The 69,974-nt window shown below is 47.4% G+C and overlaps 2 protein-coding genes and 1 long non-coding RNA gene across 5 annotated transcripts; 2 read left to right on the forward strand and 1 right to left on the reverse strand.

Moving 5' to 3' along the window:
• The first annotated feature begins 1,969 nt into the window (after nucleotides 1-1,969).
• FBXW10B (F-box and WD repeat domain containing 10B) lies at nucleotides 1,970-34,835 on the forward strand. The gene is made up of 14 exons (XM_057714552.1): nucleotides 1,970-2,538; nucleotides 3,450-3,626; nucleotides 4,691-4,894; nucleotides 4,989-5,116; nucleotides 5,802-5,924; nucleotides 8,828-8,937; nucleotides 10,731-10,931; nucleotides 17,345-17,466; nucleotides 21,121-21,269; nucleotides 22,242-22,384; nucleotides 28,532-28,690; nucleotides 30,320-30,582; nucleotides 31,628-31,774; nucleotides 33,974-34,835. The coding sequence occupies exons 1-14, from the start codon at nucleotides 2,034-2,036 to the stop codon at nucleotides 34,795-34,797; spliced, it is 3,255 nt and encodes a 1,084-aa protein (XP_057570535.1). The 5' UTR covers nucleotides 1,970-2,033; the 3' UTR covers nucleotides 34,798-34,835.
• On the reverse strand, nucleotides 24,983-35,219 carry LOC130839893 (uncharacterized). The gene is made up of 3 exons (XR_009049923.1): nucleotides 35,101-35,219; nucleotides 28,484-28,576; nucleotides 24,983-25,170 (listed from the first exon to the last, which is right to left on the reverse strand). It is a non-coding gene; the product is annotated as an uncharacterized LOC130839893 (long non-coding RNA).
• A 1,337-nt stretch (nucleotides 35,220-36,556) lies between these two features.
• On the forward strand, nucleotides 36,557-54,932 carry TVP23C (trans-golgi network vesicle protein 23 homolog C). 3 transcript variants are annotated; one of them, XM_057716141.1, is made up of 7 exons: nucleotides 36,557-36,708; nucleotides 39,485-39,567; nucleotides 40,748-40,892; nucleotides 44,765-44,854; nucleotides 45,969-46,100; nucleotides 50,762-50,890; nucleotides 52,223-54,932. In XM_057716141.1, the coding sequence occupies exons 1-7, from the start codon at nucleotides 36,697-36,699 to the stop codon at nucleotides 52,247-52,249; spliced, it is 618 nt and encodes a 205-aa protein (XP_057572124.1). In that variant the 5' UTR covers nucleotides 36,557-36,696; the 3' UTR covers nucleotides 52,250-54,932. The 3 variants fall into 3 exon arrangements, with proteins under 3 accessions (XP_057572124.1, XP_057572123.1, XP_057572125.1); XM_057716140.1 differs by lacking the exon at nucleotides 52,223-54,932 and adding an exon at nucleotides 51,930-52,210 and having other exon boundaries at nucleotides 36,583-36,708; XM_057716142.1 differs by lacking the exons at nucleotides 36,557-36,708; nucleotides 52,223-54,932 and adding exons at nucleotides 37,240-38,177; nucleotides 51,930-52,210.
• Nucleotides 54,933-69,974: the final 15,042 nt, after the last annotated feature.

Here is a 69,974-nt window from a genome sequence, read left to right on the forward strand (position 1 = left end):
TGTCCTTTCACCCACATTCACCAGTTGTTAGCGTCTTGTTACATTTGCGCTCTGTGTATATTTACACACGTACCCACATTACGTACGTGTGTATTCCGTGTGTATGCGTGTGCCTGTATGTTTATGGTGGAACTTTCTGAGAATTATTTGCAGACTCTTCATGTTGAATATGTCAGCACTTAGGAGTGATTTTCAAACTGTTTTCTGTGGACTCTGGGTTCTCCGGAGCTGCTGCTAATTTAAGTTTTGTGGAGCCTGAAGCTGATGTAAGACAGTGTCTGTCGTCTTTGGTCTCAGGTGTAAAGGTTTTGTCTTCAGAATAGCCCCATTGCTCTCAATAACTACCCTGCTAACAAGCCAACTTTTGAACTTAAAAACGTGTACTAATATTGAATAGAATATCACTGTGTCTATGTTACATATTGCATTTTTATAGAAAATACAATTTTCAAACAGGCTTTTGCTACTGAAAAGTTTTGGAAAGTGCAGCGAGCCCCTGGTCTCCTTCGGGGTCATCACTGACAGCAGAAGCCTTCCTTTGGGGACCCCGAGGGCCGTGTGCGCTCACAGGTTTGGCTGTAATGGCCCGAACTTCTGAGGGGATCACAGGCCGATGCTGAAGGGTCTCGCGAAACGGGAGTCATTTTCATGTCATTTTCTTTTCAAAGCTCCACACACATTGTTTCTTCCCGTGTAGCTCAGTGTCTGCACATACGCACGTATAAACATCGTAGTGGACACTGATTGTCCGGTGGCCCGAAATAGTGATCCCAGGGACAATAATACTGGTGACAGCAGGACAGTAGTTAGCATTTACTGAGGGCTGAATGTGTACCAGGCACTCTTCTAAGTGCTTTGCATATAATACCTCATTTCGTCCTCACACTGACTCTGCAGTAGGAACTGCTGTCTGCGTTTTACAGACCAGGAGGCTGACGCATGAAGGGTTAAGTAACGTGTCTGTGTTCACAGAGCTAGTGAGCAGCTGGGCTGGGGTCCAAACCCAGGAGTCTGACCCCAGGCCACCCCCCCCCCCCGCCCCCCGCTCAACTGTGTTGCCTCCCGGATACCTGGGTTGGCGTGTGATTGAGGCTGGAAGTCCCCAAATACATTCTCAGGCCCAGGGACATTTTTTTCCACTGGGGAGTTTTCCCTGCGGAGGTTTCTGGTTAACTTCTGAAGCAGTTAAGTAACTTAAATGTGCATTAAACATTTGTCTTTTTTTTTTTTAAAGCCCTTAACTGGAATATAATTGCTTTACACTGCTGTGCCAATTTTTGAGGTACACCAAAGTGAATCAGCAGTGTTTATACATATATCCCCATATCCCCTCCCTCCCGCGAATCCCTCCCTGCCTCCCTATCCTGGCCTTCTAAGTCATCACCCATCATCGAGTTTATCTCCTTATAAACATTTGTCTTTTCACTTTGATGATGAGTTAGGAAGATGACTGTGAATATACTCAGGGTCATTCTAACCAAGCAGCCAAGCACAGAGGTTTCCATCTAATTTCATATTCACAGATATTTAAAAGTCATTCACAAACTACGACAATGGAAGCTCAACACCGGACTCCACAATGTATTTTCTTTCCCCCCTTTAAAAGGGGTCCGTACATTGTTTACATTTGACTACCTCTCTTCCTGCTGTTCTAGAAATGAGATGACCAGCTCTTTCAGAACATACAGCAACTGCCTCTCCTCTGAACGGCTCCAGGCTTAGGAGATTTACGGTAAAGGCGTGTTTCCTAGGAGGTCAGTGAAAGCCAGACTCAACCGGCAGTTTCTGGGAGAGAGAAGTTTTCCACCCATCCCAGCAGTTTACTTTCCTCTGGGCGATGTTCGTATTAGGAAAGGCTCAGTCGGGACATTTATCGGCCTCTCCTGTTCCTCTGGGGTTCGGTGGCGTTGACAACGGCCAGGGATGAGATATTAGGAAAGGCTCAGTCGGGACATTTGTCGGCCTCCTGTTCCTCTGGGGTTCGGTGGCGTTGACAACGGCCAGGGATTAGATGAGCCGGCCATCTCGCGACCATGGAGAACCTGGAAGCCAGGCTCAAGAATGCCCCTTACCTCCGATGTGAGAAGGGGAGCGGTTCTGTCCCCCTGTGCCAGAAGTGCGAGTCGTGTGTCCTGGCCTGGAAGATCTTCTCCACCAAGGAGTGGTTCCGAAGGGTGGGCGGGATGTCCCAGCGGAGGTTTCTGGTCAGCATCCTGCAGCAGCTGGACAGCTTGTCCTTGTTACACTATTTTCAAAATATCCTTCAGAGCACACAGGGGAAGGATTTCATCTACCACAGGTCCCGGGTCAACCTCTGCGAGAAGGAGGGGAAGGTCGTCAAGCCCTCCTTGAACCAAATGCCGGACAAGACGGTGGAACAGAAGATGAGGGAGATTTTGTCCTGGTTTGGGAACAGCAGCTCCCAGACGAAGGCGAGTTACACACTCCGGCTGCTGCAGCTGTGCGGCCCCCAGTGGCTGCTCACGGCCGCCGACGTCATCAGGGTCCTGCTTCTGAGAGGGCAGAACGACGCCTCAGGTGAGCGAGGCCACAGGTGGAGACCCGTGGGCCCCGGAGACCAGGGGGCCGGACCTCCGGAGGAGCGGGGGGTGTGGACAAGCTTAGGGAGACGGGCACCTTCCAGAGTGCAGGACGGAGTGCTTTGTCCTGACTCCCGGTCCTCTTGACTGAAGGAGAAGCTGCCGCGTGTGACTTCCTGCTAGAAAACTATAAAATGACAAATGCAGAAGGAACGTTCAACGGTCGGGCATTTCAAAGGGGTTTCTGCATCCCTTGGGCCCCGGGATGGCTGGTCCGCGCCTCTGCTCCTTCGTGCTGGGGCGGTTCCTGCCTTAGCGGGTTCAGGATGGAGGTGGGCTCAGGAGGGAGGTAGGGGGGTGCTACTGAGTTGTTGTTGTTGTTTACTATAAATTTATTTGTGTATTGGCTGCATTGGGTCTTCGTTGCTGCACGTGGGCTTTCTCTAGTTGCGGCGAGGGGTGGCTACTCTTTGCTGTGGTGCGCGGGCTTCTTATTGCAGTGGCTTCTCTTATTGCGGAGCACAGGCTCTAGGTACATGGGCTTCAGTAGTTGCAGCACGTGGGCCCTAGAGTGCATGGGCTTGAGTAGTTGTGGTGCATGGGCTTAGTAGCTGTGGTGCGCAGGCTCAGTAATTGTGACTTGTGGGCTCTAGAGCGCAGGCTCAGTAGTTGTGGTGCACGGGCTTAGCTGCTCCAGGGCATGTGGGATCTTCCCAGACCAGGGATCAAACCTGTGTCCCCTGCATTGGCAGGCGGATTCTTAACCACTGTGCCACCGGGGAAGTCTCTGGCCTGGTCCGTTTTGTGTCGATTACAAAGGAGCCAGTAGAAATAAAACCACTTCTCTCTACCACTTTCTCTCCACACACCTGCTGAAAGAACCACTCGTCTTGGCCTTTTGTTTTTCAGGTAACAACCCAGACTCCAACGATGTGTTCTTCTTCCCTGAGAAAGGCCACACGCCCCCTGGCGAGACCTCACAATTCTGCTTGGCAGCCAAACCCGGGCACACGTCCCTCCCCTTGTCCAAAACTACAGGGAAAGCAAGCTTGCATGAAAACGCGCAGGGGGAAGCAGCCACTGCTGGTAAGTCTGCTGGTAGCAAGAAGGCCCATGGGGAGGGGGTCCCGGTGTAGATGGAGGGGCTGAGAGGGCAGGGGCATCTCAGGAGGACAGATTTGGGCAACCAACATTCACTTGTTGCCTACAGAGGGGGTTGGGCTCTGTGTAATTTATTCCCTCATTTAGTCCCACATCTGGTAAGGGAAGAAACAAGGATTAAAATCAGTGTGCCACTTCCCTGGCGGTCCAGTGGTTAAGACTCTGCCAATGCAGGGGGCGCAGGTACGATCCCTGGTTGGTCAGGGAACTAAGATCCCACGTGCCGTGCGGTGCGGCCAAAAGATGAAATGAAGTGAAATGAGATGAAATGAAATGAAATGAAATGAAATGCAACAGTCAATGTGACCCTAAGTCCCCCTCTGCCCCGCGCTGGAATCCCTTGGTCTAGCCCATGACCTCTGGCAAGGGGGAGGGGGAGGGGCGCCTCCAGAATCCAACCCACCAGGAGCTATTTTTGCAGCACTGGATTCTGTTTGGAGGTGGAAACAAAAGCAGGGGGAAATTGGGCCCTGACCTTAAGGCATCCTCAGCTGGTTTTTGAAGCATGCCATAGACAGGGAATAATTACGGGAAACACAAAGCATAGATTCTAACACGCTTTTCATACGGAAACTTTCAAGTTTCAAAAGTAGGCAGGACAGTGCAGTCATCACCACGTAGTCGTCCTCCATCCTCCGTGATTATCCCCATCTTTCCAGTGTTACTCCCCCCACCCCCTCTTTTGAAATTGACACTTTTTCTTGTTGGGCTCATTTAGAGGAAGCTCCAGACACCATGCGCTTCCACCAGCAGGGCCGTTCTGGTTCCGCAGACGTAGCTTTGAGCTGGGAACGCTGAAAACTGCTTGTGCGTTTGGTTGGGGAAGCTCTGTTTTCATTTTGGCAGAAGAAATGACCAAACCCTGGTGGCCTCAGGGTAGACACTGATGAGCTTTATTTTGGGGGAGAGATGTTGGGGAGGACTTGCTCTCAGCCCAGAGTCACCCCAAAGACACCCCAACCGTGCCCCCTTCTCTGGCTTCCCTCTAGAAGCACAGTGGAAGAGTTCGCTCCAGTGTATTTCCGAGATGAATAGGCTGTTTTCTGAAAAAGCAAGTGCGTCCAGAGCAGGCTCGGCCCCTGCCGCCGATGTGCTGGTGGGTCTGGACGCTGTCAGAGACCTGTCTTCTGGGGTCGGCAGGTACCGCGACTTCATCCGTCACCTGCCCGTCCACCTCTCCAAGCATATTCTAAGTATGTGGGGCCTGTTGGGGGATTTCTCAAGACATCCCTCCCCCCTCATCGTGGCCCAGTTGAGAGGCCCCCAGGTCCACCTCTTGTTTTCCAGGTATGCTGGGTAAGAACAGCCTGAACAAGTGTGCGTTCGTGAGCCAGCACTGGGCCGCGGTGGTGCAGCAGGTCAAGGCCGACCTGTCCATGCACTCCTTCATCCAGCACCAGATCACCTTCCTGCAGGTACTTCCTGCCTGGGAGGGGACGGCTGCAGGCCAGCGTCACGTCCGCACCCGCCTTTCTGTCCACGGCAGACCCTGAGCTGGCCTCCTGCTCCTTGTCTGCTGCTTCCTCACTGCCTTCTCGTCCAGACTCCCAATGTCCCCGTTTATTCTCCCCTTGTCGGTGCCTCTAGCAGGACCACACATATGGAAACCTTGCATGAGGACAGAGGCAGAGCCTTTCCAAAGCCTAACAGGACAGGGAGCTTTCCCCACGGAGCCGTGTTGCAGCTTGTGCAATAAGAAAGCCTCGTGTACACAGATGTTTACAGAGCCGCAAAGTATTTTTAGGTTAAAATGCCGTTTTCCCTGGATACTAACCATCTCTAGCATTTACACTTCTGTTTCTTGCCTGAAGCCTGACCCTAACTCATGGGTTCCTGGCAGCTTGGGTTTTTTCCCAGCAGAGGGAGGTGACAGGACAGAAGCAGCTGTGAACGGCCCCCCATCCTCACGGGTCCCCTCCGGGTGTTTGGTGTGCGTCACCCTCCTTCAGACAGTCGGCATGTACCACTGGCCTACCTGGCCGGGCCCAGGCCTTCCTTGGCCAGAGCTTACCATCTTTAAGATCTTGGCAAGCACTAGTATTTCCCCTCCTCTTGGAGTGTAAGAACTAAGAGTAGCCATTTTCTCTTATTTTCCCCCAGGGGTCCTACACCAGGGGAATAGACCCTAATTACGCCAACAGGGTTGTTATTCCAGTTCCTAAGGTGGCGGACGACGGGAAGCGCCTACGTGTGAAAAATCACAAATGGAAACTGAGAGTGAAGGTGGGTTCCCATGGCACCTGGGGCAGGCAACTGTGGGCATCCTTTCTTACTGGCTACTGAGGTCTGAAGTCCAGACTCAGCCCTGCCATAAGGATGTCAGATATGGGAGGAGGTAGGACAGGGCATGTGGATGTGGGTGTGGAGGGTGTAGGATGGAGCACGTGGATGTAGGGCAGGGAGGCCAGAGTTCTCTGCTTTGTGTCCTTAAGTGAGTGACTTGTCTCCTTAAGCCTTAAGTCCCTCATCTGTTAGAGGACGGGGCTGATTTGGCTGTCTCCCTGGGTTCTTCCTGACCGCAGCTCCCTCATCTGGTCCTGTGTCCCTGGCTCCAGTCATCTAGCAGGAGCTCAGAGCCCGGAGCAATGTCAGGATTGCTGGGATTTTCCCCTCACCCATCTGTCCCTGCATGGAGAGGCTGCAGGGGTCTGTGGCTCAGGAATGGGAAGCACACGAGGGCTGGGCCAGGGCTGCCCCCTAAATGTCCAGGGTCCAGAATAAATTAAGGTTTCGGACCTCTCCCTTCCAGGTTCATTCTGGTTCTAGGATGGAAGGGGAGCGTTACTTAGCCTCAGACCTCTCCACCAAACCTTGGGCAGTGACAGCGCCGTGTCTGTGGAAGACTCTGAGCTCTGCTTCTGCCCTTCCAAGCGTGGTGGTCATTCCTCAAACCAGTGGACTCCTGCCCCCTCCTCTCTGCTCACGGGCCATCTCTTTTGGAATCTATTCAATGGACTCCAAGAGGATACTTAACAGGGGGTGGTCAGACTGTAGCGTCCCATAGAAGACTGTGCAGTCTCAATTAGAATTTGAGGAAGAGGAGGGTCTAGAGAGACCGTCTAGTTCTTGAGTCTGTAGAGGCTGTTCTGGTCACATGAAGGAGGGTGGGGGGTGGCGGGGGCAGCAGGATGATGGGACCTTGGTGACTTTGGAGCGGCTGGTCGCTACGCAGGTCCAGCTAATTATTGCCACGGGAGACTGTGGACCTCGGCCTCCCAGACCTCCTGAGCTTTCCAGGGAAGTGAGAAAGCTGAATCATCACTGGACAGCCCCTGCTTTTCTTAAATGCTGGCAACCAGTTGAAAGCATTTTTTAAAAAACTACATGGGCCAAAGAAAGCACATCTATGGGCTTACGGTGTTTTGAAGTCTTTGAGTTGGCCCCTTCGCTCATTTTATAGATGAAGAAATAGAGTGTCAGGCCGCCCAAGCAGTGGAGTGACGGAGACCTAAGTTCAAGGCCCACCTGCTCTTTCCAAGCCCGTCGCTCTGTGAAATGTAACAAAATCAACATCCTTCTTCCTTAGGTGACGTAGCTAATAATTGCCAGGTGAACAAGGACTACCCAGACAGTGTCTGATCCTTAGAAATGTATAAGTAATTTAAGAAAAGAAGGAGAAACAGGTAAAGGAATGGAGAGCGGAGAAGAAGCAGTGGGACTGAGCAGTTAGGGGGCTGCTGGGGAGAGGTGGAGGTGAGTGCTCCCAGGGAGTGGGGGGAGTGGCTGCGTTGGGTACCGCCGGGCTCAGACAGAGTGTGGGCACAGTGCCAGGTGCTTGATTTCCTTGATCTACTTGATCCCATGGCAGGTCGGGGGCATAGCATTGTTCCCAGTGTATGGATGTGGAAAGGAAGGCTGTGATGTGAGAAAACTTGCCCGAGGTCTCCTAGCTGGTCACGGCAGAGCTGGGATTCGAACCCAGGTCTTTTTCATCCCACCGACTCCACCACGTAGCCTTCAGGCTCTCAAAGCTCCGTGGGTGGGCAAGAGCCAAGGAGTTCCAGCCTGGGCCGTGAGAAGCCAGGGGAGCCTCGTTTAATTCAAGGCAGGATGTCAGCGCTGCCTGGACACGGCAGTGGGGGCGGGGGGAGTCAGGCTGACCGATTCTTTCAGGGAGAGACTTCTGGGTGGACATCAGGACCTGGTGAAAGGTGGAGAAGGAGAGTGGGCTGAGGAAGCGTGGATGGGTGTGAAAGAGAAGGCTGAGGTTGGGAAGGCAGACAGGTCCCCAGACACAGATGTGGTGCTGTGGTCCTCTTTGTTTCGTCATAAATTCACCATGTTTTATTGGTTTCCTGCTAGTGTGAGTTGAAGAGTGTGGCTGGGGAGGAGATTGCAACTGGAATTCCAGTTGAGTCGTCTATGCCAGAAGCTAGCATCACTGGGGCCCATAACGGCTCAGAAAGTGGGTGATGAAGGGATGGAGGGGGGAGGGGGAGGGGGGAGGGAGGGAGGGAGGGAGGGAGGAAGGAAGGAAGGAAGGAAGGAAGGAAGGAAGGAAGGAAGGAAGCAGTGCTGGAAAGGGAGGGGGAATACCACTGATGAGACGACGAAATTGATTTCCCCTCTCTGAGGCTCAGATGCCTTGTCTGTAAAACGATGAGAGTACTTTGTGGGGCAAATGATGTGCTTTGTGAGGCGGCTGTAAGGAGAAATGAAGGCTGCAGGTGTGTGAAAACTTTGACACACAAGTGCCTAGAGTGTGCAGCTGTAGTTCACGTGTGACTTGAATCCCCACGAGTACGCTGTGTACTGTCTCGTGCACCCAACATGAACGCAAAACCCTGGCTTCCGTGAAATGGGCAGTCCAGGGGCACCGGTGGCTTTATTTTGCGTGTATCCTGGTCGTAAGCTCATTTTTGGAAAAGTTGTGCTATCAGTGACATCGGAAGTTCACAGAATCATGAGGTGGGGGAAGAATCAGGACCCTTAACTCAGTATCTGCTCCTTCAGGGCTTTCTTTTGCTCGCTGGTCCTCTCCCCATCACCACGTAGCAGCGGCTACAGCCTGAAGAGGAGGAGGCCTTGAGCCCCTGTGCCCTCACCAGGGGAGAGTCTCGGGATGCGTGTCCAGGGCCCTGGGTCAGTTTGTTGCCGTCCTTTGACTGCAAGTGTTCCCTTGTTAGAATGACTACAACCTGTGGACCGCATACCAGAACCAGGAAACTCAGCAGGTGCAGATGGAGGAGAGGAATGTCTTCTGCGGCGCTTACAACATTCGCATTCTCTCTGACATGTAGGTACTGTGGTTAGAGTCCAGGTCCCCAGGGACCCCTGAACGACCCACATGGGCATCTGAGGACTCCCATGACCCTTGCTCACTTGGAAAGGCAATCCTTCCTCATCTCAAGCCCCAGTCCCAAACCCACGGGAGGTCCCATTTGGAGAACAGGGGCTTGATTTTTTCACCATTCTTGGCATTGGGTGGAGGTCACTCTCCCCTTATACATTTTGGGTACACTGACCAACAACCTTTTGCACAGTTCACATGCATGAAATCTTTTTTTAAAATGAAATCTTTTTTTTTTTCTTCCCACTTGATGTAACTTTATTTATTTATTTATTTTTTGTGGCACACGGGCTTAGTTGCTCCGCGGCATGTGGGATCTTCCTGGAGCAGGGATTGAACCCGTGTCCCCTGCATTGGCAGGCGGATTCTCAACCACTGCGCCACCTAGGAAGCCCAGAATGAAATCTTTTAAAAAAATATCTTTACTGGTTAATTCTTATTTTATAAATCATATATCCTTATTGGAAAAAAAAATCCACTAAATGCCAGAAAATGTGTAGAGAAAAGGAAAGCTCTCCTACAATCTTGTCACGTAGAGATAACTACCACTAATGTTGATGTCTATCCTAGAATTTTTGCTTTGCCTGCATCAATACATATTTTAAATAGAAATGAGGCTACACTATACATATTTCTGTAACCCACTCCGGCAAAGTGCTGTGAGTGTCTTTCCATGTTAAACATGAAAATGGAATTTATGATAACTACATAGGGTGACATCATTTGAAGATGCCATAAGAAGACCCTTCAACAGTCAACTCTCTGCCGTTCTTTAGACCTAGGACTTCACTCTTTATTCATAAAGTTTTGTGAAGGCCATCATTATTCTATTTTTGGCTGTGAAGCTTACTAACAAACAAAGCAGATGGGAAAATGCAGGGTTGAGTTTTTATGGACAGTATGGTGATAATGTGCTCTTCAGGATAGAAGATGCCTGGTTGAACTCTAGATGGGACACATGGAATGAGGACAAAAATGTAAGGAATTGTTCCTCACATTTACAATGACTTTGCATCTCTGTTTACTGAAACAATCCCACTTTACTCTGTGGTCCTCGAGTAATTAATAATAGTGTCCTTTCACAATAAAAAAAAATCTCAGATTGGACAATAAATTATTTGCTTATCCTGCTTATATTTTATCTATTTGCTAATAATCTTATGGTTGGAAAATTAATTCAATTCACTGTGTTTTGTTGGACTGTAAGCTCATCGAGGGCAAGGTCCATCCATACCTTATCATCTCTGTATCCCCCATGAGACCTCCTCTCACAGGACTTTGCCCCTAATATATGCTCACTGGATATTGGTAAAGGAAGGAAAAAAACCAACAGCAATGGAATATGCAGTGGGTATATGGCTTCCCACATGTGTTCCTCTGAGATTTTCCATGAAAAAAGGTTTCCATGATCAAATAAGGTGGGAAAGGCTGAAAACTCTCTTCTGTGTCTTGGGGATTTCTGCTACATTAGCAGAAATTACTGAAATAGTTTTGCCTTTTGTGTTTAAGTTTGAATTCTCCTTGAAGTGGGTTTTGTTATGGTGTGGAGATTTTGTTATGGAGCAGGGATCCATGCTCAGGGCTGGTTAACACCAGGCCTCGCCTTCTGCTCTACCCCTTGCTGAAAGCCCTGGGTTTCCCATTACGGCATCGCTGCAGGTGGAACGCACTGTGCTAAGTGAGTTCCAGGAAGGACACTAACTCTTCTTTCACGGATCATCCTTTCCCCGGCAACTCAGGTGGGACCGAAACAGAGTCATCCACTATTCTGGGGGAGACCTGTTAGCCGTGTCATCCAATCGGAAGATCCAGCTTCTGGACATCATACAAATAAAGCAGATACCCATCAAGTTCCGAGGCCATGCTGGCAGTGTCCGTGTCCTCTTCTTGTGTGAGGAGGAAAACTTTCTCCTGAGCGGGAGTTATGACCTGAGTATCAGGTAAGTGGTCCAAGAAAGTCATGGTCCCCAACCCACTCAGGCCTAAACGCAGCTTGTGGAAAGAGCACCATACTTTTACCTTTTCTGTATTTATGCGAAAGTTATCCTAAATTATACTGACTTCTAGAATAACCCACATTTTTTTGGGCAAGATAAAAACCAAAAATTTGTATATTGTTTAAATTTTGGATGAGACGGATTTATAGCAATTATCAGATCTATTTTCTAGCTGAAGGCTGTGAATTAGAAAGTGTTTTCTTTAGCATTCTTAGATGAAGGCATAATTTATATTTCTTTTTATAGATTCATTCGTGGGTATGAAACATGGTATGGAAACAAAATTGTGTTAAAAGTGTATATATACATATATATATATTTTAAAGAATTTTTATTTTATTTATTATTTTTTTTGGCTGCATTGGTTCTTCGTTGCTGTGTGTGGGCTTTCTCTAGTTGCAGCGAGTGGGGGCTACTCTTCATTGTGGTGTGTAGGCTTCTCATTGTGGTGGCTTCTTTTATGCAGCACAGGCTGTAGGTGTGCGGACTTCAATAGTTGTGGCATGTGGGCTCAGTAGTTGTGGCTCGCAGGCTCTAGAGCACAGGCTCAGTAGCTGTGGTGCTTGGGCTTAGTTGCTCCACGGCATGTGGGATCTTCCTGGACAAGGGCTTGAACCTGTGCCCCCTGCATTGGCAGGAGGATTCTTAACCACTGCACCACCAGGGAAATCCCATATACATATTTTTTTAATAAGAACTTTTATTGAGATATAATTAACATACAATAAACTACATGTATTTAAAGTGTATAATTTGATATTTTTTTCTTATTAGTAATGTATATATGGCAATGCCAATCTCCCAATTCATCCCACCCCAACCCCCTATATTTTTAAACAATACACTGGACAAGTATATCATGACATGTATTCATCATTATAGTGTCATGCTGAGTATTTTCACTGCTCTAAGAATCCTCTGTGCTCTGCCTGTTCATGCTAACCCCTCACCCCTGACCACCACTGATCTTTTCACTGGCTCCATAATTTTGCCTTTTTTAAAATGTCATATAGTTGGAACTACACAGTATACAACTTTTTCAGATTGGCTTCTTTCACTTAGTCACATGCACTTAGGGCTCCTCCATGTCTTCTCATGGCTTGATAGCTCATTTCTTTCTTACACTGAATAATATTCCACTGTCTGGATGGACCACAGTTTATTCATTCATTCATCTACTAAAGGACATCTTGGTTGCTTCTAAGTTTTGGCTGTTATGAGTAAAGCTGCTATAAAGTATGTTTAGTTTTTTAAGAACTCACCAACTGTCTTCCAATGTGGCTGCACCATTTTGCATTCCCACCAATGGTCAATGAGCTTTCCTGTTCCTCCACATCCTCACCAGCATTTGGTGTTGTCAGCGTGCTGGATTTTGGCCATTCAGATATGTGTGTAGTGGTGTCTTGTTATTTTATTGGCATTTCCCTGATGACCTGAGATGTGAAGTATCTTTTTGGGATGTCTTCTTTGGTGAGATGTCTGTTAAGAACTTTGACCCATTAAAAAAAATTGAAATATAGTTGATTTACAATATTGTGTTAGCTTCAGGTGTACAGCAAAGCTGAAATACACACATACAATGTATATTGCAGATTATTTTCTGAAATTATTATTATATGATAATAAATTATCATATTATTAAATGATAATTATATTATTATTATATGATAATAAATTATCATATTATATGATATCACATATACACATACATATATATATTTCAGATTATTTTCCATTATAGGTTATTACAAGATATTGAATGTAGTTCCCTGTGCTGTACAGTAAATCACTATTGCATATATATTTTATGTATAGTAGTTTGAATCTGTTAGCCCCATACTCCTAATTTATCCCTCCCACCCTCCCTTTCCCCTTTGGTAATCACAATTTTGTTTTCTGTGTCTGTGAGTCTGTTTCTGCTTTGTATAGAGATTCATTTTTTATTAATTTTTAGATTCCATGTGTAAATGATACCATATAATATTTGTCTTTCTCCGTCTGACTTACTTCACTAAGTATATTCTCTAGGTCCATCCATGTGGCTGCAAATGGCAATATTTTGTTCTTTTTCATGGCTGAGTAATAGTCCACTGTTTATACCTACTACATCTTCTTAAGCCAATTGTCTGTTGATGGGCACTTGGGTTGTTTCCATGTCCTGGCTATTGTAAATAGTGTTGCTATGAACATTGGGGTGCATGTATCTTTTCAAATTAGAGTTTTTGTTTTTCTCAGATACATGCCCAGGAGTGGGATTGTTGGATCATATGGTAGTTCTATTTTTAACTTTTTCTAAAGGAACTTCCATGCAGTTTTCCATAGTGGCTGCACCAATTCCCAGCAATAGTGTAGGCAGGTTCCCCATTCTCCACACCTTCTCCACCATTTATTACTTGTAGACTTTCTGATGATACCCATTCTGACTGGTGTGAAGTGACACCTGACTGTGGTTTTGATTTGCATTTCTCTAATAACTAGCAATGTTGAGCATCTTTTCATGTGCCTGTTGGCCATTTGTATGTCTTCTTTAGAGAAATGTCTATTTAGCTCTTCTGCCCACTTTTTGATTGGGTTGTTTGTTTTCTTTTTTTTTTTAAATAAATAAATTTATTTATTTATTTATTTATTTATTTATTTTATTGGCTGTGTTGGGTCTTTTTTTGCTGTGCACGGGCTTTCTTTTAGTTGCGGTGAGTGGGGGCTACTCTTCTTTGTGGTGTGCAGGCTCCTCATTGTCGTGATTTCTCTTGTTGCAGAGCACGGGCTCTAGGCACATGGGCTTCAGTAGTTGCAGCACATGGGCTCAATAGTTGTGGCTCACAGGCTCTAAAGCGCAGGCTCAATAGCTGTGGCACACAGGTTTAGTTGCTGCGCAGCATGTGGGATCTTCCCGGAGCAGGGCTCGAACCCGTGTCCCCTGCATTGGCAGGCGGATTCTTAACCACTGTGCCACCTAGGAAGCCCTGTTTGTTTTCTTTTTGTTGAGTTCTAAGTGTTCTTTGTGTATTTTGGGTAACAGTCCTTTATGTGTCTTTTGCAAATATTTTCTTCCAGTCTGTGGCTTGTCTTCTGATTTTCTTGACATTGTCTTTTGCAGAGCAGCTATTTTAAATTTTAGTGGAGTCCAGGCTATCAATTCTTTCTTGCATGAATTATGCCTTTGGTGTTGTATCTGAAATTCATTGCCATACCCAGGGTCATAGCTTTCTCCTATGTTGTCTTCTAGGAATATTATAGTTTTGTGTTTTATGTTTAAGTCTGTGATCCATTTTGAGTTAAATTTTGTGAAGGGTATAAAATCTGTGGCTAAATTCAATTTTTTTTTTCTTTGCATGTGGACATCCAGTTGCTCCAGCACCATTTGTTGGATAGACTCTCTTTACTCCATTGCAATCAGTTGACTGTACTCACATGGGTCTGTTTCTGGGCTCTCTATTCAGTTCCATTGATCTATTTGTCTATTTTCTACCAATACCACTCTGTCTTAAGTACTGTAGCTTTGTAGTGGGTCTTGAAGTCGGGTAGTGTCAGTTCTCCAACATTATTCCCCTCCTTCAGTATTGTTTTGGCAATTCTGGGTCTCATGCCTCTTTCTATAAACTTTAGAATGAGTTTGTCAGTATCCACAAAATAATTTGCTATGGGGACTTCCTAGGTGGCGCAGTGTTAAGAATCCACCTGCCAATGCAGGAGACACGGGTTCGAGCCCTGCTCCAGGAAGATCCCACATGTCACAGAGCAACTCAGCCTGTGCGCCACAACTATTGAGCCTGTTCTCTAGAGCCCATGAGCCACAACTTTTGAGCCCGAGTGCCACAACCATTGAAGCCCACGTACCTAGAGCCCGTGCTCTGCAACAAGAGAAGCCACTACAATGAAGGAGGAGCCCGCGCACCACAATGAAGAGTAGCCCCCACTCGCAGCAACTAGAGAAAGCCCATGTGCAGCAATGAAGACCCAACGCAGCCAATAAATTAAATAAATAAATAAATTTATAAAAAAAATAATTTGCTATGATTCTGATTTTTTTTTTTTGATTTGGAAGACTTTTAAAAAATGTCTTTATTGAATTTATTACAATATTGCATCTGTTTTTTATGTTTTGGTTTTTTTGGCTGTGAGGCATGTTGGATCTTAGCTCCCGGACCAGGGATTGAAAACACACCCCCTGCATTGGAAGGCAAAGTCTTAACCACTGGACCAGCAGGGAAGTCTTGGGACTACCCTGTTTTAAAATTTTTTGATTTGTTTTGTTTTTAGCTATGCAGTTGGGAAGCTTTAATATGTGATGGTAGGGCAAGTTTTACACTTCCCTTTCCTTTTAAAATATAACTTAGCTATAGTATATATTTTTTGAGTTTTTAGGGTAAGTTTACTGACTTGAAAATTCTAACTAGACTTTCAAATGGAGTTGCGTTGAATTTGTAAACAATTTGGGCAACACAGTCATTTCTTTGTTCTTTCTTAGAACTTAAATTTTTTTCTTTAGAAAAGTCTATGTAGTCATTTAATACCTGTAAACTTTATAATTTTATTGCTATTTTGAATTGTGTCTTATTTTCATTTCTATTTTAAAGTTGGTTATTGCTGGCATAGAGAAATGGATTGATTTTTGTAGGCAGATCCTGTATCCAGCAAGCTTACTAACCTCTCTTGCTAACCTCAAAGCATGTTGTGTTGGTTTCGTTTTTCATGTAGATGATCTTATCAACTGGAAATAATAGTAATGTATTATCTTCTTTTGTGATACTTATGCTACTTTTTTCTTTTTCTTTCATTCTAACTTTGCCTCCATCTTACCGTTAAGCAGTAGCTGTGAAAGGTTTCTTTACCTTGTTCCCCTTTTTGAAGGGAGTACATCTGTTGTTTCTCCATTAAGCATACTACTTGCCGTTATGACTTTTGTTCATAAGTTTACTAAGGCAGGGAAGTCCCTTCCATTCCTATTTTTCTAAAAGTGTTTATCAAATACCTTTTCTGCATAAATTATGAAAAACAACCTGGACATGTGGTTGCCCACGTTGCTAGAAACAAAAATTCAAAACATGCTTTTTCTCAGGCCAGTGGGATGTTGTTGAAGGTACTGTGGGTGCATAACAGGCTCTGACAAACAGGTAAGGCCACAGGACCTTTAGGAATATTAGAAGGAAAAGCCTAACAAATCCAAAGAAAAACAAACAAAAAAACCATTTACGAATCATTTATTATGTGCCAAGTCTCATAATAACTCTATGAGGTAAGTACCATTATTATCCCCAATTTACAGATGAGGAAACTAAGGTACAGAGTGATTCGGTAACTTATCGAGATCACACAGCTAGCAAGTGATGGACCTGGGACTGGACCTCTGGCAGCCTGGCTCCAAGGCCCACTGTCTTGACATTATATCAATACTTTTTCCTGTCACAAAGCATCTGGCTGAAGTGAAAGTCGGTATTAATGATAGTTGAGAGACCTCAAGCAGGTTCACGTATTAAAAACAGTGTGACTCTGGGAATTCCCTGGTGGTCCAGCGGTTAGGACTCAGCGCTTTCACTGGCAAGGGCGAGGGTTCAGTCCCTGGTTGGGGAACTAAGATCCCATAAGCCATGCAGCCAAAACACAAACAAAAAACCAAAAGAACCCAGTGTGACTCCTACATGTTCCTGCGTATCTCTTAGATATGCTTTAGAAATGCACATAAAATATTTTGGATCTAAGGGGCTTGTTCTTATTTGAAGATCAGCTCTGACACTGAATCCGTGCCAAGGATTCCGAGCCTGGTGAGCATGCTAGGGACCCTTCTACCCGGCACCAGCTAACGTGTATCAGCATTTGCTACACGTGGCTCACTCTTTGTGCGTTGATGGCAGTTTCTCAACCTCAGAACCGTTGACATTTGGGGCTGGAAAATTCTCCCTGTAGGGGGCGTCCCGTGCACTGTAGGGTGTTTAGCAGTATCCTAGGACCCTACGTGCTAGATACCAGTAGCACCTCCCTACCAACTTGTGACGAACAAAAATGCCTGCAGATGCTGTCACGTGTCCCCCACGGGGGTGGAAATCACCCCGGTGGACAGTCACTGCATTAGTGTATTTAATTCTTCACAAAAACCCTGTGAGGTGACTCCTATTATTATCATTTCCATTTTACCTATGGGGAAATGAAGTTTATACAGAAATTAAGTAACCTACCCAAAGTTACACCTAATAGCTGCTGCAACTGGGATTCAGATCCAGGCCTTGGACTCTGGGCTTAATCATAAAACTCTGCTGTCTTCCAACTACCTGTTGCTCGAAAGGAACCCTATACCTTCTGATCCCTCGGGCCCTCAGGAAATCTCAAAAGCATCTTTTTTTGTGGCCTGACTCCTGCAGATACTGGGATCTGAAAAGTGGGGCTTGCATGCGCATCTTCAGTGGTCACCAGGGGACTGTCACGTGCATGGATGTGTACAAGAACAAGCTCGCATCTGGAGCAAAAGATTGCCAGGTAAAAGGTGAGAAAGACACGCCTCGAACTCTGAGAAGCTTCCTCGAGCCCACGGGCTGCCGGAGATCTTGTTTTGCTCCTCTCCGTTCATCCATGCGTCCGCGTGTCCATTGATGCATCCACTCAGTGACGACTGGAGGAACGCTAGGTGCTGTGCTAGGCGGTAAGGGGAAAAGTGCATGTGATGTGGCCCTTCCGGTGTGGCTTTTTATTTCCTCAAGAGTCTCGTGGTCTCCTAGTGGAGACAGACATACAAACGTGTCATGGGGGATTATGGTAAACGCGTGAGTGACAACAACTGCCATTCATTGAGTGCGTACCTTGGGACAGGCACTGTGAAAGGTGCTTTTACGTACATTATCTTATTTGACTCTCACAAGAATCCTATGGGGTGACTGTAAATTAACTATACTTCAATTTAAAGAAAAAAGAGAGAGAAAAAAAAAAGAGGGAGAGAGAAAGAAAACAGAATCCTGTGGGGTGGGTGCAGATAAAGAACCCACAGCTCAGAGAGAAAACAACTTGCCCCGAATCAAAGCTCCTCAGTTGTCGGGTGGGGATTTGAACCCAGGGCTGCGTGGCTCTAAAACGTGTGCTCCAATGAGCTTGTGGAGAACTAAGGGGCCACAGAAAGAAGAGTAAAAGGAAAAGCACCGCAGGCAGGCTGCTGTTGGAGTGTGGTCCTGAGGACGAGTAGTTCTACATGCAGAGGGAGCGTGTAGAGCATTCTAAGCAGGGGGAAGAGCTCAGGCAAATCCCAGAATACTGAAGAAACTGAGGAATCCAGGGACTTTCCCTCTGTTCTGTGTGGCTGGGCTGCAGTGCGTGCTGTTGGAGATCAGGTGGGTGCGTTCGTTTGCGGCTAGATTATGAAGGGCCTTCAGCGTCATGGCTGGAAGTGGAACCTTGCTCTGTAAGACGTGGGAGGCTGTACATGCTGACGGCTGACGTGGTGGAACGTGTATGTAAGGAAGGTCGCTGCAGTGATACTGTGGAAGAAGGATGTGCAGAGGTGGTGACTCCATGGGGACGGGGCAAGTTAAGATACTTGCTCAGTCTAGACAACCTGTGATGTCTTCAGAATGTCCGAGAACAGGCACGTGTGAAGACATCAGGTGGGTGCGAGTTTACACGAGACGGCACATACAGAAGGGGGATTTCTAGAAGGAGAACTGGCAGGACGTCCCCGCCAGCTGGAGATGAAAAGTGAGAAAGGAGGTGAGGCCAGACTTTATAATGCAGGCCCCTGGGGGTATGGAAGTACCACTAATGGAAATGGGACTTCGGAGGAAGAGTAGGGTTGGGGAGGGAAGGAGGAGGAGGTGACGGCTTCTGTTTTGGACACGTTGAGTGTGTCAGGCAGAAGAACAGCCACCCAAAGATGGTCACGTGCTGATCCTGGAAACCGGTGACTGTCATTCATCTTGCACCTTGCATCTGCAAAAGGGACTCTGCAGACGTCCTGAAATTAAGGACCTTGAAACGGGGAGGTGATGGTGGGTTATTGGTGTGGGCCCACGGGTAATCGCATGGAACCGTAAAAACAGACATTTTCTTATCTGTGGTCAAAGGGAGATGTGCCTGTGGAAGGATGGCCAGAGAGATGCAGTGTTACTGGCTTTGAAGGTGGAGGAAGAGAGTTGTGAGCCGAGGAGTGTGGGGGACCCTAGAAGGTGGACAAGGCAAGGAAGTGGATTCCTTGCCCCCCTCGCCCCAGAGCCTCCATAAAGGGACACAGCCCTGCTGACACCTTGATTTTAACCTTGTGAGGTCCTGCTGGACATCTGTAAGATAACCCAGTTGTTTTCAGACACTAAGCTGGTGCTTATCTGTTACCACAGCAATAGGAAGCTAATACACTGAGTGTGGGGCTCCCACGCATGTCCAGGAGAGGGCTGCAGGAGGCAGATGCAGCCCCGGATAGGTCAGCTTGGTGGTTACCAATCACAGTGAACGCTGGAAGCCCCAGGTGTGGGTGAGATTTCCTCTGCAGAGCAGGAGGAAAGAGTGAAAAGAGAAGAGAAGCCAGGGCCTCAGGAACCCACAGCACATTAGGAGTGGGCGGAGGAAAATGATGGGAAAGGGACAGTGGACCGGCGGGACACACACAGATGCTCAGACCTGCCTGGGAAGCCTTCCTCCCTACCTCTCCGCCCTCTCCAGCTGACTGAGAGTCTCATTGCTGTAATTGCTTCAAGGGGTGGAGCAGAAAGGATGAAGGAAGAGGCTGTGAAGATGCAAGGGTGGACCTGGCCTCCCACCCAGCTGAGAGAGTCCCGTGGGCCACCAGCAGGGCTGGAACAAGAGTGAGGGGAGTTAGGCCCCCACCTCTGGTGCAGATTTAAGGGGACAGCAAAAAGCTCAGTAATCTAGATACTTATTTTAATGCAAAATTTTAAAAGTCAAAATTAATGTGCAAAATACACAATGCAAAAATTATCCAAAGATCTCTCACTTCACCCTAATCCTGGCCCCAGCTACCAGTCAGTCTGCTTGGGCTCTTCCCACCTTCCTGGGTTACCAAAATAGAACCAAAAAGGAGACAATTAGAGACCCAAAAGGTAACCCCCCCACTTTAAAAATTCTTTAAATCAGGGCACCTTAACAGTGAATCTTTTAATTCATCTTTCAATTTCCCTGTTTCTAATTTGATAAAAGGGCCCATACATACGTAAAAAATGAGTGCAGAAAAGCGTGCTCACGTAGTTCAGGTTAATGGTTAGGAGCATGGCCTCTGGGGCCAGACTCCCTGGGTTCGATTCCCAGCTCATCCTGCTCACCACCTGTGTGATCTTGAGCAGGTCGCTGAACCTCTCTGGGCCTCAGTTTCTCCATCTGCACAGTGAGGACGAATCATAGCTCTGTCCTGTGAGGCTGAGTCACTGCCTGTCAAGCACCTGGAACGGTGCCTGGCTCGCAGCCAGGGCTGTGCGGGCATCAGCTGTGGCCGTTATTTGCTCCTGGGTTACACATTCCGTTGCCTGAGGAAAAAGGGTCTTTGGGGGCTTTAACGTCCTCACCCCTGAATTTGTGGTGCCCACTCTCAGGTTCTTCCTTCAATCTCGGTTCTCCCACCACCCACGGACTCTTGTACCCACCCAGCACTTAAACAGAGCGCGGGGCCGTGGCTCTAGCACCGTCTGTGTGGAAGCAGCGGTAGAGGCCATCCTCAGCTGTGACAGTCTCTCAAAAGTAAAATCCAAAAGTCAGATGCAGAAATACTTAAAGATGTAAATGAGGAGAGACAGCTTTCTTTTCCCTGGGGGACAGAAGGTGTGGGTCAGGAGAACAGCCTCTGGGAGGAACAACGACGTGAACGTCTGCCGTGATTTTGCTGACACCTGCTTCACGGCAAGCACTTTTCAGGCTTGAGGAGGAGGCTTGTTGCAGATGAGCTGTCCAGCTCTTGGACTCCGAGGCTAAGTTCCAGGGTCAGAGCCAAGGTCTGTGCGTTGCAGGCTATCCCAAGGGCTGTGATTGGGGAACTCTGTCCGGGTGGCCGGTACCTGGACTGTGGGTGAGGCTGTGGGGCGCCGGGCCGGGCGGGGCCCTCCGGGGTCTGGTGGGCAGTCCTCTTGGGTGGTCTCAGCTTCTGCGACGGGGTGCGGAGCCCCACTGCCACCCTCTCCAGACACCACCGCTCTCTCCCCTTCCCTTTCAGAGTGGGACATAGACACAGGGAAGTGCCTGAAGACCTTTAAACACAAAGACCCCATCTTGGCCACCAGGATCAATGACACGTACATTGTGAGCAGCTGTGAGAAGGGGACGGTCAAAGTGTGGCACGTCGTCACGGCCCAGCTGGTAAAGGTGAGGGGCGCGCACGGGGGCAGGCGGAGGCGAGGGCCGGAGGACACCGACAGTCCCCCTCCAGGCAGCTCCCCAGACCACCCTAGAGCAGCTGAGTGACAGTACCACGAGGGTGGGCTGCAGAGGGGAAGGGGAAGCCCCCCCCCCGCCCTTTCTGAGCCAGTGGAAGGTCAAGGCCCACGGGAGCCGCGTTGTCCTGGGTGGGCGGTGGCGGAGGCTGCCTTCTGACTCCGCACGACGCGTGGGCTCTGGGTCTTTTAACAGCGGCACAGGTAAAGTACCTTTTCCTCTTCCGGAACATTCCACCCTGATTCCAGGGCATAGGAATGAAGAAAGCCATGGCTGTTTTTCTCCATCCTCTCTCATGAGAAGAGGACATTGGCTGCCTAGAAAGTGACTGAATGTTCACACACGTAAAGCGTCCTCACTGGAATGGAAGCCCCCTGGCCCTCGTGGGTGGTGGTGAGACGTCACTTTTGCGGGGAGCACCGGGAGGACCACAGCGGGAAGCTGCTGGCCTGGCGGGCAGGTTTCTCCCACCAATGGTGTCGTTACCGTGGTCTGACCAGCAGTTGCAGGCACAGGGAAGCCCAGCTGTCCCTGGGTCCTGGCAAGGAGCTGGGACAGAGCACCTGAGCCTTGCCCTTCTGGCAGCAGAGAAGGTGGATCGTGGCCGTCTCTGGCATCCCAGCAAGGTGGGGCCTGCCCCACCACAGACCCACTGGGAGCAGGGTTTCTCCCTGACCACCCTCCTCCTTAGCTGGGGCGAGAGCTCTGGAGAGCGGGAGGCATGGACGCCACTGGCCTCCTGAGAACAAAAGTGCGGTCAGCTCAGGTGAGTGCCGAGTCGTGGGGGCCACGGATGCTGGGGCGTGGCTTTGGGATTCATCTCAAGAAGCCTCCAGCTCTGGCCTTGAGGAGTTGCACTCTGAGCTGAAGATGGGCTGAAAACAGAGGCGTCTTTTCTTGCAGACGCTCAGCGGCCACGAGGGAGCCGTGAAGTGTCTGTGCTTCGACCAGTGGCATCTCCTGTCGGGAAGCGCCGACGGCCTGGTGATGGCCTGGAGCATGGTGGGAAAGTACGAGCGGTGCCTCATGGCCTTCAAGCACCCAAAGTAGGTGCAGAGGAAGCCCTGGCCCAGGTCCTGCCCCCTCCTTTTCCCGTCAGAGCCCAGACTTCTGCTCTCTGCTGACCTCCTGCCGCCTCTGCTCCTCACCGGTATCTGCTCCCTCTTCTTCTCCCTGTCACCCAGTACGACCACCCCCTCTCCCGTCCTCCCTTGTTTCTCTTAAGAGGTAGCACTAGATGTGGATTTTGAGAGGTTATTGAAGTTTTGTGCTTGTGGCACACGTAATAGAGCTTGTATCTGTTACCTACCAAACTTAGGGACATTGGCAGCACTGTCCCCCAAATAATGCCAGTTCCAGCAACCTTAAATTCTTGGAACCCTGTGTTCACAAACGCTTAAAATTACCCAAGTGCAGAAGGTTTAAAAATAACTAAGGACTTAAAGAAGGCGCTCCCTGAAAGCTTGCAGGCTCAATTCTTTTCCAAGACAGCAAAGAGATTTCATTTTACATTTCTAATCCCAGTTGAGTGGCAGTGGCTGTTTGGAGCCAATTAAGAAGTACTCGGAGGCCACGTCTAGGCTTCTTTGGAAAGGGTATTGTGGTCAGTTAGTGCTTCTGCCACAGTCATGGGTTTTGCAGACTGCTCTATGCTGCCCCTGTCCTGCATGAATAATGCAGGACGTTGTAAGTAATGCCAGGAAACTAAGGGCTGTCCTAATAGATTGAAAGAGTGAATGGGCCTTCCAGAAGGATCTATCAGGGATAGTTATTTAGTGAAATACGGCCCTAGGTTTTCTTGTATCCTCACAAGAGCCTCTTGAGCAGGCAGACTGGCTTTGTGGGCGGTGGAGGGGGCTTGTATGTGTATGTTCTCTGGCTGGGGTGTATGACTGCCTTGTTGACAGGTGGGTGTCAGGCAGCGCCTGTGTTCAATGATTCATCCAACCCTTGGGTGACGATCGGTAGGCCTTTCAGCATATCATCTGGATTGTCCAAACCTGACCTCAAGGAGGGACTCAGGCCTTGTGATGTCGCCTGAAAATTGTAACTGTATGTTTTTAAAACCTTCTGAGCATGATTCAGTAGGATTTAGTTTAGTTATTGGAAAATAATTGTTCCCAGCAAACTCAGCAGTGTGTTCACCGTTCCATGGATCCACACACCATTCACATTGGCTCTTGATGCCTTGCACAGTTACAGCAAATCCGTAGACAGTTACAGTGCATCTGGAGGACATGGTCAACGTTCTCATTTGTCGGGCCCTTTCTCCCACTCATTGGTAGTCGTGCCATGTATGTGTAAATGCTCAATAAATATTTCTAATTGATTGTTAATGAGGACTCATTTGATAGATTGCCTTCCTGGAGAGTTCTAATGATTGGACGGATACCCATCTTTAGAATACGATATAGGTGAAAAAGCAGATATATTTGCTCTCTGTCCTTCATGATGAAGGACCAGAGAAAGAGGACTCCATTCTGTTCTCTTGGTCCAACATTTTTTTCATCCAAAGTGAAGATTCTGCATACAGTGTGGGAGAGAATGGGTGTGAGGAATGAAATTAGAGGAGGCAGAGTACAGCTGACAAAATGATGATCCTTAGAAAAGCTTCTGTACTCTGTAGTGTGTTTTAAAAAACAAACAAACAAACAAAAAAACCAAACCTTTATTCTTTAATGTTTTTTCCACAGCTAGTGTTGTAATAATATATATATTTTTGCAAATTTAAAACTAAGATATAATTCACATAACCTAAAGCTTACAATTTTATAGTATACAATCTGCTGGGTTTTAATACAGCCATAATGTTGTGCAACCATTACCACTATCTAATTATAGAATATTTCCATCCGTCAGTAGTAATGTCCTCTGTTTCATTTCTGAATTTGGTAATTTGAGTTTTACCTCTTATTTTCTTGGTTAGTCTAAGCAAATATTTGTCAGTTTCTAGCTAAAGATTTGTTGATCTTTTCAAAGAACAAACTTTTTGTTTTATTAACTTTATTGTTTTTTGTTTCTCTTTTCATTGATTTCTGCTCTGGATTTTCTTTCCTTCTGCTTGCTTTGGGTTTAGTTTGAAACCCCCCCTACCCCCCCTTTTTTTTTAGTTTCTTAAGGTGAAAGGTTAGGTTATCAATCGAGAAATTTAAGTATTTACTGCTATAAATTTCCCTCTGAACACTGCATCCTGTAAGTTTTGATATGCTGTGTTTTTACTTTATCTCAAAGTATTTTCTAATTTTCTTTCTAAATTCTTCTTTCATCCAGTGAAGAGCATGTTGTTTAATTTCCACACATATTTATGAATTTTCCAAATTTCCTTCTGTTATTCATTTCTAATTTAATTCCATTGCAGCTGGAGAATGTACTTTGTATTAATTCCCATCTTTCAGAATTTACTGAGACACAGTTTATGGCCTAATGAATGGTCTACCTTGGAGGATGTTTCATGTGCACTGGGATGACGGTGTGTGCTCTTGTTGGTGGGATGCTCAGTATATCTGTGTTACGTCCACATATATGAGGGTGAGTCAAAAATTATCCACACTCTGGCTGCAGAATTTATTTTAATTAACTTTTAGAAAAGACAAATACATCCTTTTTTGACATAATCTCTCTGCTTTTCAATTCACGTTGTCCATCTGTCAACAAGCTTTCATATTCCCTCATTAAAAAATGTTTTAGGCTGAGCTGCAAGCCACGAATGCACCACTGTCTTCACTTCTTCATCAGAAGTGAATCTTCATCCTTGTAGGGCTGCTTTCAGGGGACCAAACAGGTGAAAGTCCGATGGAGCAAGATCAGGACTATAGGGAGGAAGCTTTAACACCTGAAAACGAAGTTTTTGCATAGTGTCAACAGTGTGGGCAGAGGTGTGCGGATGTGCACACCCTCAGATCACCAAAAACGAATCATTGCACACTGCTTTTCTTTCATGCAAATCACAAGTGGGGCATCCATTTTTGCTCACACCACAGTTACAGATGAACTGATGTAACACACTCCCACGTGCACAGCAGTGACTGGGGAGACAATAGCCTTGAACAGAAAGTGCTGATAAGACAGTGCGGCCAACAGAAGTTTTAATATAACTGGAGTGCAGATAATTTTTGACTCACCCTCATAGTTTATAATGTTGTGTATGGCTCATGTTTTCGTGCTGATTTTCTGTTCTGTCCATTATTTAAAGTATTGTATCAAAGTCTCCATCTATGATTATTGAGTTTTCTATTTCTCTCTTTAATTCTGTGAGTTTTGCATTGCATATTTTGGGGCTCTTAGGTGAATATGCATTTATCATTGTTATGCCTCCTTGGTAAACTCACCCTTTTGTCATTACATAATGTTCTTTTTTGGTCTCCATTAACAATTTTGTGTAAAAGTCTATTTTGTGTGATATTTGTGCAGCCACGCTGGTGCTTCTTTGGTATGGGGTATCCTTTTCCAATTTTTCACCTTTATTTGTGTCTTTGAATCTACAGTGAGTCTCTTGAGACAGTGTATAGTTGGATCATGTTTTTAATCCTTTCTTCCAATGTCTGCCTTTTAATTGAAGAGTTAATCCATTTACATTAAACAAAATACCTCCCATTCTTTGCCAGGGTGCTCTGTGTGCCTGTTGAGGGAAGCCTTCAACACTCAAGACAGTTCACAACTCTGCCTTAGCCCTCACTTCCTGCTTGTGCAGACCATTAAAGTCAGCCGGCAGTGAGTGCTTAGGGCTTTTTCAAGTCTTCCCCAAACATCTGCACAGCTCTGGGCATGTATGTGGCCAGATAGAGTCCCAGGAATACGTCTGAGATTTTCAAAGCCCTTACAGACATTTCATTCCCCAGTTTTTCCTCCAAAGTTTCTTGGTTAGTGTATTGTTTGCCCTAATAGATATCTATTGCCTTAGGCAACCATGACTAAAATATTTGCCTGTATTTTTAGCAAAACATTTCCACCCCCATCCTCCCCAGGAAATAGTTTTAGCACAGGGTGACTTCCTGGTAAGAAGAAATAATTACAAGTTTTTTGAGACAGTCTTTCAGGAGGCCACCAGAGAGGTCAGATAATTCATTGTGCATGAGGTCTGTTCTGTTTGCTCCAGCACCAGGAATGCAGGCTGTTATTTTCATGGGCCGGGGAGTTGGGAATGGGTCTAGTGTACGTTAACATGCCACAGAGCTCACTGTTCCCACTGAGACTAAGATCTTTTTCTTGTCTAAGTGCTACCTGGGTTGCTGCAAGCCTTTGATTATTTTCCAGAATTCCAAATAGTTGATTCTGACAGTTTTTGCCAGTTTTTTTTGTTGCTTTTATGGAAGGACGGAATTTTGGAGTTCCTCCCTCCATCATGTTCACTAACATCACCCTCTGCAGTGTTTTTGATCAAGAAGGAGACAAATGACTTATTTCTAGGTCAGAGATAAAACCTGAAAGGAGACTAGGTTATGCCAGGACCACAAAAACCACTATTGTGTCAGGTATGGGCTAAATTTTTCAAACACCTTGATTGATTTAATCCTGACAGCAATCCTCTGAGGCAGTTCCCCTTTTCACGGAAGAGAAAACTAAAGACTGAGAGGTTATTTTCTCAAGGTTATACAGTCAGTAAGAGGTAGGGTCAGGTTTTGCTCCTAGATTTTCTGATCCCAAAGCCTGTGCTTGTAATCACCTGGCTATAATGGTATAAGCTGAACCACCGAATATCACGGGAACCCGTGAGAAGTGTAGGCTCAGCTCTGCAAGATCCAAAGAGATACACAGAGAGGCAAACTCTTCTGTCACGAGGCATTGCTCCTAGTGCTGGATTCCCCAACAGGTGGACTGAGATGCACTTAGGGCACCAAAAAAGTTATCGTATTTCCATCTTGGGAACAAACTAGAACTTTGTTGAACTTTCTTACACTCACCTTAGATCGATCTATCGATCGATCGATCGATCTATCTATCTATCTATCTATCTATCTATCAATCATCTATCTACCTATCTATCCATCATTTGAGGTGGGATTCAAACCACATTGGCTTCTTTGCTCCTTTTTGAATGTCTCCTGTCTTTCAAGGTCTTTGTTCTTTTTGTTTTGCTAGTTGTTGGGGCCTCGAAAAGTCTGAATATGACTCTGGGAGCTGACCAAGGCCAAATGGTCTGGGGTGGGTGTCATTCTTTTAACTGTAGCAGTGATCATTCATTTTTCTAACCAATATTTATTGAGGGCCTACTATGGGGCTAGGCACTGTGCTGGGTGTGTAAAGATGAATAAGACAAGGGTTGTGCCCAAGAGGATCTGACAACATATCCGAAGTTTGTGTATGTGAGTGGGGTGAGAGGAGACATGGAGATAAGAGGTGGTTTTATGGTGAAGGTAGCACATGAGTGAGGCCATGGGTGGATTCGGATGGGTAGAGAAGGCAGAAATCGATGGACCTGCTTTATGTATAAGATCTAGCAGATTGGTGTCATCAGGTTCCATTTTTCAGTAGCATTAAGAGCAACAGGGTAATTACACTTCTCAGAATTGAATACTCCACTCATCTGGAGCCCAACTTGGACCCAGCTGTTATAGGGAGAATTTTGTTGGAGGCATCTACCTAAGTCTTCTCCTGATCCCCTCTCTTTTCCTGCTGGTCATCACAAAAGGAAGCTCATAAATCTCACCGCTGGGTACAATTTTCCTTAAGGATGTTTCACTGAAAGAATTAAAGCCCCTAAGTTAAGAACCAAAAGAAACTGCTCAAATGCCAGGTTTTTGCTTCTTATAAAGATGATCATTTTCCCTTCTGCTTTTTTTTCTTTCTTTATATAATAATGCTACTTTTAAAAAGATTCAAAACATTTAATAATTCCCAGCATGACATTTGTAGAAATCAATATCTGGGAATCAGATTGTAAGAGAGAAGCATGGTCATCTATATATGAGACTGAAAGAAGGAAAAAAAAAAATCTGTGACTTAAGCTTTTTTCTTTTGCCACCTTGTGGCACTGTGACCAAATTGTAGGAAAAATAATTACAGAATGGGGGGGAGGCTACAGCTGTGTCTTGAGGGTCAATGGTTTACATCCATAATCATAAAATGATGGCAAACATTGTTTCAAGGACAGTCACGACCCCTGCCTCCCAACCATACAGAAATGCCCCGACTGCAGACACACTCACGCAGTTTGCCAGAAGGTGGGTACTGCCTGTTGGTCTGTTCCCTTCCAGGGAGGTTCTCCACGTGGCCCTTCTCTTCCTCCGGGTCATCAGTGCCTGTGCAGATGGCAAGATCCGCATTTACAATTTGCTCAATGGGAACTGTCTGAAGGTGATGAAAGCCAATGGCAGAGGTGACCCAGTGCTGTCCTTCTTTATTCAGGGCAACAGGTGGGTGGTAAGTGTGGAGGTCAGAGCCCTGAGCAATTTGGATGATTTTCTTCCCTCCTCTGGGACCTGGCCCTGGGTTTGCTGGCAGCAGGACTGAGCCGGCCGTGCTCCTCTCCAGTCTAGGCTGCAGTGGAGTGACAGGCTCATGGGGGACTCATGGGACTTCACACAAAACTTAGCAATCAGGGACCACACTGCTCTTCACTTGGGTGTCTGATCCAATCATGGGACAGGCTGTGCTGCAGGACTGCAGTTCTGCCCGCCTGCAGCGCCTGAGCCCATGTCCAGCCTGAGAGCTCCCCAGCTCTCTGTGTCTCACTTCTGACACAGAGAGACTTGCAGAAGGGTGGGGGTGGTGGCATTGGCAGGCGGCCCAGTGTCCAGAGGGCAGAGCGGAGCAGATGAGTTTACAGAAACCAGAACCATGATGACTAATTGTATATGATACTGTGTTGTTATATGCTAGGTTCAGGGTGATATTATGTGAAAATACCCAACTAGGCTTAACTTTTAAATTCTACTACAGGCTCACTCACACATCACTTAATCGCTTTGAACCACACTGCCTTCCTTCTAATGACACTTTATTAGTTCTTATTTAAAGTAGGGGTGCTAGGCTCACTAAATTAATACTTTTCAGTTAGGAAATCAGAGGGCCATGAAAAAAGGCCACCTCTGACCTTTTCTCATTTGTGACATCCAACAAGAGATGTCAGCTTGAGCAAAAATAAGTCTGAAAGAGCTTTCTAATTGGAATGATTCCCCTAGTTCCATTCCAGCGATTCAAACCATAATCAGTCATCTTTATGGAGAGCTTACGCTGACAGTGACAGTCTTAAAACTGCAGCCTTTCGGAGCAGAAAGGAGCCCACACGTAGCATTTCCATTTCTTGTTTACAGTTACAGGAAACCTAGCAGCAGAGGTGGGGGTGGGGAAAGCTGTGCCCTGTGAACGCTGTGAATCCCAGGAACGGCGGGTGGGTAGGAGGCGATGTTGGGGGCCCTGGGTTTAGAACTCTTTTTGCTCTAGTGGCATGAGAGTGGGGATTAGGGAAGATGGAAATCCTCCTGCTTTACAAAGTACACATGTTCTGTCTGAACGGAGAGCGTGCGCAGAGACCCCAGAGTGAAGGGGGCGGGGCTGGAGGGTCAGCCAGGACTTGAAGGCCTCCCCCACCAGAGTTTTCCTCATCCCATCGCGGCAGTAGACACGTGGCATTTGGATGCTGTGCTCAAGAAAAAAGGAGTGAAGTTCAGGACATCTGTATGCAGAGTAGCTAAGCCTTCTACCCTGGGCACCCCAGGTACTTGGCACTCACTCCAGGAAAGGAAACTCAATTTAAAAACATTTTAACCCGAGAAGGGAAGTAATCAGGACACATGTCTCGCTCACATCTGATTTTTAAAGAAAACAGCTATAGAGCTAATGACCCCTGCTGCACAGCCTGCTACCTTTCTCCACTGTAGACCCCGCAGCAACCTATACCACGCTGCTGTGCGGTCGTTTCCCAGGCACTGATCCCTTGGCCTCAGGATCGGACAGGACAGTCGTCCAAACGTATATTTGGAAGCTGGGCAGTGGCGGCCTCCACGTTCCTTTTGTGGGCAACCTTGTTGCTTTGGTTCCAGGATGGTGATCAACACAGAGGGCAACGTCCTCCTGTTCCAGTTTGAGAACATCAAGTGGCAGTACTCCCTGGAACAGGCCAAGCAAAAGAAGGACAGAGAGGAGGACAGGGAGGAAAACGGCCTCACAGACGTTCTCTCCAAGTCTAGCACCCAGATTTACAGCCCTCGGGATTCCGTATCCAGCAAACAGACAGTCCAGGAGTCCCCATTCAACAGACCTCACAGGTCCCACATCCTCCTGAGGGCATCCAGGTTACCTACAGGTAAGAGAGCTGAATCCCAGGCAGCCCCCGTGGTACCCAGTGGAGTAGGTGAGGGGCTTCCAGGACCAGTTTCTTTGTGGGATATTTTGGCCACTGGTTTCTTTCTTTTAATTAATTAATTAATTAATTGGCTGTGTTGGGTCTTTGTTGCGGCACGTGGGCTTTCTCTGCTTGCAGCGAGCAGGGACTACTCTTCATTGCGGTGCGAGGGCTTCTCATTTTGGTGGTTTCTCTTGTTGCAGAGCAGGGGCTCTAGGCGTGTGGGCTTCAGCAGTTGTGGCTTGCAGGCTTAGTTACTCCGCGCCATGTGGGATCTTCTAGGGACCGGGGATCGAACTCATGTCCCCTCATTGGCAGGCGGAGTCTTAACCACTACGCCACCAGGGAAATCCCTTGGGCAGTGGTTTCTTAATGATATAAATCCCAGTCTTTAGGGAAGGTGGGAGCCATTCTCTCCGATGTGACAGTTTGTTAGACAGCTCAAAGGAATCTCCTGATTTTCAAGGCCTAAGTTTTCAAACTTACTAGACTCTTTATAGGGTAGATGACACTAGCCCTTCCTACTTGCCATTAAAACAAAAGACGAGCAACCAACATCCTCCCCCCTTGCCCCTGATCCAAACATATAGTACACGATTATTTCCTTAGGACAGGGACAAGATATACTGTAACTGCAGAAAAATGTTCTCTGTGGAATGTATTCTCTCTAGACCTCTGATTGATAACGTGTATCTGGAAAACACTAGATCAATAGAGGTGTCCAGGCATATTACACCACAAGCGGTCAGCTAGGAAAGAAGACCTAGAGTTTCAGATAATGCTTAAAGCTTGGTAATCAGTAGGAACGGGGGGTGGGAGGGGGGTTCGAAGGTGATCTGGATGGACCTCAGGCTCCAGGCGACTGCCTAGTTTCACGGGACAACAGGAAACAGACAATAAAGTGATAATTTGGGTGAAAGTCAGTTGGATTATCAGCTACCTGCCCAGTATTCATACCTAATTGAATCATGTAATTACTGCAGTTTCCTCCTCAATCTTAACTTAGGAGTGTTTACGGGGGTACCTCCAAGTCAAGGAAAGCCAAAGTCACCCGGAAGAGACGGCAGGAAGAGACCGAGTTCTAGGGAAGTCAATGGCACCGGTGCTGAGCAGGAGAACTCGGAAGCAAAACCCCTCCCTGGAGAGAAGAACGGTGATGCTTTATTCTGAATTACTGTGGCAAGATTCAATTCCCTCTCCTCCCCCCCTCTCTATTCAGTCTAGTTTTCCGCAGGTTAATCGATAAGTTAGCTTGTCTTTGATTCCGAGTGGATAAAATGCCCAGCTTCTCCTCAGAGTTTTGCCCTGATGGTCCCTTACTGACTTGAGGCCACGCAGAGCGGGAGACTTTCTCAGAGCCGAGCTTCTGCTTTGGGCTCCCGTGTGGCCTCCTCACTTCTTGGACTGTTACGTCATCAATCTGAGTAGACCCAGTGGAAGGGAGAAGAGGCAGCGGCTGATTGCAGAGGCATTTTAGGGGGCTTCGCGGGGGAGGAGCTGGACTGGGGGGCGGTGCTATGCCTGTGAGGTAAGGAGGTAAGGGAGACGGGCGCGGAAGGGGCTTTGGAGAAGAGCTGCCAGGAACGGGGTGTCCCTTTGTTGTTTCTGAGAGACTCTGATAAAGATTTTAAACGCCTTTCAAATATTTTTGGCTAATATAATAGTGTCTCTTTGAATCAAGCTCCCTGCAGAGACTAGCTTCAAGGTGAGGGTAAAACAATTGAATCTGGTGAGGTCTGTGCTAACAGTGGGCACCCATGTGTACACCTGGGTCTGGGTACCCAGACAGGTACACCTGCGGGCAAAAGGCCTAGGCCTGGCATCACTGAGCCACAGGGTGATTGCATTTAGAAGCTACAAGGAGGTTGCTATGGTTGTCCTTAAAAACTGCTGTGTCAGTTTGCACTCCCACCAACAACACACGAGAGCTCCCACGGCACCCAGGCCAGCCCAGCACTGAGTGTTCACATCATTTTGCTCATATGAGAAGTAAAAATGGTATTCGCATTTCTTTAAGGTTGATCACTCACAAACTAAATGTCCCTCAGTAGCTAAGCAGGTGATGGCATGCACACTGGGGGGTATTATACAGCAGCGCAACGTGGACGAGGAGCCACGTGTTTGACTTGGAAAGAGAACCGTGATATATATACATGATTATACGAAAAAAGACAAGTTCATGAACAATGAGCCCATTACAATTCCTTTGAACAAAAGGAGAAAAACTGTGTCTTGTCTCTCTCACACACACAGACATACACGCAGAGCAGTTTATTCTGGAATGGGATGAAGAGTGGGGAAGATTTTGACACCTTAACTTCATTTAGCTTTATATGTTTTTATAAACTATTATTTAATTAACAAAGTAGAGATTTGAGACAAATTTGAAATTTCATTTCATCTTGGTATGCCCAGACACAGGTATCCTGGGATAAAACCTATTTGGTCAAGGAAAATTATACGCTGTTAAAAAATTATAAAATCAACACCTGTTGCATTTTCTTTGCTAGTTATATTGGTGTAGTTTGAGGTGCAGATTTTACTTGCCGGGTCAGACTAGACAAATGTCTTCTCCTCTTCATGGTTCAGTTATTCCTTTTGTAAAAGGAGGATGATGTTTTCAGTGTGCCTGTGAGGTATTGTAGGGACTGAAAAGCCCAAATGAGAGACAGAGAATAGATTTGCTCAACTATGCAGGTGTCCTTGCAAACTCAAGGGTCTTAGGCACCTTGGAGGCCTTGACCCTAAGGTAGCATGCCAGAATGAATCTCTTGTCCCTGTCACTGGCTCTTAGACCTACTGCGATTGTTGAAAACATTTTGCGGGACTCCTGTTCAGGAGCTGCCTTTTGGCCTCTGATAGTTTCAATTTTGCAGGGGTGACGTATTTTTTGAAGGCAGTTTTGGTTTTGAGAAACATCCAAAGATCATTTGGAGTCAAATTTGATTCACAAGGTGGAGGTCAAACTTTGCAAGACAATTTAAAAAAAATATATAGGCATGTTACTTAACATTTATAAGGTCTGTAGTGGGGTGTGAAGTTCACTCCCACAGGGAGGTTTCAAGAATGTGTGGAGCATAGGGGTTACATAGGTTCTTTCCAAAATACGTACATCTGCAGGCTAACACACACTTGTACGCCAGTGCTAGCATATTTGTTAAAAACCTGTGTTAAATACATTGTAATTTCTCGTCTCCTAGAGCATCTTTGCTCACATAGTGGTGGCATGTCCACTGGGCAGCAAAGACCTTAGTCTGCACGGCAGTGAGAGTGGCCTGAATGTTCATGCCTAAGTACTTCATGGTTTTCATGGAGCACTGATTTGTTTTTCTTTCCTTTTTTTTGGAAAAAGCAGATGATGTGGAGAAAGTACCAAAACAAGGACAACTGGGAGCTTCGGGAGACTTGATCAGTCGCTCAAAAAAGAAATCGTGGTGCATCCCTGTGTCACCCGACCGGTTCCTCCTGACCGTGGATGCCCTGCAGAAAGCGCGTAATTCCGGGGAGTTTGCCTATCCCCGGAGGCCCCAAACCCAGGTCATCGATGCCTGGGGGCCTTCCATTTCATACCCAAGGAAGGTCCTGAGTTTGAAGGGACAGTCGGTCCAACATGCAGTCGATCGGCTGAGGTTCAGCAACCCTCCCACAGAGGTGAAACAAACCAGCATTCCCCTGGAAATCCAGAAGCTTCAGCCCAACCTGAAGAACTCCGTGCACAGCCCCAGAGTCCAGTCCACCATCCCCCAGCCGGTGCTCATCTGCCCCAGGTTCTCTGGCAGCTTGAAGGGTGAGGACCGGGCGACCAGTTTGACGGAGGGGGTGGCGCGCAGCTTCAGCCCCTTAACCAGCACGCAGGTCATCAAACCCAACCGCATGCTGGCTCCGCCCATGGGCAGGATGGCCCAGGCTGCCAGCAAGGATCGGCCCCGCTTCTACACGGCCCTCGACCCCTTCAGAGTGAACACGGAGTTCATGCTGCTGACTGTGAAGGAGGAGAAAGAGTATGGGGAGGCCAGGATGAGGGCGTTTCAGGCCGTAAAGCCAGCCAGAGTGGTGGACCCAGAAAAAGCCCGCAGAGCTGCCTGGGTCCGGAAAATCAAAGGCCTGCCCATAGATTCCTTCATGAAGCAAGGAAAAATAGCAGCCCCCGAACTTGGACAGGATGTATTTATCTGAACCAGCCTTGGGAAATTATAGCGTCTTATAATAAACAGAAAACCAATTGGATGTTGGTGTTGGACTCTTTTTGTTTGTTTGTTTTCGACTGTTCCCCAGCAATAAACACGGGGACTCTTAATTATCTTCCTATAAGCCAAAGAACTGATATTTATCGAAGTAAGAAAACAGAGAGAGGTTGGGGGACATTGGCATCTGGAGTCCCACTGAAAACCATTCAGTGAGATGCACGGAAGCCTCGTTTCGTTGATGGGGGGTGGGGAAGTGGTTTTCAGAAATTAAATAGCACTCACTGCTACCCACCTAGTGCCCTCGCTTCTTCCAGCAACTGAGCGGCTCGGATTACATCAGAATAATTCCCTGGAGCTCCCTGGTGCTCTCCATGGAGCCTGATGAAGCTGCGTGAGCTCAGCTGTGAATCTGAAAGGAGAAGCCCTCAAATTGCACTTGTCCTTCCCAGGGCTGACTCCTGTGGGCGAGAATTAGGCACATCCATCCTTTCTACGTTAATACCGTGTGTGCTGAGGTTGCTACCTAAGCCTGCTGAGGTTGGTGTCAGGGGCCAGGCAGATGATTTAGATGCGGGCAGCCCAGCACAGGGGCTGTGGCCCTTCAAAGAGCTCAAGCCCCGTCCGGAGGAGCTCAAGCGCAGCGTGGCCGTAGAATGGAAGCCATTCAAACAGAGTGCAGAACAAAACAACAAAAAACAACCCCACAGCCCACACACGGGGCGGGCCACCAAAACCTTGGCACAGGTCGACTAGATGCACAGGCCACCTGCTCCCAGCCTCCACTTTCACCTCCAAGTGCAGGAATACCATTGATTTCCAAGCTTTCTCTCCTCGGAGAATTTTTTCTCCGTTATTAGGAGATCAGGTTTAAAGTAGCAGTGGCAAATAGACAGGTAAAAAATGGTGATTTGAAGCAAAGACTCGCCTCAGTTAAGGAAACATGCTTCTACACATTATTCCATGAGCCTTCCAACAGCAGCCTGACAGCAGCCTGGGCAGACAGGATATTGCTATAATCACAGTTTCAAAGAGGACGCAAAGCCCCTGAATTTCGGCCCCTTCAAGGGGCACGATCACATCACTGGTGGCTAACCTTAAAACCGTAATAAGAATAATATCTCCTACTGAGGAGGTACGGCCCCTGCACGGATACCACTGCCATCCCCTTCCCGAGGACGGGAAGGGCGCACAGAGGTCAGTTAGGTAACTGGGAAGTGGAGGAGCCGGGCTCCGAGCCAGGGGCTCAGCCTCCTTCCTGTTTCCCGGGTGTATTTTCCTCCCTTAATAAGCCCCTCTATGTTTAGAGTCCTCCTGCCTCGTTCTTCTTAATACCATTTACCCCTTCGCAGGAAGACATTTATTTCTTCAATTGCTTCCACTATTGAAGGTACAAAAATAATCCTGTACAGGATCACACGTCATCATAAAACACTCAAACGAAATGAAAACTAGGCAATAGTCGTGCCCCTGCCCCCCCACCCCTGCCCCCAGGACATCCACACGGATGGCAATGACACCCAGCGGGAGCAGCAACGTCTCCACGCGACAAACCACGAAGCTCTTCTCCGCCTCGAAAGCCGCATCTCCTTCCTTTTCCGCTCCTGCTTTAAAGTGCCTGGGAGCCTGAGCTTCTTCGCCCGCCTGCTCTCTAGCCCCGCCCCGCCCCGCCCCGCCCCGCCCCGCCCACCCGAGTCGCCCCGCCCACCCGAGTCGCCCCGCCCCCAGGCGCTCCTCCCCTGAGGGCCCGGAAGCGGAAGTGGGGGTGTTGTTGCCTCTATGACTCCGGCTTCTCCAGGCCCGCGGTGAGCCCGCCGCATCTGTTCCGGTCCCCGCCCCGCGGCTGCGGCGCTGACGTGGCTCCCGGAAGTGGGGCTGGCGCGGGGCCGCCATGTTGCAGCAGGTGAGGGGGCTGTGGGCGCGGGGAGAGGGCGGCGGTGGAGGCTGAGCCCGGCCTGCAGGGCCTTAGTTGCCGCGGCCGGAGCCCGAGCAGAGCCGGCGGGCCGGGGCCGGCGCCGAGGCCGAGGCCGAGGCCGGGGTCGGGGTCGGGGCCGGGCTGCGCCGGGGGCGGGCGGCCGCGGGGACTCGAGTGCGGGCGCGCGAGGGGAGGGGGCGCCCCGGACGTGGGGCTCGGGCCGCGGCCTGGCGGTCGCGGTGGTGCGGTCAGAGCCGCTCCCGGGACCGCGTCCGCCCCTCGGGGCTGGTTGCCGCCCTCCCGCGCACGGCCAGAGCTTAGCACGGGCGACTTAGGGGCGTCTCCCCGTGTTCGTAAACGCCGCGCTGTCACTTGGGGTACCGCGGGGGGTGCTGCTGTCGGGGGTGACCGCGAGCCCCGCGGGCGTGGAGGCGCCGCCGCAGGTGTGTCCGCGCGGCGCTGGCGGAGCCGAGGGGAGGGGGCCGCGGTGGGCTTCCGGGGCGGGAAGGAGGCGCGCGGCGCCGGGCCGCGGGGGCCTGCAGGCGCCCCCCGGCCTCTCCGCACACCTGCGGCGGTTCCTCCTCCCGCAGCTCCTGGCCCTGCTCCGGGGGTCACCGCGGGGGCTGCAGCCATCGGGGTGCGCACCACCCGCCACCTGCGGCTTTCCGTGACCTCCTGGGTACCCTGCCTCTGTTTTATGTAGTTGCCGTCTGTGCGGCATTCTTTTTTGTTTTTTCAATTAAAAGATTTTTTTTTTGTCGTGGATCGTTTTTTAAAAGTCTATATTGAATTTGTTACAATATTGCTTCTGTGTTTTGTTTTCCTTTTTTGTGTTTTGGTTTTTTGCGGCTGCGAGACATGCGGGAATCTTAGGTCCCCGACCAGGGATTGAACCCGCACCCCCTGCATTGAAAGGGGAAGTCCTAACCACTGGACTGCCAGGGAAGTCCCTCTGCTGCTTTCTTCAGCTGAGCCCTGTACTTGTGCGCTGGTCTCCATCCCCTCTAGCCTAAAATACCCCAGAGGATTCCAGCCTGTAGCCAAGGTGGAGACCACTGGTCTCATAGACCCGGATCCATTTCACATTTCTCGGTTCAGTTCTTACTCCACTCTTCCACCTTCATTTAACACGAGGGCTTTCCGCGTGTATGCTCTGTGTGTTCCCACTTCTGTGCCTTTGAAGAGATACCTAGTCAAGGGATTGGAGGGAGCAGGAGGCCTAGCGGGTAAACTCCTTCAGGAAGGCTCACCACAGCCTGTTCCTTTCCTCTGCTCCCATTTGCACTCATGTTGCTTCCGCAGTCTGCCACGGGTGGTAGGTGACTGCTCCTTTGTGTTTTCACTCATGCCTTCAACAAATACTGTGGCACCTGGCCTGGTGCTCTTCTAGACACTAGGACTTATTACCCTGCAGCAGACCTTGGAGTCCAGGAGGAGCCAGGAGGAATAGACTTGCAGTAAGAGTATCCCCAGATAACTGTTCAAGTGGAGATTTGCCCCAGTGCTGTGGGAGCATGGGAAGTGGGATCCCTGGGGATTTCAGGGGACGTTTCTCAGCTAGTGCAGTATTTGAGCTGAAATTTGAAAGATGGTTTGATATTTGCCTGATGGTGCACTTTGTAGGGGATGGGGAAGGGGAGAGAAGACGTGAAAAGCAGAAGGGTGGGTGGGCCCCAAGCGTTTTCAGAGAGCAGGTAGAGAGAGCACTGCTGTAGAGAGCAGGTAGTGAGAGCAGGTAGAGAGAGCACTGCTGTAGAGAGCAGGTAGTGAGAGCAGGTAGAGAGAGCACTGCTGTAGAGAGCAGGTAGTGAGAGCAGGTAGAGAGAGCACTGCTGTAGAGAGCAGGTAGAGCACTGCTGTAGAGAGCAGGTAGAGAGAGCACTGCTGTAGAGAGCAGGTAGAGAGAGCACTGCTGTAGAGCCCAGTGGGTGGCAGCGGCAGGAGGGGAGTACGCGCGGCAGGTCATGAGCTCTTGTTTGCTGTGCATGAGGGAGTGAAGTCTTATCCTGTAATGCAGGGGCACCACTGAATGGTCTGGGCAGGGGGGTGACATGGTATGGAGTAGAGCGGGGTGAGACCAGAGAAGGCAGGTGAGTGGGAAGGGGCTGAGGCTGCAGGTGAATTGCAGTGAGCTGAGGTGTGAACCACTCTTAGAGGCCTGAGGTTGTGAAGGGAAGGAAGGGAAAGGACAGAAGGGAGATTCAGGATCAGGGCTTTAAAACATCTCTTCATGCTGTAAGTGTCAGTAGGGAAGACAGCAGTAAGAGGTGGTTACAGCCTGAAGGACCTTACATGCTGATGAGAAAGATGCACCAGAAAGACCTGAAGATACAAGAAAGTGTAAATAAAGGGAAGAGTGATGGCACAAGCCCTGAGGAGGCAGGGAAGGAAGGGATTCTGAGTACAAGCAGCTGCTTCAGCCTTGGAGAAAAAGGGACAGACTTGTGAGAAGGGCTCGGGGAAACAGCAGTCAGATGGTCTTGGGGAGGAGCAGAACCGAGAGTGGCTGCTCCCTGTAGGCCTCCACAGCTTCTTGGGTGGGGTGGAGATGTCAGGTGCCTGGGTTGCCCCGTGGGGTTCGGCCAGGGGTCAGAGTTGGGGGAGGGGACTGCCCTGGCCCCTTCCCTGGGCGATGAGTTCCACGTGGGCGTGACCACGTCTTTCCGTTATCTTCCGTATACACTAGCGTCCTGCCTTGCACGCAGTGGCGTGCAATACAGAATGAATTTCATTTTGCTTCATGAATCTTTACTTTTCCTATCAGGACAGTAATGATGACACTGAGGATGTTTCACTGTTTGATGCGGAGGAGGAGACAGCTAGTAGACCGAAAAAATCCAAAATCCGGTATGAGGATAAGTTACAAGGGTTGGGTTAGTGTCTGGTGCTGTTCTGTGGGTCTCCTGGGGCCAGTGCCGGGGTTCGGGGCAGAGTGGATGTGATGTGCTAGTCAATATCGTGTGCTGCTAGTTTGCTCTTTAGTCTGAGATGAGGTGACATCTCACGTTTTCTCTGGGGGTAATTGATGTATGGAATTTTACTCAATACTGAGTTTTCAAACCTGCAAACCCAATTATTTGAACACTGGTGTTTTTGATTCTGACTTTTGTACCAAGCATGTACCATTTCTTTAGATAGTTTCTGTAGATATACTATATTTTGATTTATTATGCAAATTTCAGAATTGTATCTTGTGTATCAACTAATGCAAAAATATCAAACCAAATATATTTCTATTCCAAACTCAGTTCTCTCTAAATTCACTTAATGAAATCAAATTCTACCTGAACCTTGAAAACATTAAGCTAAGTGAGAGATGCTGTCACAAAAGACCACATATTATATGATTTTGTTCATGTGCTGTGTCCAGAATAGGCAAATCTGTAGGGACAAGAAGTATGTCAGTGGTTGCCTAGGGCTGGAGGGGGCTGGGGTTGTGGTAAAAGGGGGTGACTGCCTGTGGGTATAGGGTTTCTGTTTGGGGTCATGAAAGAGTTCTAAAACTGATTGTGTGATAGTTGCACAATTCTGTGAATATGCGAGAAATCACTGAATTATACCCTTTAAATCGGTGAATTGTATGGTGAGTGGATTATATCTCAATGAAGCTGTTGATAAAACAGCAACTCTGCCTGATGGTTACTTTGTCTTAGTGCCTGACATGATTCTAAGCACCTCAAAATTCTTGCAGCGTGATTTTTAGATGGGTGAAAATAGGAGTCAATGCTGAGAGTATAGTTTCCTTATTCCTCTAGGAATGGTAAAATTTCTTGTTACGTATTTTGTGAAAGTTTATAATCGCTGAGGTGTTAAAGTCATGTTTACATAGTGTATTTTCTGTGACAACAGGGCCTAGTCAAATAATGGAGCTTATGAAAAAAAGATAGGAGGTTTGCTTCTTCCTCGAGGCATCCTGTATTTTGACAAGACTCTGCATGGTTCTGCTGTGGCTGAAACGTTTTCACCTGCATCTGCAGTACCTGTCGTAAATGTAATTGCCTTTTTTTAATTATATTTTGGTTTTCAGACACCCAGTGGCATCATTTTTCCACTTATTCTTTCGAGTCAGTGCAATTATAGTCTATCTTCTCTGTGAGTTGTTCAGCAGCAGCTTTATTGCCTGTATGGTGACCATCATCTTGTTGCTGTCATGTGACTTTTGGGCAGTCAAGGTAGGTGTGATTGTTTTTATTTTAAAATCTTATTTAATATGGTGAGATTGAATGACATATTAACAGTAAAAAAAAAAAATGACATTATTTTGGATTGGTGTCAATTTATCTTTTTTGTCTCATCTGGGTCAAAATGCCGGTTAGATCACATGTAGGTTTTTACCCTACTGACTTGTTTGTGGTTTATGTTAACCTACATCAGCTTTAAACAAACAAACAAAAGTGTGACCGGCAGCTACAGACTACACATACTGCTTCTAATCCTCACCACTGGTTTTGCTTCAGGGTCACCTCTGGTTGTGCTGTGTATGATTTCTTGATAAGACCCCAAGATAGTTTGTCCACAGATAAGTACCCACCATTGCAAAGGCTCCTGTGTGAGCTCTAGGGCAGTGTTTCTCAGCCAGGGCCAGTTTTGCCCCCCAGGGGATGTTCGTTGTTTGTCGATGTCCGAAGACATTTTTGGTTGTCACAACTCAGGGTGGGGAAAGTGAGCTTTTGGTGTCACATGGGTAGAAGCCAGGGATGCTGCCAGATATCTTAAGATGCACAGACAGGAGTGCCCTGCATCACAGAATTATCTGGCTCAGGACGCTGATGGTGCTGAGGCTGTGGGACGCTGTTGTAGGAGAGAGAAAAGAGTGTAAGAAATAGTTCTGCCTCAGGGGCCGTGGCGGGTGGAGGGATGGATGCACAGGGAGAGCTGTATAGACAGAGGGGCGTGTGATACAGTCACTGTGGTAAAGTAGTGAATGTAGACACTAGGTGGTAGGTATATGCGTATTCACTGTAAAACTTGACTTTTCTGTGTGTTTGGGACTTTTCATAGTAAAATGGTAGGGGAAAAAATCGAAGGCAAAAAAAAGGTAAAGCTAGTTTTGGAATTTGAGACGTATATATTGATTCAAAAACCAGTAAGATGTTACAAGCCTACTCATGCCCACTAGCCCAGCCGTTTTTAGATGTTTTGATTCTTGCAGGTATCAGAAGTGGTTGGCATGGTGGTGGCCAGTTTCTGTAGGCCACAAAATGCTGAGAATAAAGATGACAGAGGTCTGTTTCCTGCAGGCTTTTCTTTCCTACAGTCTTCTTTGGCTTGTATTTCTTTGAATTTGTTCTGTTGCTTTATGCTCTCAAGTGTTTACTGTATCCAGGTCATAGTTTTGAGGAATGTTTCTTTTTGTTGTTCATGTAATTTCTGCTTAGCCAAATAGAACACCACCTTCAGTCATTTCTTCCTGGGAATTTCCAAAAATTATATAATTAGATCCTTGTGGGTTTAGAGTTTTTAAAAATATGGCCAGAGGGAGTTCCCTGGTTGCCTAGTGGTTCGGATTCTGGGCTTTCACTGCTGTGGCCCCGGTTCAGTCCCTGGTTGGGGAACTGAGATCCCACAAGCTGCGAGGCACAGCTAAATTAAAAAAAAAATGTGGCCAGAAAGTGTATTTTCTGATGACATTTTTTAAAAAACAAGGGCTTAAAAAATACCCTTTCATCTGTGGCAGAATTACTTACAGATATGCAGACAGCTGAGATATGAAATTAAGAAATCAAGAGTGGGGAAACTATTGAATGGACTTGGGAAAGGGGGTATGCAGGGTTCTGAATCTAGTCAGAATAGAGATGTATTGTAATTGTAAATCTCAATGCAATTGTCGAAAGAAGAGACATAATTATTAAAAAATAAGAGATAAATGAAGAGATAAAATTATTAAAAAATGGAAATAACTTAAATGTTATAACCTATGTGGGGCTTTTGTCTTATTCTTTATTCTGACAAATAGAATGAAAAAAAGGTTAAATAATTGCTTTAAAATTTTAATAGTAGCTATTAGTAAAATTTAAAACACTGTGTCTTCCACAACATTGGAGAAGACGGGAGCAACTAAAACATTCAGCAAGAGAAGGAGAGCAAAGCAGGTGGTCAGGGAAGCTGAAGTCTCACAGGGCAGAGTGCAGGGATGGGAGCGGCAGCACATTAGTTACAGCTGTAGATGTAACTTGATTAAACTCTCTTTTCAAAGATAAAAATTCTAAGACTGGGTCAAAAATCAAAGTCCAACAGAAAAGATCTAGCTAAAATTGTGACATTAGAAAAAGTAAAAGAAGGCAAAGATGACATAAGACCAGTTCAAACAAAAAGAAACTTGGCCTTATGATATTATTATCAGATAAGACAGAAATGAGAGCAAGACAGCATTCAGTGGAACAAGACAGTGAGGGTCAGTCACGGAATGACATCACATCAGACTGTAGTGGAAAATTACTAGAAACACCCGAGAAGGTGGGGGAGCACTGTTGGGACAGAAGTCTAGCAAACCACTGTGTTTGCAGGTCAGAGCAACAAAAGATACACAAGGTTTGGAGGGTCTGGTTGAAGTAATGAGGTCACCTTCATAGCAGTATTTGGAACTCCATGTGCAGAGGATAATACCTTCGTGTTCAGTTCCTCTGGCGCTTTTACAAAAGTTAAGTATCACTATGAAGAAAATCCACATAAATTGCCCAGAGCAGCTACATTTTCTAGTCCAGGGCAGCAGAACTGGAGACTAATAAAAAAAATGGTTGTCAAAATTGGGATTTTTATAAAGGATCGTCCTGCTGAACATCTCGGCTTAAAAAGGAAATAAAATCTGTAAATATGGATTATTTATACCTTAATGATAACCGTCATCTACATTCATACTTTTGGAACGTGTCTAAAACTGAGTTCAGAGGAAAAATGATAGACGAGAGGCTTTTATTGTTAGAGATCTAGAAGTTTCAAAATAGAAGAATAAGCTTGAGAGAAATTCAGAAAATAAACTAATGATGACAAAAGCAGAAAGTAAAGAACTGGAAAACGGGAAAATGGAGGCGTTTGAGATGAAGAGCTATCATTTGAAAATGCCACTAAAGTAGACCTCTGGCTGTTCTCGGTCTTTGTCAGCTTTTCTCTTGAATGGTAGCATGGCGACAAAAGGAAGTTTGGTCTCTAAGGCTCCTCCTTTTTTTGCCTCCTTCTGTGTTCCTTTCATTATGTTAGGAAAACTTTCAAAGTAATTTGTTACATGAGTAAGAGGAAAAGAGCTTCGTACATTTCAAGTACTGGACGAAGGCCAGTGCCTGTGACTGCGGTCTTACTTTGGCCTGCGTACTGTACAGAATACCAGAGACTGGGTGCCTTACAAACTGTAGGAGTTTATTTTCCGAGTTCTGGAGGCTGGAAATCCAGGATCAGGGCACCTTCCCGGTCGCCTCTGGTGAGGGCCCTCCTCCGGTTCCAGACGGCTGACCTCTCGTGTCCTCACGTGGCTGAGAGCAGAGAGAGGGTGCCAGCTGACTGTTAGGAGGACGCTACTCCCATTCACAAAGGCCGCACCCTCATGGCCTCCTCTAATGCTGATCACCTCCCAGAGCCCCTCCTGATACCATCCCTTGGTGACGGGGTGGGGTAGAGTTTCTGCACATGAATTTGGGGGGACACAGTATTCAGTCCATAAGCATTTGTAGAGATGTCTGGTGATAAGGTACATGCAGCTACAGTTAGGTTATATAGGAAAGGTAGGTCCCAGAAGCTAAAGAGCATGGGGTCTAGGAGCACGTTAGGGAAGCAGAGAAAGGGCAGGAGTTCACGAGGGAGAAGAGGGACGGGCAGTGTTTAGGATATGCTGACCTGTCACTGCTGCTGCTGCTGGGCCTGCCGTTCCGTTGTATTTAATCTTTGGTCCAGGCCTGGTGCGTAGAGGTCGTTAACTGGATAATATGGTGGGAGAGCTGATGATTTTTTGTTTTATGAGCTGTTACACTAAGATACGGTGTTTTGGTAGATCTGTAAATACTGTTTTTAATAATGTTTTTAAAATGTGTGTGCATGTGTTAATCTTTACCAGAATGTCACAGGTAGACTAATGGTTGGCCTGCGCTGGTGGAATCACATTGATGAAGATGGAAAAAGCCATTGGGTGTTTGAGTCCAGGAAGGTAAACTGCCGTTTTTTTTTTTTTTTTTTTTTTTTGAGCATTGTTCAAAAAATTATGTTAGATACATTTGAGAATTTAAGGAGAAATTACTTAAATACTTCAAATGTAATCTACACATAAAGAACTACCCCAAATCGCTTGGCGTGGCAGCACTAAACCAGATGGCCTTCTAAAACTTACCGTGCTTTTCTGTCTAGTTCAGACTGGAAACGGTGTGTGCAGGAAAGAATCCTGAGAGAGGGCTTTGGCTCAGAGCTGATGCCTTGTGCGTTGCGGTGTGCCTTGCCTGGTGTCGCTGCCAGCAGTCGCTCCCTCTGCCCTTGCCCCATGGTCCTCCATTCATGGGCAGGAGGCAGAAAGAGGAGGATTGCAGCTGGAAAGAAAATCTGAGTTGGTCAGAGCAGTGTGTTCTTCAGGCTGTGGCTTCAGAAGCCCTAGGACCCTGGTCTGCTTTGGGCTGCCTGCTGATCTGTAGTGGAAGTCAGTTTGGGAGGCAGAGGACAGAATTCTTGGAGACGGCGCCAATTAAATTGCTTGCCTTCTGCTTGGAGGGGCCTGACTAGGGCTTCTCAGAAAGCAGTGCTGTGTTCAGTGAGCCCATAGCCCTTTACATTATGCAGTTTACCTTGGAAGCAGCTCACCACCCTTTTAAAAGGGTCATTGTCTGGAGTCCCTTGACTGCATTCCTTCCTCTGGACCCTGCCTTGACCTTTTCGTCTCCAGGATGAACGCAGCCTTGATTTCCCGAGTCCTCACCGAAGAGGGTATCATTCAGAGCTTGCTTGTGACTAGTCAGCGAAAGGGCGGGAAGGATCGACTGGAGGCCTGTCCGAGGCCACCCTTACTGTCTTGGGTGATGTCCCCTCTGCCCTGACAATGAAACCCTCTCGATTGAAAACAAAGGATATTGAGACCAGTTCCAAAAATGACAGTGGTGGTAGAGCTGCTGTTGTGTTTGAGGGGGTTGAGGGGGTAGGAGTTCGAACGTGGGACTTGGGGTGTCTGTATTAATTTATTTGAGTTTGAGGGTAAGGTGTTATTTCATTAAAAATGTTAAGCTTTTTGCTGATAAATATCACAGGACGTTGGTTATTAAGGTCGTGTTCTTTTGTAGGCCTCCCCTCAAGACAGTAAGAGCGTGTCGGAGGCTGAGTCAAGAATCTTCTGGTTGGGGCTCGTTGCCTGCCCGGTGCTCTGGGTGATATTTGCCTTCAGTGCCCTCTTCTCCTTCAGGGTGAAGTGGCTGGTGAGTGCCAGGTGCAGCTGCCAGGAGCCCTTGGGTGGCTGAGGGGCCATCGTCATGGGTGATGCCCCGTGGTAGCATCGGCCCGTGTCCAGCAGGCAGCGTCACCACGTGTTTCCCAAGTTTGGTTTCTCACCGCTTTCCTCTCAGTGCAGAGAGCGGCTCCTGTGAGAGACTCCACCTCGCCAGGACTCCAAGTGCCCAGCAGAACTCGACGTAGCCCATTGTGTGCAGTGGTTACCACACTTAGTACACAACCCTGTCGGAGGGGGTGGCCAGCTTCGCTTAGTTGGGAACCAGGAGAGGGTCTTTTCTGAAGTGCTGGTTGGTGGGCTGTTCTGGTTGTCTACTGCCGCAGTCCTGTTACGATCTCGCAGTTTCTCTGGGGCAGGCATTTGGAAGGGGCTTGTTGGAATAGTTCTAGCTTGGGACCTTTTGTACTTGTGGTCAGACTGTGGCTGGGGGCTGGTAAAGCTTCTCTTTCCGGGGTCCTGTGGCCTCTCACGTGGTCTCTCCACGTGGCTGGTTGGGGCATCCTTACAGCCTGGTGGCCTCATGGCAGTGCGGCTGCTTGCTCAGAGGGTCACAGCTCCAGTTGAGAGTGTTTCAGCTCACAAGCTGGATGACCTTGTACTGCTGTATTCGTCTGCTAGGGCTCCTGTAGCACAGTGCCTCAGCCTGGGTGGCTTCAACAACAGAAGTATTTTCTCCCAATTCTGGAGGCCTAGCTCTTTGGCTTGTTGGCTGTCTTCTTCCTGTGTCTTCATGTGGTCTTTGCTCTGTGCATGTCTGTGTCCTAATCTCCTCTGCTTATGAGGACACCAGTCATATGGAATTAGGGCCCACCCTAGGGACATTATTTTAAAGACCCTGTTTCCAAGTACAGTCACATTCTGGGGTACTGGGATTATGTGTGTGTGTGTGTGTGTGTGTATATATATAAACATATACATTTTGGGAGAACAAAATTCAGCCCATAACAACCGCCTGGCCTCAGAAGTCACAGCATCACTTTTGGCACCTGTCCATATTCAGGAGATGGAAATTAGGCTGTGCAGCTTGATGAGGGGGAGTAAGAAGGTTCTAGAAGAGCATGTGGAGATACAGTTGCTACCATCTTTGGAAAATATAATCCATCACTTATCCCAAACTGTGTCTTATTCTTTTAATAATTGAGTTTATCTTTAATACTTACTGATATCAGATGTACTTTGGCCTTGTGTTTTTTTTCCTGTTTTTAATATTTCCTTGTCTATTTTGCTGTATAGGTTCTCTCTTCCTTTGTGCATATGTAAATACTTTCCCTTTTGAGACCTGGAAGGTTTGTTGTCTGTTGGCTTTTCTAAACGTTGTCTGTAGCACATGCCACTTCCATGTATTTCGTGTACCAGACCCTCCTTCATGAATTAGGAAACGTATTTAATGTGCTCGTTTCCTGCTGTGAAAGAGGTGAAGTTAACATTCATGCTTTCTCCCACCTTCCCTCCCTGCTTCCACTTCTGCAGTTTTGCAGGTTGTAGTCTTACTTTAGTTATTTTAAGTAGTGTACTTGCTCCATGTAGAGACGGTTTAGAAAGGGAATGAAATAAACACTCTTATATTCCCTCCTTTCTTTGCCTGAGTTTTGTTTGTTCCAGTGTTATTTTTGTTGTCAAGGTTTATAACAGTTACCTTTTGAAATGGTATTTGTTACTGGTTGTTCAGTCTTTGATCTACTTTTAAGTAAATTGATTCAGTCCTTTTGTTGAAGCTTCTTCTTTACCTCTTAGTTGGCTGAATTTCACTGTTGGATGATTTTTTTCAAAAAACTTGTGGGTGTTATTTTCCTATGGATCTGTCATGTTTAAGAATATGAGCCTGTTGACTTTATCTTGACTTCTTTTCTTTTCTCTTTTTCTTTTCTTTCTGAATAAACTCTATGCTTGAATAAATTCTTTATTTCTTTATTCTTGAAAAAAATTCTTTATTCTTGAGTAAGGAATTACTCTTGGCTAAGTTAATATTGTTGGGTCACAACTTTTTTCTCTCAGCATTTAGAAGACATTACTTCCTCATTTTCTTTTTTTTCTTTTTTTTATAAATTTATTTATTTTATTGGCTGTGTTGGGTCTTTTTTTTTTTTTTTTTGCTGTGTGTGGGCTTTCTTTTTAGTTGTGGTGAGTGGGGGCTACTCTTCGTTGTGGTGCGCGGGCTCTTCATTGCCGTGGCTTCTCTTGTTGCGGAGCACGGGCTCTAGGCGTGTGGGCTTCAGTAGTTGCAGCACATGGGCTCAATAGTTGTGGCTCACGGGCTCTAAAGCGCAGGCTCAATAGTTGTGGCACACAGGCTTAGTTGCTCTGCAGCATGTGGGATCTTCCTGGAGCAGGGATCGAACCTGTGTCCCCTGCATTGGCAGGTGAATTCTCAACGACTGCACCACCTAGGAAGCCCCCTCATTTTCTTATGTTGAACATTGTGGAGAAATCTGAGGCCAGGCCTACTTAACTTACATGAAAGTGAGTGAATTATTTTTCTCCCTTGACGAAGAATTTTTGGTAATCATTCTTGAAGTTTTAAAATAACATACATAACCAGGTTGTCTTTGTGTCTGTCTTTCTGTATTGCTTTTTCTGGAAACTATGTGCCCCTCTAATATGCAGGCACAGGTTTTGCTTTGAATCAGGAAAATTATGTTCTGTTGTCTTTACATTTATTTACGTTCTGTTTTTTGGCATCTTGAATTCTGAGGTCCCAGGTCCCTCTGTGTTGAATCATTTTTGTCTGTTCTCATCTACCATCATAAATGCTTTCATCTCTCCTCTTTTTCCTTTCTGATTATTCACTCTGCAGATCTTTTTAAGAGTCTGCCATACACCAGAGCTGTCCTGGGTGCTGGGGATACGGTTGGGATACTGATAAATGAGGTAACTGCTCTGATAACGCCGCATCCTAGTGGAGCAGAGTGTAGACAGACAGTACACAGGGAGCGGGGTGATACAAGGTAGAGTGGAGAGTGCCAGGGAGGGCGGAGTGGGCTGCCGTAGGATGGGCAGGTGGTTAGCAAGGGCTGCTTGGCCTTTCCTAACCTCTGCCAGCTCCGTTTTCAACTCCTTCTGGTGTCTTCTCTTACCTTCATTCTCTTTGAGTTCTTCTCTTTAGGTTCTTCCATAGGGTGAAGTATTCCCAGGAATGCTTTTGTTTTGGTGGAGTCTGTTTCTCTTAGAATAGATTCTTCGCCTGTTTTTCGTGTACTGCGTTTCTTTCTTCTTTTTGTTCTTTGCTGTGGTTTTGCAGCTTTGTCCAGACCTTGTCTTTGTGCTGGTTTCCTATGGGTGAATTCTCCTTGTTGCCTAAGACATCTGGGCTCTGATGTGAGCTGGAGTTTGGTGGCCTGAAGGTGCAGGTGTGAGGAGGGAACCGCAGCCCCAGCTGGCCTGCTCAGGTTGCCCTCTCTTGGTGGTGGAGTTCCTCTTAGTCTGCTGTGATTCTGCCCTCCTGCTTTAGATCATTTGTGAGGCCTGGAGCCTTTGCCTCCAGCTGGGGAGGCAGCCCGGTCCTTCTCTAGCAGTGTTTCCCCTTCCCTAAAGCAGAGCAGGGAGAGGTGGGTGAAAGGTGGTTTGGGCTCCTGTTGTTAAGAGCACAGGGCGGGAGGGGGCGTCCTCCAGCTTCCCCACCCGCTGTCCGCTGTGGTGATGGGCTTGATGACGGCTGGTGCTCCAGCCTCTCAGAGTACTTGCTTATTCTAGAGCAGGGCCGGGCACGCTGGCCTGCAGGCCACGTCTGGCCCTACACCTGTTTTTGTCAATTTGTATCGGAGCACAGCCTTGCCTGTTTGTTTACATGTTGCCTGTGGCTGCTTTGGGGCTAGAATGGCAGAGTTGAGTATTCGCAGCAGAGACCATGTGGCCTACAAAGCCTGAAATGTGTATTAACTGGCCCTTTACAGAAAAGCTTTGCCAACCCCTGCTCTAGAATATTTAACCACGGGATTCCCCTCACGTTGTTCTAGGTAACGTTTCTTCAGTAGTATTGAAGTAGTGGGCTTGAGTTTCTTATTCTCAATCCTTAGTGGTCTTCGTGGGCTCACCTATAGGACTGTGGCCACAAGGACGAGACAGCTCTGCTGAAGTGCATTTCCTCCTAGCGCTCCGTCCCCGCCCCCCCCCCCCCACCATCCCCTTCTCCTCTCCCTCCCCCTCCTTGTCACAGAAGGCAGACACCTGTTGGTTGCTGCCTGGAGGCTCTGGTTCGCTTTCTTAGAAGCCAGTTGTCGCACACACATCAGCATAGAGCAGAGCCTCACCTCCGCGTGCTCTCAGTGTGTTGAACTTGATCTTTCTCTTGACCGTTCTTTTGGAATTCTTACTGAAGTAGTTGACATTTGAGCCCCTTCTGTGTCTCATTTATTTTTTTATATCTTACTCACCAACCCATGGAAAATACTAGAGAATGGTTACCCCTCCTCCTCCCAGGCCTGGCGCAGAGTGTGTGTGTTGATAGGTGCTTGCTGGGTGGTGCGGAGCGTGTGTCGCACAGGTCTGCTCTGGGAGCGCGGGCGGGAGTCTCACGGCCATGACCCCCGCTTCACAGAGCTTCCTTTCCCGGGACAGTCTCTGTCTCATGTATGGCGGAGAGAACGGCCAGGCAGGGTCAGGCCGTAACCGTTGGTTATTCCCCTCTCCCAGGCGGTGGTTATCATGGGTGTGGTGCTGCAGGGGGCCAACCTGTATGGCTACATCAGGTGCAAGGTGGGCAGCAGGAAGAACTTCACCAGCATGGCCACATCGTACCTTGGAAAGCAGTTTTTAAGACAAGTAAGTGTTTTCTGGATGTGAGGGTAATTTGCATGTGGTCAGTGACTAATGCAGTGATGATTTCTAGTTCTTGTAGAGTTTAATTTCTATGAAATACTTTAAAAAAGTTTTTAAAGGGACATATTTAGGTATGAGATGATGATAAAGTTATTTTAGTTTCCCTTTGGAGGCTTTTAGGACATTCCAGAAATGTATTGTCAATGTCCTGAAATTATTTTAAAACTACAGAGATTAATGTTCATTGATAATAACTTATTTTTTTAAAGTTAGCTGAAGTTCAGTGACTTTCCATTACTTCTGGTGGCTCTAAATGAACAGTTCTGAAGATGTATCAATGTATTGTCTGGTTTTTAGGGTTTATAGTAGGAGCAAGTTAGAAACATAATAAGACCGCATCATTGATGATTGTTTTAAAGTACTCAGATTTTTTTTTGAAGAGTGTATAGGTTTTACTAAAGTTCCCCGATATGAAGATTTAAGTCAGAGTTTTCAGTGGGATAAGTAGTATTCATAGGTAAATAGTGATTGGTAAAACCTTTGGGAACTTGATTAGGTCTTTGTATGAGTGACGCCTCGTGTTTGTGTTTATGCAGTAGGTTGGCAGGTAACGTTATACAGGACAGTTACGGGTTCTCAGCCTTGGATGTGCATCAGAATTGCCCCCCAGAGTTTCTTCTTTAGTTGACCTGGGGCTGGGTGTCATAGGTCACGTGTTTACAGGGTCCAGGGTGGTGCTGATGTTGCTGGTCCAAGGATGACGTTTGTGACTGAGGCCCCAAGAGGCTAGGTGACTTCTCAGGAATGTACAGCGACTATGTGGTACAAAGCTAGGGCTTAACCCAGCTCTCCTCTCTTGAAATCCATTGCTGTTTCCTGTACAGTTTCTCTTGTGTAAAAGTTAAGAAGTAGGGAAAGCGAGGATTCTTGTAGGGACAGGACTCTCCTCCTGAGGGTTTTGCAGAGTCCCAGTGTACCTTTGCTGGGTAAGGCCCACCTTAGGGTGATTGTCAAGTCTGTACTTGGTGGGTTTCTTCCTTAGGACTTTCAGTGCCCAGGTGAAGTTGAGCCTGGAGCCTGACACGTGGACAGGGTCCGTGGCCTAGCGTGGCACCTGCTGGTGCTCTGCTCAAATGAGACTGACTTGCCGGACATCCGGGTGGACCCACTGCTTTCCTTCTCCAGCATGACGGTGATTTCTAACATGACTGGGCCGTGGGGTGCGAGGTGATGTAGGAGCTGGCTCTGCTGACAGACACAGATGCTCTCCTTGTGCTGTGCGTCTGGTGTGCTAAGTGACATGGCTTTCAGCGTTAAGGGTTTTCTCTCTTGCAGGGCGCCGGAGACGATCAGACCTCCTGAAGACAGTGAGGGGGCCTGCGTGTTCTTTCCATTGGGAACAACCGAAGGGCTCTGGACTCGGAACCTTTAGAACTCATTACCTGTTGCAAAGAGGAGTGTGGGGTTTGCTTTTCCATTTTTAAATTTACTTAAAAGGAAACGTAGTTTTCATATTAAGTTTTTACTTTCTTTCCAGCATTTGGGGGTTGCAGGTGTGGGCTGTGGCTAGGAACACTGTCAGCACGTGGTCCATGGTGTACATACGTGTGTGCAGTCATGTGAGCTCCGTGTATCTTAAGTTCACCAGAGTGTGCTCGTGCCCACGTGGAATGGAGCATGAACATGCTTTGCATCTTGATCCACAGAACATGGGGATGTTCTGAGTCTATCTCAAAACTCTCTCTGTTTACATACTGTCTCTGTAGATTATCCTAGAAGAAGGTTTTGCTTCCATGGTAAGAGTGAGCACTTTAGCTTAAATATAAGTTAGTAATAATTGTTAATTTTACACTTAATATATACTTCAGAAGAAACTTCTTACCCTAGGCATTCACAGGCAGGTAAAAATCAAATTTGGGCTGTTTATGTTAACTAGTTTCTCAAACTTTTGAATTTTTATTTGTTAACGAGTCATGTACTTAAGCCCCATAATAAATAAATGAAAGGAATTTTCATAGTTTATGTTCAGGGGATACCTAGGCATTGCTGCTGTTCTATTTATTTTGGGGGAAGGATAGCCGGATTTTACTTTGGAACCTTCCAGAAGCTCTTCGGTGGTCCTTGGCCTAATGAAGTCTGTCTTTTACCACTAAAAGAGTATTATTCTTATGTCATAGTGAGAATAATCATTTCAATACTTGGCATTATGGATGCCTGAAAGACGTTTTATTTTGTGAATCTATTTTTTTTTCTTGCTATAATGGGGATATTGTAAATCATGTATTTATATTAATGGTATTTCTTAAAACAATATATGTAACAATCTGCAAACTATTGTAGGCTTCTGTAAATTCTGTTGTAGGTACTGTAAACTTTGTTTTAATCAACAGATTATTTTGTGACTGTATTTATACATTGTTAAAGATTTTTTGAAGATGTTTTGTTTAATTGAATAAGTATCTTATTGGAGTGATAACTTTGAAGGTGCATAACTTTATATTTGTATAAAACTCTACTGTTTCAAAGCACTTTGACCCTCGTAATCTCATTTGATCCTCATGACCAGCCTGTTATGTGTGATGCCTGCTCGTTTATAGGCGACAGAACAGGACTTCAGGTTATTGAGTGACTTGCCCAAGGAGTCACTGATTACAGGAAGACCCATCAGGACATATTACTGATTTTAGAGGAAGGACATTTGTCTCTAAATGTCCTTTCCGTACTTACGAATCATTAATTTGCTGAGTCATTAATTTGGTAAGAGCCTGTTTCCCAGTTTATTTATACTTGTCTGGTGAGGAAAGTGGACGCTGCGTAAGTGTTTTTATTTAACCTGAAAGTGGTATTGTCAGTCTGCAGAGTTGAGAGTCTGACGGGACAGACACAGTGGTGTCGTTCTTGAGGTAACCGTCGCTTGAGGCTGCAGTCCTAAACCAGGTGTGAACTGGAGTTTGGAACATGCACGTGGCAGGACCTCCTGGGTATCCCCCAGCATTCATCTTCCCTTCTCCTTTCCCACTGATGAGCCAGTTCATGGCCACAAAGACAGTGTTTCCCGGATTTTCTTGCTGCGCCCTGGCTGCGCTTCCAGGAAGTATTCCTAGAAGGACGGCATGCCCGTCCCTCCCCTCTTCATCCCTGTCGGCCGAAATGTAGACAGAGCGGATGGCGCTTGAGTCGCTGTCTTGGACGACGGGATGGAAGCCTTGGTGTGAGAACAGCAGAGCAGTAAGGTGGAGATGGAGTGCTCTCTGGTGGGGCCAGCAGCCCTGAACTGCCCGGCTCAGTTTTTAAGCGGGAGACGAACTTCTGTCTTGCTTAAGTGTTATTGTTTTGGTTTTTCTGTTGCTACAGCCTAACTGAATTCTTATCAATACAGTATATTTTTAGGGTCCCCCATAATTGTTTCCATTAGTGTAGTATTTGAGATGTGATAGTTCAGCAACTACATATTTGTTCTTTTCTCTGTGAGGTAATTAAGCTGATATTATAGATGCTAACAAGTCTAGCTGTTCCGGATGCTGTTGCTGCTGTAAAAATTCACCCCAGATCTTAGCAGCGTAGAACAGTCATTTCCTATGCTTACACGGCCGTGGGTCCAGAACTGGGGTGGAGCTCAGTGGGGACAGCTTTTCTCTGCTGCCTGCTCTGGGGCTCAACTGAGAGGTTTGAAGGCTGGTTTCTGCGCACTGGCCGGGAGCTGGGAAACCTCTGGGGGCAGCTTGGAGCCACTTGATTTCCTGGTTAATTAGTTTCCATAACATAGCACAACGTACTAGCCTATTCTGACGAATATAGGTGCACAACTGACAAGAATGCTCAGAAAACTTCTAAGCCCTAATTCAGTAATTTCTCCACTGCTCCTTGCTATTTCCTTTCACAAGGAAAGAGACTGGATTTTGGTCCCTTAGTTGTCGCCAGTTCTGAGCAGACCAGACAGGTGAAATCGACCGGGTGAAAATTCAACTAGGAGAGTCCACCTCCATCTATAGGAACCAGAAGCTTCTTGTTTCCAGCCATTTGTTGCCAGGAATGTGGTCCCTGTGTTGCTAGGATTTTCAGTTTTTCAAGAGGAATGGAAAACCTGGTTGTTTATATGAAATCTGATATTCTAATGCTTGTAAATTAAATGTTAAAAGCAAAAAAGAAAACGTGAAGCCAAACAATATGTTTGCAGGTCAAGTTCAGCTGTGCTAACTTTTGCTGTAGTGCAGTGAAGTTCAAACTAGTGGAACTCTTTCTTCTAAGTCTTGTGTCAAAGCTGAATGTCTGTAATGAGCAAAGCAGTGCTGCTCTAGAGGAAACAGGGTTGGAGGTTTTGGAATCATTCGCCGAGCCCTAACTACCAATGTCCAGGGAGCCCCCGAGCCACTGTTTGCACACCACTGCTGGGAAGGTGAAACCAGTGTCTGCCTGGCTTTGAGGAACACGTTTTCAAATCATATGTCAAATATATTTTTTAATTAAATATCACATTCTTGTGAGAAGCAGGAAGCGTTCCTTAAAACCTTATATTGTTACTCTAAAAGGAAAAGAACAAGCCTGCCGTTTCCTGAAGAAGTTATAGTGCCAAGAAGAAATGTCTTATATATAACTTTTCCCGACTGCAGTTAATTAAAATATAATAATTAAAGCACTCACGGTCAGAAAACCAAGTAGTACCGAAGGGCTACAAAGAAATGCAAGTCTTATCCCACTCTCAGTTCTGCTCCCCAGAAGCAAACATCTTCAGCTGCTGCCGCTTTTATATTTTGGGGTGTAAATTCCATATTAAATGCTTATTGTTTTGTACAGTGTTTCTTGACTTCCCAACTTTCTATATTAGCTGTTGGCTTCCTGCTAAGCAAAATGAAGATTTAACTCAAACCCCTCCCTCTCATATAGTTTGAGCGCTTTTTATTTCCCCCAGTTGGTTGTAACATTAAAGGCTTAACATAAACCTCCATTTCTTATTCCTTAAGTTATCTGATGTTTAACTGTTAGTTTTCTGTTACTTGTTCAACTGCAAGTAACAGAAAATTCCACAAATAATAGTGGCTTAAACAAAAAAAGGGTTTGTGTGTTTTTCTACAAAGGAAGTCTAAAAAGTGGGCTCTTTGCTGCAGTTGATACAGTTACTAAACAACCCCTCAGAAAGCTGGTTTTTGTCCCCATGCTCATTGCCTCAGGGTCACAAGATGACTGTCACAGCTGACGATGACTCATCTGTTTATAAGCAAGGGAGGAGAGCAGAGGTTCCGGTCCTCCCGACCCAGTGCCCCTTTTAGCAGAAAAGCAAAAGCTTTCTCATGAGTCACAGTAGAATTTTGCTTCTGCTTACATCTCATTGTCCAAAGTGTACAGAAGTGTGGAAAAGCAGGTAGGTAGGTGGGCACATTGCTGCCTTGAGTAAAAGTGAGGTTTTGTTAGGGGAAAAAGGAGAAAGGGATGTTGGGTAGGGAACTGGCAGCGCCCACCACGCACTTCTTATGGGGGCTCTGTGTAGAGGGCACTGGCAGCCGCCATGGCGGATGCTCTCAGCATCATTTCTGTGATAAATAACATCGCCTTGGATCTGGATGGCTTTTTTTAAGCCAACTCTTGATGCAAAGCCATCAAGGCACAGTGTGGTGAGACGGTTCTGTGAGGGTGTCGGCTGCTCTACTCTTACGTGTATATTCTTATATGTGATTTGGGAGCGGGATTTGGAATATTCAGGGCCATTGTTCTCTTGAGGTGGTGCCACCCCCAAGGGAGGGTGTTTCTGTAAACGTGTTAATCGTTGGTTAGCACAATGATGGGTTATTGTGGGCAGAGGCAGGGATGCCCGGAGCTTGTAGAGCATGGAACAGTTCGGCATCACCCTGAGTTGTCCTACACCTCTGTGGCTTCCAGATGTCCCATGAAAGGTACGTACATGAAAATCGTGCTTTAAATCCTGCTTTAAAGCTGGAAGCGGAACTACCCCTGACCGCTGGGCTCTGGTGTTCTCCTTGAACATAAGTAATTCTCTATGACACCAACATCTGACAAGGCCGCTCTGTGACCATGAGGGAGCAAGACAAAAACAAGGACACTCTGTAATCACACTGGAGCACAGAAGCAAGAATACCATGCAAACCACAAAACGTGACCAAACACCCCCTCTCCTGGCTTACGTGAGAATGCTGCTGCTCTGCCGAGCACAGCTTTAGATGCTGTGTTCTTCCTACTGCCTAGATTAAAATTGTGAATGTACCTACTCAGAACTGCTGTACTTTCTGAAAGCACCCAATCCAGAGTAAGACTATGATTCATGGAACGCCGCTTGAAATCACCTAACACAGGCCCCAATTCTCGAATAAGCCCGTGCTAGCACCCTTGTACTGAGACACCCATGCTGTGTGGTCTTCCTTGTGCCAGAAGTGCTAATAAACCCACTTTGGTTTAGCTGTTCCTTATGCGCTCTGGCTGGTGAGCATTGATAATAATAATTATCTGAGCTTAAGACTGTAAAGTCCTTTGTTGCAGATTTGCAGCACTGGACTTTTCCAAAAATGCAACTATCAAGTGAAGGAAGGTTGTACTTTTTTTTTTTTTCTTCTGTACTTTACCAAGAGTGTTTCACCACTTTGAAAGCTCCTGTCACCAGTTTTCATGTCAGCGTTGCTCATGGCATTTGAATTGCAAGTTAAAACCACTGCAGCTGCATTAGTCTGCTTTGTAGTGGCCACATTTACTGGAATTATATGTCTATTTGCAAACACCTGACTGTGTGCCCCACGCATGTGCAGGGTTTTGCGTGCCCAGGAAAGACCTGAAGAGGCCCTAATCTCTCATCTCTGGGTGGTCTGCACACGCAAGAAAGAAAGGCTTAGGTAGTTTTGTAAACTTCTGGGTGTTGAAGATGTGCCCCAATACACACGAGCCCCTCAGCAAAAAACTTACTTCAGGTGCTTAAGGAAATCTCTATCTGATTATTAGCTGAAGACGAAGTGGAGTAGAGATTTCAGGGGCTGCACGTGACAAAGAATACAGATTTACAGAATTAGTTCTGCAAAGTCACGAGAAAAACCTGCAGCCACCACCACAGTAAGTGTTAAAGGGAAGGGGCCACAAATCTGATTTCCATGGTCGCCATCTTATATTATTGAAATTATCCAATTTTCAACAACAGTTGTAACACGTGTGAAGAAACAAGACAGGGGCCCATACACAGGAAAGAAATTCAACAGAAACCTTCCCCGAGGAAGCCCAAGACTTTAAATCAACTGTCACATGTGTTCAGAGAGCTAAAAGAGACTTTGGGCAAAGCACTAAAAGAAATTAGGAAAATGATCTATGAACAAAATGAGAATATCAGTAAAGAGATAAAAATTATAAAAAGCAACCACATAGAAACTTTGGAACTGAAAAGTATGGTAACTGACAAGAAAAATTCACCAGAGAAGTTCAACAGTCAGATGAGTCAGAAGAGTTGAAAATAGGGCAACTGAAATAATGCAGTTGGAGGAGCAGAAAGAAGAATGAACAAGAGTGAACGCAGGGTAAGGCATCCGTGGGACCATAAGACATACCCACACACACGTCACGGGAGTCCCAGGAGACGAGAGAGGCGGAGAGAACATTTGAGGAATTAATGGCTGGGAACTTCTCAAATGTCATGAAAGGCTTGGAAAAAAAAACACCCACATTAATCTGCACTTCCAAGAAGTGCAACAAATTCTAAGTAGGATAAATTCAGAGAGATCCACAGCTAAACACATGAGAGTTGAATTGTCAAAAGTCAGTGACAGAGAATATTGAAGACAGCAAGAGAAAACCATCACAGATACAGGACGCTCAATAAGACTAAAAACTTGCTTCTCAGCAGAAACCGTGAGATTAGATGACACATTCAGAACAGACTTTAAGGCGAAAAGAATCGTCTTTGCAAGAGACAAAGAACATTCCATATTGATAGAAGGTTCAATCCATTGGGAAGACGTAACAATTATATACGCACTTGATGAGAGCACCAAAATGCATGAAGCCAAAGCTGAGAGGACTGAAGGGAGAAAGAGAAAACTCAATAATCATTACTAATGATTCACTATTAATAATTTCACGATTAAGTGGGATGATCCTTGTAAACCATTCGGTGTCGCCCAAGCATGTGGTAAGGAGTCCATACTGGTAACTCAGGAAGGAGGACAGAGGTGCTTAGCTGGTTAAGGGCAGAGCCGGCAGGAGGTCTGACCCCTGGTTGAGAGGCTTCTGTAAGACTTAGGTTCCCATCTGAATGCGGCATGGAGAATTCAAGTGGAGAAAAGCGGTCAGCTGCAGGCAAGAGTGCTGATTCTCTTATTTTTTATTTTGCTTAGAACAAGTCAGATTGTAAGCATATAAGCTGGTAGCTTACTATACTGTTCATTTATGACTTATTTTATATTTAGAACACATCTTGTCACTTGTATTTTTCAGATAGTTGTTGCAATCCAACAGTGCCATGGACCAGTCTTCACGGTAAACCATTTCTTGTAGGATATCGCCTTTCTTTGCGCGCCCAGGTCCTCTTTTGCTTGTAATGTGTGCATTGTCCACTAGATGGCAGTACACCAACATAAAATGCAAAGGAGACAGCCAGACTGTAGCATCTTCTCTGCTTGATTTAGTGGGAAATGTAGTTTTCCTGGAAAACTAGCCTGCAAGTAGTGGGTTAGGACTAAAGCCGTGTTTCCTGTCGTGAAATTAGTTAAAACCAGTGCTGATGAATGAATAGATGCTGAATGAGTAAGTACAGTTAAATATTTAGCACTTACAGTGTACCAGACACCGAGATAGGTACCACTTACATGACATGTGTCTGCTTTCCTCATGTCACCACCCCTCACCCCCACTGAACAGATGGGGACTCTGCAGATTAGAGGGTCAGTGGCTCTCCCAGGGTCATACAGCTAGAGAGAGGTGAAGCCAGGACTGGTCAGTGGCAGCGGAAGACGATGAGTTTGAATGTAAGATGTGTTGGTGTGAAGCTGGTGGTCACATCCAAGTACCAGAACGCAATGGAAACATGGAATTCTACCTTAGGGTTGGGCAAAAGCTATGAATTGAAGAGGCGTCTCTGCAGAGCAGAGTTGAAGCTGTAGCAACGTATGTGGGCTGTCTTGGGCAAAAGTGTCTGTTAAAGAACAAACAGCTAAAGTGTAATTCCCAAGGAGAAGGTGATAACGGCAGAGGGTTAAGGGAACACGCACAGAAGGCAGACAGTCCTGACTTCATACTTAAAATCCTGGCTTCATACTTACTAGCAGTGTGTCCTCAGGCAAGATAGATAACCTCTTTGACCCCTTGCAGTAACTTTAAGAGGGAAATATTATTGCTATTTTACCGATGAGGAAACAGGCTTACAGAACATAGGAACTGACCCAAGGTCACGGTGCATCTAGTGCTTGACGGCTCTAAGGTTCAAATCTGGAGAGTGTGACACGGCTAAGTACCACGTAGGGTGCTTCCTCAGTCATAGCGTGTAGGACACTGGCCAGTAATTCCTTGTGTGTGTGTGTGTGTGTGTGTGTGTGTGTGTGTGTGTGTGAGGGGGTCTCCTCATATCAGAGAAACAGACCAGTAGGAGAAATAAATGCAAATTGTCTCTGTAGATCTATATCTATATTTATATCTTATGGATATAGTCCTTGAAGTAAATTCTCTCGCCATATCTATATCTGTCTATCTACCTAGTACACGTTTGTACACACACACACACACACACATTTATTTCAAGGAATTGGCTTATGCAATTGTGGGAGCTGGCCAGTCCTGGCCAGTAGGGTAGAACAGCAGGCTGGAACTCTTGGGTAGGAGCTGATGTTTCAGTCTTGAGCCAACGTTCTTCCTCTGGAAACTCTCAGTTTCGCTCATAATGTCTTTTAACTGGATGAGACCTAGCCACATTATCAAGGGTAATCTCTTTTACTCAAAAGTCAGCAGTTTGTAGATGTTGAGCACTGTCTACAAAATACCGTCACAGCAACACCTGGATTCGCATTTGATTACAGAACCGGGTGCTGTAGTCTGGCCAAGTTGACACCTAAAACTAACCATCACACTTCTCCAGGTGGTCTGCAAACACTGTGACAGCACCGCCTCTCTCTCTTGTTGACCAATGCCAGGCACCCAACAAACCTTATGTGAGCGTGTACCAACATTCCAACCGACACTTCCTGAGCGGAAGTGAACTTTCAACGGTAGACCTGACGAGGTGCAGACTTTCAGTGTCTTGAGTCACATGTTACTTCCTTTGGGGCCCCCTGGATGGAGCAGCAAGATACGATGATGAAGCACCCGGTGGTCCATTGCCAGCTGGGGCCGTGAGCTGGGCGGCCACCTCCAAGAGCCAGGTGCTTGTAGGACTCTGTCTCTGCCTTTAGGTTCTTGCTGGCACCTGTGTTGAGCCCCTGGTGCTGTTTGTCTTTGTCTGTTGGGACGAAGGCACAAAGTTTTTCAAGCAGCAACCTGTGAGGTTAGATAAGAGTGGATAACTGTGGATCTGTGAACGCCTGTGGTCACTGGAAGACCAGCCTCGCATGCATCCCTCTGAGGCCTGCAGCCTCCTCTGATAAAACAGAGACGGGATACTGGATGCCACCCGGAGGGTAGAAGCATCCCACCGAAAGTGAGGTAAAAAATGCAGTCTCTTGGGGAGCCTCCTTGGCATCTGACTCCATGCCTCCCACCACTTCAGAGGGAATGATATTACCTCCTCCTTGAGGAGTGTTTAAGTACATCTTGGAACCCTTGCTCATCGTCTCCTGTTTCCTCTCTGGGATCCTGTCATGCTGCCTCCCAGAAGCACGGACGCATCCCTTCCTTAGCTGTGTCTACAGAAATAGCCTGACAGCAGCCAAACTCATCTTGATACCCTAAGCCCCAGGACAGAGGCGGATTGTGGCAGACGCCGCTCAAGACTTGTACAGATTTCAAAGACCTGTTTAAAGAACAGGGGTGGTGGGGGCAGAATACTTGCCAGGACTGAGTTGTGTCCCCTCCCTGCCCCCCCCAATTCTATGTTGAAGCCCTCACCTATTGGGAGGTAGAGCTTGTAGGGTGGGTCCTAATCTACTAGGATTGGTGGCCTTATGAGAACAGGAAGAGAGAGGTCTTTCCATGTGCGCATGCTGAGGAAAGGCCACGTGAGGACACGGGGAAAGTGGCCATCTGGAGGCCCAGAAGAGAGCTGTCGTCAGAAGTGGAATCTGTTGGCACTCTGATCGTGGACTTCCAGCCTCCAGGACTGTGAGAAATGAGCTTCTGTTGTTTAAGCCACCTCGTCTGTGGTATTTCATTATGAAGGCCCTAGCTGACCTCTGTGATACTAATCGTGATAAATTGTAATACTGTAAATCTGTCTCATAGAGGACGCGGGATGAGCCAGAGGAGCATGAAGGAAGGAAATACTAATTTTCCTGAAGTCTTCCAGCTCCAGGAAGAAAATGGGGAAAGGAATTCAGAAGAATTCCTTGTGCAGAAACATGGAGCGTAGCATGCGTGGGCATGTGCCCACATGCCCCCCCCCCACCCCACCGCCACCCCCCGCCCCGTGCTGCAACCACGGGCAGCACCGTGCCGCTCTCCAGCCGGGCAAGGCTTTCTTCAACGAGACGTCTTTTAAATATTCTGGCTATTTATCCCTTGTCCGTGAGGTGTTCTTCAACTTCAACTTGGTTTAGGATGTCTTGTGGCGTACACAGCTTTAAAAAAAGCACGTAGTCAATTTGTCATCCTCTCCTTTTGTGACTTGATATTTCAGTATTCATTTAAAACACTCTTTCCTTAAGCAGTGCATAGTGGTACTCTATATTTTCTTTTACAATGACAGAATGTAGCTTTCTCATATTTAGCTTTTTAAATAACACAGAGTGTATTTTGCTGTACAGCGTGAGGCAGGGGTCTCTTTTTGTCTTTCCCCAGATAGACAGTCAGTTGTCTCAGCACCTTGTACAGAACAGTTCAGATTTTTCTCGCCGATTGTAAGGCCACTTTTGTCAAATGCCAGGTTTGCCATATGCACAGGTCTTTTTGTCTTATTTATTTGGAGGGGTGCTTTATGTATTCTGGGTACTAATGCTTTACCATTGATATATGTTGCAGATGTTTCATCTCACTTTGAAATACTGATGAACAGAAGATTTTACCTTTAATGTTGAAATTATCAATTTTTTATGGTTTCCTTTTTATGCATCATATTTGGGAATCTTTTTCTTACCCTAAGGATATAAAGATATTCTCCTAAAAGTTTCATAAATTTGTCTTTGACATTTATATCTTTAAGCCTCTCAGATTAGCTTTTTTTGGTATGGTATGAGATAGAGATCTGTAGTAAATTATGTTATTTTTCAACAATTCTTCCTTTCCTCTCTGCCCTTGCCATGGCTCACTGTGGGGAGAATATATGCCACTTTCTGACTGTCTTTGAACTTACCCACGTGACTTGCTTTAGTGAATGGAATGTGAGTAGATGTAATGTGTGCCCCCGCCAACAAGAGACTTTTAAGTGTGCTGTGTGGTTTGGCTTACCCTCTTGGGTTCCTTACCTGCAACATGAGAAGTGCGTGTCCCAGGTCCCCTCTGCTCCTCCCGCCTGGCTCAGAGAATGACAGACAGCGGGAGCAGCCCTGACTCTGAACTGTTAGATGCCACAGCTGGCATACAGACTGTGCATGAGAAAGAAATGTGGTTCATTGTAAGCCACTGAGACCTTGGGGCATGTTTGTTATACAGCATCATTGCAGCAACGTGGCTGACTAACACTAGATTTAATTTATTTGTATTTTCATTATGGATAACCAATTACTGAAACATCCATCCTTTCCACGTTGATCTCCAGTACCAACTCTGCTATAAATTAAATTTCTGCACGTGTGTGGGTCTGCTTTTGGCATCTCTTTTCAGTTCTGATTCTCTGTTTGAATACTTACTTTACCATTTTTAAATATAGATGGATTGGGTTTGATTTTGTATTTTACTTATTTTATTTTTAATTTAATATTTTACTGAGGTATAGTTGATGTACAATATTGTATAAGTTTATATAAATGGAGTTTAACCTTTACAAATTGTGAATCACTATATTGTACACCTGTAACATATAATATTGTACATCAATATATTTCCTTTTTTATAAAGTAATTAATGTTTATTTATCGGCTGTGTTGGGTCTTTGTTGCTGCGTGCGGGCTTTCTGTAGTTGAGGAGAGAAGGGGCTACTCTTCGCAGAGTACAGGCTTCTCGTTGCCGTGGCTTCTCTTGTTGCAGAGCATGGGCTCTAGGCACATGGTCTCTAGGCACGTGGGCTTCAGTAGTTGCGGAGTGTGGGCTCATTAGTTGTGGCTCACGGGCTCTAGAGCACAGTGGTTGTGGTTGTGGCGCATGGGCTTAGTTGCTCCATGGCATGTGGGATCTTCCCGGACCAGGGATCGAACCCGTGTCCCCTGCATTGGCAGGCGGATTCTTAACCACTGTGCTACCAGGGAAGCCCTTGTACATCAATATATTTCAATAAAAAGGTTATACTCCATTTATAGTTATTATTTATAAAATATAGGCTAGATTCCCTGTGTTGTACAATATATCCTTGTGGATTATTTATTTTATATGTAGTAGTTTGTACCTCTTAATTCCCTATGCCTATCTGGTCTCTTCCCCCTTCCCGCTCCCTACTGGTAACCACTAGTTTGTGAGTCTGTTTCTTTTCTGTTATGTTCACTAGTTTGTTGTATTTTTCAGATTCCACATGTAAGTTGATATCCTACAGGACTTGCCTGACTCTGGCTTATTTCACAGCACGATAGCCTCCAAGTCCAACCATGTTGTTGTTGATTTTACATTTTAAAAGAATTTTTTTCATCCATGTTGATGAGTGAGATTGATCTGAAATTTTCCTTTTTCAAGTTGTCCTGTTGAGCTTTGGTATCAAGAGTATGATTGCCTCGTGAAGGGAGCTGCAGGCCTCCCCTTGTTCCCTGTATCATCCACTTCTTTGTGTAACGTTGGAATCGTCTCCTTAATGGTTGGCGGTACCATTGGAAGAACCGCCTGAGCCTGGCGTTTTCTTTGTGGGAAGGTATCGAGGTCACATTACCTTCGTAAAATCAGTTTGGGAGTATTTCTTCTTTCCTCTGAAACAGTTTGTGCAAAATGTGAATTTTCTGTTCCTTGAATGTCTAATAGAAACTGCCTCGCAGGCTCTCGGTGGGGTGATTGGGTGTGCTACATTCCTGATTTGATTGCTTTTATTGTTATTAGTCTGTTCAGGCTGCTTTTCTTGAGTCTGCTTGTTCTTCATATATTTTTAAGAGAGTTGTCCCTTTTGCCCAGTTTTCACACGGGAGTGAAACATGATCAGGCCGGGGTTTTAGAAAGGGCTCTTGGTCAGGTGGAGTCGCAGGCACTAGAAAGCACACATTTCGCCATTTGCACTTTAATTTTAAGTATGTGTTAGGGAGGTTGGGCCTTAGAGGGAGGAGCTCTGTCTGCGTCTACCTTGGTCCCACCCTGTCCGTGTCCTGGTTCCTGCCTTGTGGGTGTGGGGCTCCATCACTTTTAACCTTGCTAATCCCTTCAAGCCTGGTTCCTCATCTGGAAAATGGGGGTAAGAATCCCCACGCCCCCAGAATGGTGAGAATTAAGTGGTGACGTGTCAGCACCTGGTCAGGCACAGTATAGATTCAGACATAAAGAGCTTTGGGAGGGAGAGCTCCCAGACCAGGCGTTCTCACACAGCTCTGGTGGGACTCTCGATTGGATGGGTCTCTAAAAACGCTCAGAAATAACTTTCAAAATTACAAATATATGTTGTGGGGACTTCCCAGATGTGGTAACAAGGGCTGGACTTACCCTCCCATTGTAAACAATCGGAAAGCTGAACAAGACACGTAAAATAACTTCTTCTCCCAGGTGTCGGGCAACAGGTGGTGCACGACTGAGGTGCCTGAGAAAAGGGATGAAGATGAAGTGGGCCTTGTAATCGCCTGGCTTTCTGCCTGGAGGCAGTTGGTGACACCAGGATCAGGGAGGAGGAACCCAGAGAGAGGCAGGCAGCGGCCCTGTGTTGTTGTGGAGATGAGAGAAGAGCCAAGGAAGCCAGCGCAGGGTAAGTTAGGTGATCTGAGAAAGCCGGGTCGCCTGGAAAACAGGGCAAGTCCTGGGGCTGCGTCACTGGGAACAGGCAAGACTGCGGGAAGCTGCACGCTGACCTCAGATCCCGGCTGCCGGCCTGCTGAGTGGGGCTCTTCACCCCGCGTGTGGCCCCAGAAGACAGCTCAGGGCAGTTGGATGGAAACTAGAAAAAGAGGTGTGGGCCAAGCCCAGGGAAGCACTTTCCAGTAATCACGGTCGATCGGGTTGGAGCCGCCGACAGGCAACCGCGCAGTGAGCCAGGTTGTTGCGAGGTCGAAGGTCGTTCTGCAGGGGGCGGGCTGGGCTAAATGCTGCTCAGGGCCCGGTCTCGAGACTGCTTAGAGTTTGGTTTGGATAGCCTGGCTTCTGTAAGAGGCAGGCGACAGCTGACTATTTTTAAAGCCTATTGAGAAAACTGGAAGTCCCTGAAAACCCCATCCCATAAAAAATTGCAGTACACAAGATTTTAAAACAGAGCGGTTCTCCCTACACATCATTTGTATTTATATTTTTATTTGATTTCTCACCTCCGTGTGTGTCTTCTTGAAGGCAGGGACCATGTCACAGCCACGTTTTCATGTCCCCCTCCCTCCCCTCCTGGAAATAAACCCCGTGGGTACCAGGTGCGTCCCCAGCACCTGAGCGTCCGCACAGGTAGGGTTTGGCCTGAGGAAGGGCTGGCAGATGTGCGTCTTGTCTGCTGCCCTCCCGCCTGTGCCCCTGCAGACATCACTAGTCAAGCGTGGAGCTTTTTCCACTGAGCTCAGCCTCAGCCCTGGTTCTGGACAGTTGCTTCTAATCTTGGGATTAGTGCTGACGGTGTTTGGCTACTTGCCACCCTGGGTCTGAAGGAACGCTTAGGATTCAGTGAGGAACAGTGACATCCTGTCCTGGTCACGGTCTCTTTTTTCGGCCAGCTGTCATCTGCTTTCCAGTACGTGAGCGCTGCCGGCACATGGGTGGTCTGGCTGAGAGCCAAGTGGGGGACGTTTTGGGGGCCCTGAATGCTAGGGTTGCCTTGGGGCTGATGGAGTGACAAGGCTTGTGAGCTTGGATGGGATGTTGATACAGCGCCCAGGGTTGCGACCTCACAGGGAAGGAGCTGGGACGTGCTCCCCTCTCTGAACCCCTTGTTTCTGGGGTGGAGCCTGACGTGATATTGGCGCCCCCCTTCAGACTCTCAGCGCCTGTGGGCCCCGGGAGCACCTGCAGATGTTCCTCTTGGCAGAGGATTGTCTCAGCCTAACTTGCGGAGCTGTGGAAGGAGAGCAGGCTTGAGACTCAGCTCTGAGCCCCCCCACGTGCCGTCTTGGCCACTTAGCTGCTGAGCTGCCTGCTTCCACCCCTTTAAGGAGGCGGTGGCGGTGTCACCTCACCTCGTTGTGTGGGGACTTCGTGAGACAAACTAGGTAATTGGCCAGGCACACAGTGGACGTAAAAAATGACCCGCACTTACGTGTTTCCTGTGTGCCGTGTGCTGCTCTACGAGGCGTGATTAACACACAGCCTCACTCACTCCGTGTTCATATCAACGCTGAGAGGCTCTGGACGCATCGCCCGAATTCAACAGGATGAGAATACCAGGCTCACACAGCGGGTCCTTGGGAGAGACCCGCGGGCTCTGACCCTGGAGCCTGCGCCCTTCGCTGCTGTGCTGTGCTCCCCATACGGGCCAGTCCCCGCCTTGCCGGCACGGCCACCAGCGCACACATATTGGCCACCGGCTGCGTGCAAGATGTTGTGTGAGGTGCTGGGCAGACAGGTATTATAAGATACATTTGGGAATGCTGAACGGGACGTGGAACCGAGTAGGGCGCAGTTCGGGGCCACGGAAAGCTTGTCGTCGGTGTGGGGTGAGGGGGCGGGAGAGAGAAAGCCAAGCAGCAGGAGGGGAGGGTCCCACGGACATGACCGGCACCCAGTGTCCTTCCGGAAATCTCTGCGGGTAGGTGATTGGATAGGCCTGTTGTGGGTTTGCTGGGTGTGAGCGGACTCACCGGGGCTTGGTCAGCACGTGGGACCGGATCCCGCTGCATTTCTGAACGTGCACCCCGGGGTGAGATGCGTGCATGCCCTCCCCAGGCAGCACGAGGCGGGCAGCCAGGCAGGTTTGTCTCGTCTAAGTCGCATGCCCAGACTGGGGTCCTTGCAAGAAGAGGAGATTGGGACACACACACGCAGAGGGATGGCCAGGTGAGGATGCAGGCCGCAGGCCGGCGTCCACACGCCCAGGAGAGAGGCCTCGGGAGGAACCAGCCCTGCTGGCACCTGGACCGCCGAGTTCTCCGGACGCGTGTCTGGGGTGCTTTGCTGTGGTGTCCTGAGCCGACTCTGACGCTCACCATCTCCATCTCGCCTCTCACGCTGGCTACCGACCCCCCATGGTGTCCTCCGCAAGCGGCACCAGGCTCTCTTCTCCCTTCCGGCTGTTGCCTCCGCACGGGTGCCTGCTGTGGGCGGCCCTCAGCCTCACTGTGCCTGGACCCGCCGTGCGCCCCGCAGACCAGCGACCCCAGAGCAAGGGAGGCGCTGATAAGAGACGGCTTTCGGGAAAAGCACGGTCTCCACCCCTCAGTGTGGTGCTCAGAGCCTCGTCTGCTATCACCCGGCCTGTCTGGATGCTGGTTCTCCACAAGAAAAAATGAATAATAATGAAAAAAAATTCCTCTTTCTCTCCTCTGAAGCCAAATGACTCTGGTAACAGTTCACCACACAAGTCCCATCCAGTGGGGCTGGTGTCTCACTGCTCAGGCCCAGCCCCCCAGAGGCCTCCTGCGTGGAGAGATGCTGCCGCTCGGGCTGGCAAGGCCTCCAGGGAGCCTGGCGTGGCGCCCCGTCCACCCCGGCGCTGGTCCTGGCTCAGGTCCCCTGGGAGGGACACTGAGGTGGCAATTCCCTCGCAAGCGACGTGTTCCTGGTTCCTGCTTCCCATAGAGGAGCGGGAGGAGAGGCTGAGTCCTGGGGAGGGGGAGGCAACGTCAGCCTCTTCCTGCAAGGGGAGCCCTGGGGTGTGAGCTCAGCCTTCGCAAGTGTTGAGTGCGTCTGCGGGAGCAAAGAGCAATGAGCCGGGCTCGCTGGGCTTCCGCCCATCAGTCCCTGGCTGGGGCCACACCTGGGGGGGATGGAGACACCTGGCCGTTTCTGGCTGGTTCCGGGAGAGCCGTTCCAGTAGCCCAAGGGCAGCCATCCAGAAAAGACGTGCGGTTGTGGGCTGTTGGAAGGAAAAAGGCCCCCGAAGCCAGAGCAAGGATGCCCCCACACAGTGAAGGGACCCCAGGGGCTGTGCACGGGGCACAGGCTCCGACCGGCTGGACTGGGAGCTCCCTGAGGCCGGGATCGGTGTTTTGTTGACTCCTGCATCCCTGGCAACCAGCACATCTGACACGTAACAGGTGCTCAGTACGTGGACCTGCTGTGGACTGAACTGTATCTCTCCCCAAATTCGGGTGTGGAAGCCCTAACCCCCCGTGGGAAGGTATTTGGAGACGGGGCTTTGGCCAGATGATTAGGTTTTATGTGAGGCTCTGAGGGTAGGGCCCCCGTGGTGGGATTCGTGCCCTTAAAAAGAAGAGACACCAGCGCTCGCCGACTCTGCTCTGCGAGGACACAGCCAGCAGGGGACCATCTGCAAGCCAGCAGGAGGGCCCTTGCTAGAAACGGACCACACGGACTGCAGGCTCAGAACCGTGAGGAAATACATGTCTGTTGGTTGAGCCGCCCAGGCTGCGGTGTTTCGTTGTGGCGGCCCTGGCGGCCCGGGCTGAAACCGAATGGATGAAGAGCTGTTCCAACCTGAGAGGGATTCTTTTAGCCTTAAAGGTGTTTGCTGCCGGCGTGACCGTCCACATTGCTCTGGCGTCTGATGCCGCAGGCCTGAGGGAAGGCCCTGTGTGAGCCCCCGAATGGGAAGGAACGTCCTCCTGGCAGCTTCCTGGCGCGTGACAGACGCTGGGTCTCTGTGCCTCCCTCCCCG

The sequence above is a fragment of the Hippopotamus amphibius genome, chromosome 17 (assembly GCF_030028045.1).
Source record: "Hippopotamus amphibius kiboko isolate mHipAmp2 chromosome 17, mHipAmp2.hap2, whole genome shotgun sequence".
NCBI classification, from domain to species: domain Eukaryota; kingdom Metazoa; phylum Chordata; class Mammalia; order Artiodactyla; family Hippopotamidae; genus Hippopotamus; species Hippopotamus amphibius.

Bases quoted from the DNA above. Each gene is read 5' to 3' on its own strand.
- TVP23C (XM_057716140.1), top strand. The intron at 46,101-50,761 runs GTGAGTGCCAGG...CCCCTCTCCCAG, and splicing joins CCTTCAGGGTGAAGTGGCTG to GCGGTGGTTATCATGGGTGT. The intron at 50,891-51,929 runs GTAAGTGTTTTC...TTTCTTCCTTAG, and splicing joins GAAAGCAGTTTTTAAGACAA to GACTTTCAGTGCCCAGGTGA.
- FBXW10B (XM_057714552.1), top strand. From the start codon at position 2,034: ATGGAGAACCTGGAAGCCAGGCTCAAGAATGCCCCTTACCTCCGATGT. The intron at 8,938-10,730 runs GTAGGTACTGTG...CCGGCAACTCAG, and splicing joins ATTCGCATTCTCTCTGACAT to GTGGGACCGAAACAGAGTCA. The intron at 21,270-22,241 runs GTGAGGGGCGCG...CTTTTCTTGCAG, and splicing joins TCACGGCCCAGCTGGTAAAG to ACGCTCAGCGGCCACGAGGG.